General features: G+C 42.5%; 2 protein-coding genes and 1 pseudogene across 4 annotated transcripts; 2 read left to right on the forward strand and 1 right to left on the reverse strand.

The window, feature by feature from the left end:
• Positions 1-6255: 6255 nt before the first annotated feature.
• On the reverse strand, positions 6256-19182 carry Rad51ap1 (RAD51 associated protein 1). 3 transcript variants are annotated; one of them, XM_021631743.2, is made up of 9 exons: positions 18981-19182; positions 15675-15730; positions 14541-14679; positions 11679-11788; positions 11380-11463; positions 10790-10939; positions 9561-9713; positions 7863-8003; positions 6256-7261 (listed from the first exon to the last, which is right to left on the reverse strand). In XM_021631743.2, exons 1-9 carry the CDS (start codon positions 18995-18997, stop codon positions 7116-7118), a joined length of 996 nt encoding a protein of 331 aa, XP_021487418.1. In that variant the 5' UTR covers positions 18998-19182; the 3' UTR covers positions 6256-7115. The 3 variants fall into 3 exon arrangements, with proteins under 3 accessions (XP_021487418.1, XP_021487416.1, XP_021487417.1); XM_021631741.2 differs by having other exon boundaries at positions 9561-9719; positions 18981-19180; XM_021631742.2 differs by having other exon boundaries at positions 7863-8000; positions 9561-9719; positions 18981-19178.
• A 271-nt stretch (positions 19183-19453) lies between these two features.
• On the forward strand, positions 19454-52503 carry C5H12orf4 (chromosome 5 C12orf4 homolog). The gene is made up of 14 exons (XM_021631737.2): positions 19454-19548; positions 21889-22083; positions 23686-23831; positions 26057-26238; positions 27756-27855; positions 27948-28069; positions 31223-31329; positions 31660-31857; positions 32655-32783; positions 36380-36454; positions 42038-42240; positions 48191-48248; positions 49110-49177; positions 49882-52503. Exons 2-14 carry the CDS (start codon positions 21906-21908, stop codon positions 49972-49974), a joined length of 1659 nt encoding a protein of 552 aa, XP_021487412.1. The 5' UTR covers positions 19454-19548; positions 21889-21905; the 3' UTR covers positions 49975-52503.
• Positions 51930-52503, forward strand: LOC110545553 (jupiter microtubule associated homolog 1-like; annotated as a pseudogene).
• Positions 52504-71461: the final 18958 nt, after the last annotated feature.

Genomic DNA, 71461 nt, shown 5'->3' on the forward strand with positions numbered 1-71461 from the left:
ATGACAGTGGTGAGAGGTCTAGCTGGGAGAGCAGAGGCAGGCTTCCAGAAGAACACAGTAGAACATCCTTGAAGAATAAGCATAGAAGACAGAGTCAAGGGCAGATGAGCAAGGCACACAGAGACCAAAGTATGAAGGAACATTTGCTGTTTTTTCCGGGAGTTGCAAGCAGTCCTGAGACATTCTGAAGGGCTATGTAGGTGAAGATTCACATAGCCCAGGTTAGTCTTATGGTCTGTGTGGTCTCTCTACACCTGGACTGACATGATCACTCTGTGTTTTAAGACCATTTCATGGCAGTGCCATGGGGCACTGCTTGGAGGAACCTGGTTAGGAAGCCATTTCGTGAACTTATTGAGAAACAGAGGGGCTAAGCCAAGGTAGGGACAGAGGGAACATTTGGACTAGGAAATAAACTGAGAGATGGCTTTCAACTGGATGTAGCATTGGTCAGCTCTCAACACTGGGGAGAAATGAAGAAAGCTTCTCTTGTCAAGGCCCTGTACGACATCCTCCTTTGTCTACTTCACAAAGTGGAAAGTGGATGCTGCAAAATACATCATTCAAACAGCTGGGACTTTTTCTTCTCTTTCCCTTCCCTGGCAGATGAAGGTAGAGTCAGACCAATGCCTGCAGATGATGCTGAGGCACCTTGGAGCCGCATCAGCAAGCTGCCAAGAATCCAGTGAACCACTTGGTCTTCTCTCTGCTCCATTCCCTCATCTGTAAACAGATGAGACCAGACCAGATGAATTCTCAAGGCCCTTCTAGCAATTTTAATTCTAATCCTACAAAACACCGTCAGGCTGAACACACACACACACACATTGGAGTGCTGTGAATTATTCCTAATTTGTGGTCCTTGAACGATTCTGTGTTTACCACAGATTCTGTGTTTTCATTTATGCATTATCTGGCTTCTAACAATAACACTTAAGCCTGACTCAAAAACTTGCAAATGCTTTTTAAATCTTGAGAATATGTTGTGAGAGCTAGGGGTGCAGCTCAGTGGTAGAACACATTACAAGGTCCTAGGTGTCTATCGACATACAGAGCACAAAAATTGCAGTGGGTTGCAGAGGAAATGAATTTAAATTACTTAATATTTCCTTTACATTTTATTACAGGAATGATTAAAGATAATAAACAGCTCAGAGCTGGAGTGATGATCCTTATGAAAAATGAATCTAAAGTGAAGATTCACATTCTTTCACATACAGAACAGAATTCCTTCCCTCCCCACAATACTCTTTTTCCTTCTGGATTTAGCATCACTTTCCTATGTGAACTAGCTTTGTCATAACTTTAGTGTCACTTAATTTTCCTAGAAAGGTGTTTAAATTTTTGTCTGATCTTGATCCTGAGTCTTGTGGAACTATGCATGGTGAGCTGTCCTGTTGGTTTGTTTGTGATTTTAGTTCCTCATAAGGTTGAGCATGATGATGTGCCTCAGTTTAGATTAACTCATAAAAGAACTTAGACCATCAACGAAGCACTAACCACTGTGCTATATATGAAGGAAAAACAATAAAAAATGGATTCCATGGATTCCTTGTTATCAAGAAGTTTGGAATCTGGAAACCACAAAGATGTTGACATTATTGTTACTAAGTTCCTGTTGTGTGATATTTTAAACATATGCATCTATGTATAAGGGACACTGATGTCTAAAAGGAAAGCATGTCTCTTGAGGTTGCCTGTTGTCATTTCATTATTTTTACCACAGTCAACAGTGGCTTGATCTTTATGATCTTGAGGTTGTCTTTAGGGCAGATGTGGTGGTAGAATAGGGTTAAAGTGACAGATTTAGGGTTACAGCAGAATAGGGTTACAGTGACTCTCCTTGCATTTCTTCAAAAAGGAACATGATTGTCTAATGTACTTAAGTGACACCCCTGACAAAGAGAACTCAACTCTTCAGCCATTCTACATGAGTCCTTGAATCTGTCATGGTCCATTGACTTAATCATAAAGGCTGGAGGGTTTGGGAAACCCTTTCCTCTACGCCCTCATCTAGTACAAGAGCTTTTAATCTCCCAGACAATCACCTGCCAGTGCTGGAGTGTTCCTGAGACAGTGAGGTTTTCCCCAATAATCCACTTCATGTTCAGCTGTTAATTTACGTATGGAGGGTGCTTGTCAACTATTTGCGGGGAGGGTAATTGATATTGCACAAGATATCCTTTCCACTGCTCCTTGCTATCTTCAGAAAAGCACAAAGAACAAATTTATCCTACTTTCTGTTCAAGAATTCTTGAGTTTTCAGAACATAGAAAACTTAGATTTTTTTCCTCTATGCCTACTCCACCCCGGGCACCCTGTGGGGGATGGGGATTTTGCCCAAATGTCTCCTCCCATGATAGAGCATACCACACAAATAACAGGTTGATATTGCACTGTAGTTATTTTACTCTGTTTTCTCCTTTTTCAGTGATCTCTCCTTATGTGGCTACCATTTCCAGTAGTGTTGTGTTCTTGTCATCACTAGGTCAGCCAATGTCTGTTAGATCCCTTTAATGGTCCTAGTGATTTGACGAATACAGCCCACACTAGCCTTTTTTGCCTTTTTAGCTGGTCACAACAAACTTTCACAGGGTAAGGGTCAGCTTAAACCATAATTCACTGCCCCAGAATCCTCCACATTTGAGAATCATGCCCTTAACTCAGGAAATATGGAGTTGGAGAGGGCAAAGTCAGAGGAATGGTTGGCATACTGTGAGATAGGCCTTCAGGCTTCCATTTTCTTGGGTAAAGACTGACATAAAGAAGGCTTAAATCCCAGAACCAGTAAGGCATGGCTGAGAATCTCACTCTGTAGCCCAGGCTGGTCCAACACTTGCTGTGTTGCTGTGTTGACCAGGCTGGTCTCAAACTTAACACCCGTCCCCCTGCTTCTCAGCCTCTTGACTCTGAGATTACAGGCACGGGCCATGTCTGAAGATTCCTTAGAATTCCACCACCCCTTTCTCAGCCTAATTCAAGACAAAGGAGTTGAATATGAAAACATGAGATGTTTCCAGTTTTGAATCCTACATCCAAAGTGTCAGTTAAGATGAAGCTGATTTAAACAAAACAAACAAAAACGTATCTGAAAGAATAAAGTTTCCTAAGCGCCATGTGACCTGATATTTCTGACTGTAAATGCTCAGAGGGTGTGTAACCACCACCTTTAAAATAAACAATATAGCCAGTATTGGGGATTTTCCTGCAGTGCAGGCAAGCACCAGTGAGGAAAGTTGACCTCGACACATGATACGCCCACTTCCTCAGGACAGTCTTGTGTGCAAAGGGCTGAGCTGTGTGTTTTTGCCTGTTCTCTGTCTGTGGTGTGAGCGAGGAGTGAGTGAGTGTGTGTGTGTTTATGTGTGCGTGAGACAATGACACCCATGTGCAGTGGCAGTGACAACGTGGAGAAAGAAAGGCTTCATGCCCCACGTTGCAGGAATCAGGACCCCACCGCCTCCCTTCCAGCGCTCAGTTGGAGTCCCTAACACACAGTTTCATCAGTAGGAGAGTCAGATGCCCATGGGTGCTTAGCTGGTAAGGCCTAAAATTGCTCTCCTTCGCGCACCCGGCCCAGCCCTTGCTCGTACTTCCCTTCCCCCTCTCCACTTGCCCCATGAGGACCCAGCCCTAGGTGGCCCAGGGTTTGCGCCCATCACAAGCCTCTTCTCCCTGGTGCTTACTCTGTCCCGGTGAGGGCAGGAAGTGGGAGGAGCAGCAGCATCGGGCTGTCACAGACAGGTACGCTGCAGAGGTTTAGGAGGAGCCCTCAGCCCAGCGCATGGAGGGCCACACCCTCCCCCCGTTGCCGTAGAAACGGCTCAAGCCCTTTTTGTGACTCTGAGATGAATAGGCTTAGCCCAGTCAAGGCCCAAGCCATCTTTCACAGAAGCCAAAAGAACAAAGCTCTCCCAACCTCATTTTCTCTTGCCCCAGTTCACGGATAAGCCAAGGTATGAACGAAATTCCAGAACTCCAAGATTGAAGTTGGTTGGATCGCCCAGGCTGGAAAATTTCCAAGCCCCTTCAGAAACAGTACGTGGAAGCAGACAAAAGCCTTGTGAGCATTTAGTCTCTACCAAGTTTCGGAAAGTACCATATGGAATTATAAGTGACAGTAGCTTGTCTTGAAGGGCTCTGTTGCAAGGAGGGGACTCACTGAGAAGCGGAGTTGAGTGTTCAAGTCCTTAGCCATTTAGCAAGCAAGTACCTGAGGCAGTCAGTGAAGAACAGTCTGCAGTGTATTTGTGGGCTGTAAGCAGGGGGCTGTTCATGCTGACTCGATTATCGCGGAGTTTCCCTGGGTAGCCCCGGTTGGCCTGGAACTCACTGTGAAGAGCAGGCTGACCTTGAACTGGTGCTGATGCGCCCTCCTCTACTGGGATTAGAGGCGTGCGCCTCCACATCCTGTTCGTGGCTGGTTTTATTTGGGGGATGCTGCGTCAGTAACGTTATGAATAAGCAAGGGAGGGAGTGAAGAGTGACATGTGAGAGGAAGAACGGGGCAGACGGAAGAGCATCTTTGGGAAATCGGACCCGTGCCCGGATGTGAAGGTGAGTGTACTTGGAAACCTGGAGCCGCACTTGGGCACCTGTGCCGACAGGGAGGCGTGGGGGCGGGGGGGGGGGGGGGAAGGGAGGGAGGGAGGGGGCAGAGGGGCAGGTAACTAACAGAAAGCTGTGTTCGCTACTGTTCTTGTCACCGCAGCAAGGAAATAAAGCCAGCACACACACACTGGAATCTTATTCAGCACTAAAGAAAAAGGAGATCGCGCAATATGAAGGACAATGGATGGAGCTGGAAAACTACTTTAAAGAAGGGAGCTCAAAGAGCATGTTTTCTCATGAGGATCCAAGCTTCGGTTACAGTAAATATATGTATCCAGTAGGGAGAGAAAATATGGGTGAAGACCAGGAAAGTAAGAGGCCCATGAGATTGAAAGAACGAAAGAAAAAGAGAAAGAAAGAAAGAAAGAAAGAAAGAGAAAAGGAGTGAAGATGACAGAATAAAGGGGGTGAGCAGAGTGTAGCCAGGGAGAACAGAGAAAAAAAGGAGAAAAGAGCAACTGCAACAAAATATGAACAAAACCCACCTATGGAAACTTATCACTCTGTAAGCTTATTTAAAAAGTAAAACAAATTAATGGGAGGGGAAAAAACGGCAGGCAGGCCACAGGGCTTGGAGAGAGGTAGAGCGGTGCTCCTGAATCCATAGGTCGCAACCCCTGTGGGGTCAAACAACCCTTTCAATGAGGCCTCCGAAGACCATCGGAAAGCGGATACTTACGTTACAATTCATTACAGCAGCAAAATTACAGTTGTGAAGTAATACAAATAACTTTATGGTTAGGGGTCACCACAACACGAAGAACTGCCCTGAAGGATCACAGCGTTAGAGGAGCTGAGAACCACTCATCTAGAGACTGAGCAGATCATCAATGGATAAAGCAACAGGTCCTGTCTGACAAGCAAGATGTAGACTAAAGCAGACGTGATACTGTGGCAAGCGGGTAACATAACAGAAGATGAAAAAGCTGCAGTGGGCAGGGAGGTGCTTGCCTCGTGAGCCAAAGGAGTCAACTGTTTTCAGGGTGTGATGATTGGGGTGGGTAAGACTGGACAAAGAAAAGGTAAGACCACGGTTGGCAGCTGGTGGTTATTAATGCTTGTAGCCAGGCCAGTTTAAACTTCCTTTGGGGAAAATTTTTATTTAGTGTGTATCTGAGTATGTATGTGTGTATGTATGTATGTATGTACGTATGTTTGTGTGTGTATGTACCACTGGAATGCAGGTGCCCACGCAGTCCTGAAGAGGGTGTTAGAGCTGATGAAGCTGGCGTTATAGGCAGTTTTAGGCCACTGGGTGTGGGTGCTGAAAGTCAAGCCAGAGTCCTCTGCAAAAGCAGCAAGTGCTCTTAGGCACGGACTGAGCTGTCTCTCCAGCCTCTGAGGGAACTTTAAAATAGAAAGATACTGATAGTGTGGCTCACAAGAAAAAGCACGTCCCTACAGTGACTATTTAGTATCAGTTAACAATGGTTATTGCTCAAAGCACACAAGTTAACTAGGAGGGTGTGGAGGTACACATGAGGGAGTCTATGGCAGGAGGATCTTGAGTTCAAGGACATGTGGGCTACAGAGAAAGCCTTGTCTCAAAACTGAGAACTAAAGTCACATAGGATGGATGGTGGAGCAGGTAAGGTAGAGATTGATAGTGTATGCATATATACAGAAGAAAATGTACAAAAGCAATGTGCAAATGCTCACTTTAATCATAATTCAAAACTACTTCTCATGGTAACAGATGTTTCAAATGCGAGGCATTACATTTTATGATAAACTAATTTTTTTTATTAAATAGTGATCAAAAATAGGTTTATATTCTCAACATAAAAAGAATTACTTTTATTGACAATATCTAAGCTTCTTGAAAAGCTGAATTAGCTAATATGACAGGGTGACGAGCTGACAGGCAGTCTGTCACACTCTGGCTTCATGTAAAGTGATGAAGACACCGCTTCTCCTTGCTTATGCTGACCACAGAAGACTTCTTTTCCTAATCTACAGACACAGGTGGATACATGGTATCAAAGAACACATTTTTAAATCTTTTCACTGTTATTAAAAGTTTTAACAATGAAAAGTCCAAAAACTGTTATTAAATTCTATCTGCTGTACAAGAACCAGCTCTTCCCATATTGCAGTAATCATTTTAATATGTACAAGAGCAGAATTCTCACTAAAATGGCCTACAGAGAGACAGCAAGCTTATAGTAAACCTAAAGAAACACAGTGATGGGGAAAATTTCAGCAATGCCTCCTGAAGGAGCCCAGGCTGCCCAACCCTTGCCAGACAGAGCCGGGAGTCATACATAACTACAGACATGCTGCAGAGCCCCCAGGGACGACTTTTAGAATGTAAGAAAACACAACACGTTCTTCAGGAGTGGCACAAGGGCTCCCGAGAGCCCTTTGCTAAAGGACAGAGGGGCTTTGATGAGGCTGGAATCACAAAACAGGCCGAGGTCCTTCATGTGACCTGTTAAAGGTCCTCCACGTGCTGAATACGACAACCTGCTTACAGGGCTGAGGGTCCTGACGGTCCTTTCCTGCTACCGCACTTGGCTGCTTGCGGCACTTGGGTGCAAATGCTTAACTGGTGCTAGTCGGGAGAGGCCCAGGCGTAGGCTGTGGCTTGGGGACTTGGTGGGGGCTCCTGCCAGTGCACTGCTGCTGGAGCTTCTAATCCCGGAGGCGGCTGCAAGAGAACACAAAGGCGGACAAGAGGTTAGGTATTGCCCGGCTCTGCAGAGCCCATCAACACTGTACCAGATCAGAAGAAAAACCCACACTGACACTCAGGACAAGTGCAGGGCAGGCTGAGCACTGTAATCTGAAACCCCAACTTCAACAGTTTTTAAGTCTTCAACTTTTCCGGTTGTGGAGCAAAACAAAGCATGTTAAAGTCAAGGACAAGGCTGCCAAGGCTCAAGTGTGCCTAGGCCTGAGGAATCTGTGAAACTGTGGAGGTCGGCAGGTCTTGAGGCTAAACTCTGCTGCGAGTAAAAAAAAAAAAAAAATTAATGTTCCTTGACTCTGTGATAGTCAGGAATGTGTCCAAGGATTTTTGAAATAAGAATGTCTCCATTTACAGCAGTTTTATTTATAGCAATGAAAGCAAATCATACATAACCTTGATGCCCAATAAGGAAATGGTAAAGACAATAAAGTGAAGCACTAAAAACAATAATCTGGAAGAATGTGAAATAACACGAGAACTGCTCACACATAACTCCTGTAGGAAAGAGCTACCAACAGCAGCTTTCTAAGCTCGTGGCCTTGAGAGCAAGTTATCATACCTGGTGGGACCCACTTGGGTCTCCTGCCTTCAGATGAAGGGCTGCACATGTTTGCTGGTTTCCTAGTGGCCTCTGAAGAAAGACCAACAGCCTGGGGCAAAGATGGAGATATTGACTTGCTGGAAGCTGGAGCTGGGTCTGCTGATGTCACGTTTTTGGAAAACAAAAAACAACTGTCATACGGGAAGATAACTTCCAAGTCTGAAATGATGATGTCTCATGCATTCCGAAAACTTCAAAAGGCAAAGATTACAAATTTGAAAACAACATGTACTGCTCAGGTGAGGTCGTACCTGCCTGAAATCCAGCACTCCACAGGCTAAGGGAGGAAGGTCTCAAATTCAAAGCCGGCCCAGGCTACAAAGTGAGGTGGTCACAAAAGACACACAGAACTTACAGCAAGCCTAAGGACCACGGCTGTGAATGAGCATTTCTGTGCCAGGCAGTGTTCAAGACATGAATTTCACCCTTTATGACAACTCCCACCTCAGGATCACTGCCCCACTATCAGCTAAGAGAACAGAGAGGTTAAGTAATCTGCCTGTAGTTTGACAGCTGTTGTTGGAGCCCAGATCAGAAACCACCTTTAGAGCATTTTACAAATAGTGCCCCTTCTGCGTGTGTCAGGAATAGTCCCCAGGGTTATCAAGAACACAGGCGTGAGCATCCTGCTCTCAAGAAACTTACTGTCCTACACTGCACGTCAGTGCGAGGACAGCAAAGTGAAGAGCTGTATCTACTGCCATGTGCTGAGATTCTAGCAATGCACAGTAGGAAAGGACCTTAGAACCTCATGTGTGTTTAGGAGGCGTAGAGGAAGATGATTATGGGCTGACCCAAATCATGGCCGAGGGGAAAGGTGAGTGGAGGGAAGTTTTCTGGCATAGACAGTAGAGCATGAAAAGCCAGAGCACAAGTTCCTTTACTGGTTTAGTAGGAATGGGAAGGAATACGAAGGGTGAGAAGGTGAGGAGTATAATTGGGGTTCTGTCATGTACCCACATACAGGCCATGTAAAGGAGTCTGCCTGTTTACAAATATAAGTTTTCTCAGGAGTGACCTCCATGTTAAAAACTTCTTACTGGGTCATACTGACATGTGCTAGAAGGCTGAAGCAGGAGGATTCAGAAACTAAGACAAAAAAATTGTTATAAATTAATAAATTTTGTTACTAAAAGCTGTACTTTGTAATAACCTTATAAAATATAGGCTCAAAATAGTCTAACTTTTGAGCATCCATGTCCAAGTTGTCACAAATTCTCAGTGTAAAACTGACACTAAGCATGTTGCAAATGGGTCCACAAAACAGAGACTAGGCCATGGAGGAAAGCAAGGATGCAAACTCACACAGGCCTCACTGTTTAAACATGCAGACAGCATGGTCCAGCCTCTACCTGGGATTAAGCTGTGGGCCCCCCTGATGAGTACAGATTCCAGCATATACTGAGATGTTCTGAACATCAGTGTTCTGATGGTAAGATGCAGGTGCGGGGTGTTTGCAGGGATGGCTACATGCTAACAGGAGTCCATACTTAGTGTTCTTGTGGCCACCAGGCTCAGCATTCTCAGCTTCTCTCCCTACCCAGAATTCCTTTTAACTAGAAATGAACACTGCCAAAATATTACAGAAGACAAAGGTGAAGATCCAGAAATAACAACCCTGACTCTATCAAATGACAAGACTGGGAGCAGGCTTACCTGATGCCTCACATTTGGGCTTTGGGTTTTTTTCTTTCTTTTCCACCGCAGGTTTTTTCTGCATTACTTTCTTCTTTGTTTTTTTCACTTTACTTTTTCTCACAGCACAGTCCTCATCACTTTCTTCATTATCATCAAACTCAGAATCACTTTCTGAATCTCCAAGTAAAACAAAATGACAAATTCCGTCTTGGTTCTAGAAAGTGAGACTTCTGTTGCCTCATCTGCAATGCCTCAGTCACTAAGCATGCTCTTGCCTCTACAGAAGCATGGTTTCTGACCTCAAATGCCAGCCTCTGCTAACCTGAAATAGCACCTCTCCCCTCATTCCCACCAGCCTTTTATAGACAGTGAAGGCCTACCCATACTTCTTTCTTCTTTGTGGTGCTTTACTTTCCTAGAGCTCAGACCCTGGAATCCACACTTGCCAGACAAGCATGCTACCACTGAGCTGCCCGAGGCCCTTCGGTGTGCATGCCATCACTCTAAAACATACTATGCATCTGTTTACTGTCTGAGACCCCTCATTAGCACTTGAATTGTTTCACTCGTTAGTATCTCCCTAGTACCTAGACTATAGTGTACATAAGCATCAAATATTTGTCCAGTAAGTGATAAACAGGTCCGTTATTTGCTGGAAGCATGTTAAAATCTAAAACACTGTATCTGATTGGTATTAATGTACACACTTAGTCTTTTAAATTCTTGACACATTACAATGTTATCAAGGTTGCCATAATTTTCCTTTGCCCTAATCTCTATTAAGTCTGAAAACAACTGATAATAATTTAATACCACTTGCAATTCAAAATATTTCATATGATTCTACTAGTTATAGAAAAAGCTGAAACCTGTTAGAACAGGTCAAGAGTTGGTCCACAGGTAGTGGTAGCCCAGCCTGCCTCTTTAGGCTTTGTTTTCCCCAAAGCCAGGTCAGTGCCTGGGTCCTGCAGTATTAGTCTTTCCCACTGTTCAGGCATTTCCTTCAGAAAGTCAGAATTGTGACTTCATCCCTTTGGTTTTTCTAATGCTGTTTGCTTGGCCAGCCATGGCTTAAAGGTTACCCCTAGACACGGTTTCTCTCTCTATGGCCAAGTTCCGTTTAACTGTTCTACGAGTTCTCAAGTTTACGACCTTCAAAAGCTCAACACGATGCTTTGCATACATCCTGGTCTCCAAGAAGTTTTTACTGAATTCCCACAGAATTACCCTGAAGCAGGCTGACTCACCAGTTGCAGTGTCTGGCTCAGTGTCATTCGCACTGCTGCCATCGCTGCCTTCCGAAAGCACCCCCCTCCTCCGAGCCTCAGCGTCTGATGTTGCTTTTCTCTCTCCTCCAACACCGCCGGCATCCCCCTCCTCCGTGATCTTATCCAAATCTGGAGACATGAACATCAGTGAGAGCTCTGGGAAAGACTCTATGACCGCTGTTGCCTTTCTCTGCTGGCAATGACACTACCCGAGCCATGCTGGGACCAAGTCTGTCAGTCTCCCAGGAACAGACTCTGGTTTTAAGGGTAAGTCTGAGATCCTAACGAGCTGTTGCCAAAGAACTTTCCAGACGGTCCTGGACAGATGAAGCCCTTTCTTAAGTGGTCACCTACTGTGGAAGGGAGGGCCTGAGAAGTCATGACTGTCCCGTAGGGAACAAAGTAGGTCTGCAGTGAGAGAACAAGACTAAACCATAAAGAAGGGCTAGGAGATAGTGAGAACCTTGGGACATGGGAAGACTTTGTTCTAGCTACGGGTGTAGAAACTTGAACAAGTTAGGAGAATAGCACTGCGAATGAAAAGAACTGTTGTTAATACCAAAACTTACCTAAATCATCACTGGCTACACTGCAGTTAGAAACACGAGATTTCTCCGTTATTTCTGTTTTCCTATCACCTTGTATGTCAGTGCCTAACACAGGAAGTAAGGGAAGAACTTCAGATGCATCCTAATCAGTCAGGGTCTAAAAAACAAGATGACACTGGCACAGCTAAATGAATTAAATTCAGGAGTGCCCTCTACCATCAAACTGCATTCTTTCTTCTGTGAAGGCCTACCTTAAAAATGATTAGAAATATATTAAGAAGCTTTTAAAGACAAACACACAACACAGGAAATAGAGTTACTTTTCTCTTGAGACTTCTTCACTTCGTTGCTGAGTGTTGGAAGTTCCTTCACGGATAAAGCCAGAGCAACTTCTAGGCCTCGCTGGAAGACCTTGTCATCTAAAGCCACCCTAAAACAGATTCATGAATAAAAATGGGGTTTTAATAACAATTTGAGCACTAACACCACTAACTCTAAAGAGCAAAGTTTCAGATTTCCCCGTATTTGTACATAAGAGCATTTACCTTCCAAACATGTTCCTAAAGCAACCTTGGCCGACTGAGACTCCTAACTGCAGCAAAGCCATGTTGGATACAGTGTAGTGTGGCAGGAGTAGCCTGCACCTCTGCTGGCTACTGCTCCTGTAACTGTCCTTTCTCTTCACCAGCAGCTCTGCCCATGAAGCTCTGCTTTAACCTAAGACAGACTCCCTCCCGCCCAGAGATCTCTTGATCTTATTTGTTGCTGTGGCAGATATAACTCTCACAATAAATGTATTTTCACCTCTGTCCCTCCCACTCTAGATTTCAACAAAGATTTCACTACATACTATGTAAAGACACCATTCCTGATTGGAATAATAAAAGTATTCTCAAGGAGTTTTCAATGTGAATTAGGAAGGTGGGGAAATAATAGCAACAATTACCCCAAAAGAGGTAGATTGCAATGCCTTCCTGCTCACATTGACCAATAGTTGTGACGATTATAACAGGAAAACGTAAGCAAAGATGAAGAAAAATAACAAAAGGGAAGAAAACTGAAATGTACCTTGAAGAATTACTTTTTAACTAAGTTTTACTGGTGGGAATAAATATGGTCTCAATAATTATATGTATAAAACTATCAAAAAATTTTAAATTTTATTAAGATATAATTCAATGAATTATAAAATAATTTCCTCCTCTTCTTCCTTGAGATGGGGCATCATGTACCTAAATTGCTCCCAAAACTCACTACGCATGCAGCAAAGGATAACCTTGAACTTCTGTGACTGAATAAAACCCAAGAATTCTTGCACAGAAAGCAAGTACTCTACCACCTAAGCTACATCCATAGCCCATAAAACCTATCCTTTTAAAGTAGATAATTCAGCAGCCTCTAGTATCTTCACAGTAGAGGATCACTGCTATCTAATTTTAGAAATTTATTTGACTAGCCATAGTTATCAGCAGTTATTCCTGGTTACCCTGTGCTGGCTGGTTTTATGTCAACTTGACACGTTAGAGTCATCTTGGGAGACGGAACCTTAATTGAGAAAATTAAGAAAAATCTGCCTCTAACAGATTGACCTCTGAGTAAGCCTGTGGTACATTTTCTTCATTGAAGTGGGAGGCCAGCTCATTGTGGGAGGCGTCATCCCTGGGCTGGTAATCCTGGGTACTACAAGAAAGCAAGCTGAGCAACTCACAAAGAGCAAGCCAATAAGCAGCACTCCTCCATGGCCTCTGCATCGGCTCCAGGTTCTTATCCTAACTTTCTAGTGATGGACTGTGTTGAATAACTACAAGCTGAAACCCTCGCATCCCCATGCTGCTTTTGGCCATGGCGTTTTGTCATGGCAGCTGAAACACTTAACTGGGACATCATCACTCTCCTCTTAGTCCCAAACAACCAGTAGTTCATTTTCTGTCTGCGTGCATTACTTTAGTCCAGACATTTCATACAAAAGGAATATTAGGTAACGTGTTTTTCTGTCTGGTGTAGAAAGCACGACTTTTTTGCAGGCTCATTCACATTACAGCATGTATCTGTAGTTCACTTTTTGTGAGTAATAGTCCATGAAAGAGGACACATTTTTAACCAATCGTTGGTTGACAGATATCCAGTTGCTTTCCTATTAATACTATCAACACTGCTATAAACATTGACATGAAGTGGACATATTTTCAGTTTCCTTGGGTATTACTGAAGCCACCCACAGAACAGTCCCATGTTTAACATGAAAACTGCTAATCTGTTTTCTTGGATACCTGCACCATTTTACAATCTCACTATCAATGTCTGATGGTTCCGGTTTTGCCAGTTTCATTACCACCTATTAACATCACCTAGTAGGTGAGAATAATTATCACAGCATGTTTCCCTGAGAGCTAATGATGCTATGCATCTTTTTATGTGTTTGCTAATTACTTCTGTACCTTTGGAGAAATACTTATTCAAATATTTTGTACACTGAAATTAGACCGTCAGACTTTCACTGTAGAGCTAAAGTATTCTTTATGTACTTTGAATGCAATTTACTTAAGCTGTTTCTGCAAATATTGTTTTCCACTTATGGGTTATGCTTATCTTATATTTAAAACCGCACCCATGACATTTAAAAATAGAAACATAACATGCTATGTTTCTCAGTGCTGATTAGCTTTTCACAGAGGAATTCAAGGCAGTAAAACATTAACCATCCCCTGCCCATTCTTTCTGAACTACAATTTTTGGGTTCTTGGGATTGCCTTCTCCCTCTTGGTACCAACTGATGAGAAGTCAGGATTATTCTATATACTGTGGGGCCTTCTCTTTGTTGGACAAATCACAGCAGGATAGAGAGAAAATACCTTTTCTCTACAGGGGAAAAAATGGCGTAAAGCCTTTTAAAGCTGCCCTTATATTTGCCCTGACTTTTAACAAAGTAGCTTTGTGAGATCTGAAGCAGAAGACATAGGTACAGGTAAGACATAGTAACATTACTATTTAAACAGGTTTTTGCTTTTATGTTTGTGAAATTTTTTCTCAGGGCAGAAAGTCGGAAAGCACTTAACAGCACTCCCCTGTGCTTCAAATAGCATCCACCACATCAAATCCCCCATTTAAACTGAGATTTTGAAGCCTTGTATCCTTAAATGAACAAATCTGATGCCACATGTTTTCTGGGTCTTACCTCTCACCTTTTTTTAGGGGGTTTTGTTGGTAAGATGTCTTCCTTTTGGAGATTCTTCAAGTTAGGTTTTGGTTTGTCTTGCTTTAAGTCCTTTGGCACTGTTTTGGATTTTTTGTTTATAGGCATGGTTGCAGAAATAAAATCATCTATTTTTGTATAAATTAAAAAAAATAAAATTATTTTCTTGGCAGCTAAAATTCATTAAAGTATATCCACGTTTTATATATAATCAAGTTTAATTACTATATCATGAAACTCAATCAAGGCAATCTGTCTCTAGTTTCACTCACCCATTTCAAGATAAATGGTAGCCTGTTTTTTAGAATATTAATCGATCAAAACCAATCCGCTGAAAACTTACAAGGGTAAATTAGGACAGTACAATTTTACCTTACTAAGTGGGAGGAAATGATTTTTAACTAAACTTCACAGTGCAGCCCAGGATGTCTGTGAAGGGGTTTCCAGTAAAAATCAAGCCTAGGAAAACAGGAAGCACCACCTATGGCACTGTTGTTTTTTTTCAGGTTTTTCTGTCCTATAAATCCTCAAGACTCCCGTGGCACTTCCTGGGATACTAACAACTTTCTGCACATTCTAACCACCCAGTATCATGAACACAACTGGCAGTCTCTAAGAACCTGCTCACACACCTTTGACAGTAATAAGAAGCTAGAAGTTATCTGCTATACTATTTTTTCTCAAGTTGTAGATATACTGAGTGCAAAAGAGATTTCTCTGAATCAAGAAATCATTAAAGTATTTGATTTAAAGGAAACTATGGTGGTCTGGGAAGGAAATATAAAATGTACTTCTGAGATGAAACTATAGCTCAGTGGCAGAGGACTTACACAGCATGGTCAGTCCCCTGCCTCATCACCCGCAAACACACACACACACACACACACACACACACACACACACACAGGGAAAAAAATCCTACTACAAATGCATTGTAATCTAATGAAATGTTTCTCAAACTCTGATCAAAGTTCTAACAACAAAGACCAACATATAATCAATACAACAAAGCTTAAAACTTAGGCTTTCAGAGTTTAATTTTTCTATATCTAACTCATATATAGTGAACTTTGAGGAAATAAATTTCTCAATATGTTAAGGCAAAGTAAAGAGCTCTACTTACCATCAGAGTCGCTACCAGACTCCTCAAACTGTGAGTAATTGACTATTTTTTTATTTCTATAATTAAAACAAAAATTTTTTCATTAATATATTAATTTTTATTTAAAATTATTAACAGTCTTGAAGAAAGGAGAACATGTGTTTGGAATCTCTTAAAAGCACTTCAATCCAAAACAATATTTACACTTAACAAGAACTTGGCAGTATTTGAAAAGCCAAAACCATACCTAATAGACATAATGTGAAAAAGAAATTGATTCAGGAAACCCCGAAAGTGAAGAGAATATAAATCATTAGCGGAAACCCCAAAGTGAGGAGATTACAAATAATTCTCGAAGTCCTCCAAATTAAGAATACAAATCATTGTCAGTTAAAATTTGTGGTCTGTTTAGTAGCTACTGAGGATTTATAAACTCCTGTGTGCTCAGGCTTGGCTTACATTATAAAGACCTCTTCAATTTAACCATTAAAAAGAAAAATCTCTCAGAGCCGGAGCCATGGCTCAGTGGTTAAAGAGTGTGCCCTGCTCCTTCAGAGGACCTGGATCTGTTTCCTAGCACCCATGCCAGGCAGTCCACAACCACATGTCACTCCAGCTTCAGAATTAAACACCCTCTGGCTTCTTCCTCAGAAACTGAACTCACATGAGTATATCTATACAAACACACACACACACACACACACACACACTCCACCCTAAAAATAAATCTTTAAAAGGAATCTCTCTACAGTAACAAATAATGCTTTTTAGTGGGTTGAACACTGTTTGTCCTTACCATCTTTGTAGGAACTAAAGTAGGCAGAGAAAAAGAATACTCAATGTGAAAAGGTTAATTTCTTTCCTCTAGGAAAGAAATATAAAGCTGTCCAGTTTTCCCTTCTGTCATCTACTATGCCCCCATGCAAACAAGCTCATTTATCAGGTGCCTGTTCTTTCAAGCAAAAAAAAAAAAAAAAAAAAAAAAAAAAATGGAGTAAAGAGACTTGCTCAGCACATAATTCAGACTTGCAAGCGTGTTTCCTTGAGATAACAAACATTAAAAGGGAATGTTACTCTCCCACTCTTAAGAGTCTAAGAATTTGACAGCTACATAAAACATGAAAGCAGCATTAGAAATTCTGGGATTGAAAATTAGTAAATAAAACCAAAAGCCTACCAAAACATAGGTTAACTCAGGTAGCTATAACTCACATAGTCATTCTTACTGATTCATTGAACACAATTTACCTATTGTACTTTAAAAACTCAGTAGGGTGAGATATGCAGAAAACTATTACTTTTTTAAAAGTCCTTTTAAAGTTTTAATTACATGTATACGTGTGCTTGTGGGTAAATGCATATGAGTATGATATCTGTGAGGGCCAGAAGAGGGCACTGGGTTCCCTGGAGATGGAAGAGTTGTGAATTGTCTGAAGTATTTGGGAACCGAAGGTGGGTCCGCTGGAAGAGCAGCATAAACTCTTTTAAATATTGAGCCACCCCATAAATGCTTCTGTTTAAAATAAATAAATCTGAGTAGGTGGCAGTAGAAATGACAGGGGCTACTGCCACCACAGTTTGACATCACTGCCTCCATTTGTGTTTAGGTGCCAATGGCCCTATCACCACTGCAGTGTAGATGACAGAAAGGTGAAAACAAGTGCTTCTGTTTTACTATAGTAATGGGCCAGTGAGACTTGGTGGGGAAAGTTAATTGCTGTGCAACCCTGATAGCCTAACTTTCACTCTTGGAATCCATGAAAAGGTGGAAGGAGAGAAATGACTCCAAAGTTATCCACTGATTCAAGACATGGTATGTGTACTATCATTCTCACTCCTGTCATCCACACAAAAGAACAATTTATAAAAAAAAAAACAAAACAAAAAAACACAAAACAACAAAACGGAAACCACAGTCATGACCTCCCCGTCCCCTGAGGATTCAGGTCTTTGACTACTGCTATCCCATAACAGCATTACTTTTCACTAGCTGCATGCCTACTCCCTTCCAACTTTACCACGTAAGCAACAGAAAACCAGTCCTGCCTTCTATGCCTCATTATCTCAAACTTCCCCATCTTAGTTGACACAAAGATCACCCATTACGGGGCTCAGTCCACAGATATGGTCAACCCTGACTCTCTCGTTTCCTCACCTCACAGCCACCTGCTGGAAGCACCTAAACTCACCCGCTCCATCTGCACACTCACACTTTGTGCCAGATCTCACAAATGATAATCTTCAACTTTTTTTTTCTTTCCTGCTTCCACTCTGTCCACTATAATTCCCACTAAGGGAACCACCAACAGCCAGTGGCCTTTATAAAGTAAAATGAAAGTAACTCCTATCCACCTCTACAAAACCTAGTGATTCGCCTCTGGTCAATAATAAAATACAAACACCTAAGGCCAACAAAGGCCTAACCACTGCCATCCAACTATTTATCTGACATAATCCCCAACAACTCTAGCCCCATGCTTGCTACTGCCACACCTTCAATCCGTCTCTCATGGTGAAGCTTGGGGCCTTGGCTTCTGTTTCATCTACTGAGGGGGCCCTTATATTTTGCTTCGCTAACCCTCCCACTCAATTTAAAGTAAGGCTTTTCTCCTTCCTACTATGTTACATTGTGGTGTTTATCCCCCACCCCCCACCCCCAAACATCTTCCACTGGAGTGTAACCTCCACCTCTTAGTACAGTACAGGACTAACTGAATTCCGTATGTTTGTTTTTGTTTGATTTTGCAGAACTGGGGATTGAACCCGGGGTCTCTCCTATGCCGGGCAATCACTCCACCAATGAAGCCATAGCCTCAGCTATATTCAGTAATTCTACTAAATGGGTGGATGGCCTAGCATCCCAGCTGTCATCACGGAGAATAGATTCCAACCGTGTAATAGAACGCAGAGGGGAACTGGAGTCACACGACGGGTCAGAGTTTGAGCTTGCCGGGTGGTTCAGTTAAATGAGCCTTTCTGCTTGGGCTTGGGGACCATAAACTAAGGACGTCTGAGTTTTCGGCATGGGGGGTGGGGGTGGGGGAGAGCTGCAGTGCTGAACACATGATGGCCACATACGTGGTCGCTCCCTGTAACGTAAAGCGAGGTTCAAATGCTAACCTGCCAGGTCCCTCTGGAGTAGAGTGGGTCAGCGGGCAGCAGCTGCAAAGGCGGGCCGAGGCGGAAAGCAGGCTGCTACGCCGGCCGCTCTGAGCAGCGGGCGTCCCTCACCGGAGACCGGCAAAGAGCACCAGAGCCCGACCCCTCTTTCCATCATGTAGGACAGCGGCCTCCAGCGGCCTCCCTGCCCTGTCACCAACTACTCACCTGGTAGGGCGCACCATGGTGCCCCTCCACAGCTTACAGCTGCACCGTCCTGCAGATGGAGAGCAGCTCTGGCGGTTTCAATTCCCGCCCAAAACCAGACGTCTCCCTCCACGCCCCGATACTCCAGACCACCAATCATGGCTCGCCGGCCTAAGGCTGCGCCTGCGTGCTGAGACCTGCGAGCCTGCGCTCACACACCTTGGCCCTGGGCACGCCATTCCGGATCCTGTCCGCCCGGACCCAGTGTTTGTTTTGTTTATGCACTTTCGTCACCAGGCAGATGATTATTATTATTATTTTTTTTTTTTGCAGCGATTCTAAAATACAATATAAAAGTAGTAACACGCCTCCAGCTCTTAGAGCGACTCACTTAAAGATGAGCGGTATAAAGAGGCTCTTGGATTTGATATTTCCTTGGGGGTTGAGGGAAAAGAAACAGATGGTAACGAATCTGCCAAAGCGAATAAAACTGTAAAAATAAATAAATAAACAAGCAAGCAGTCACCTGACATACCGGGTTGGGTCTGCGTTGACAGCGCCAAGGGTGCCTTGGCTTCTGAGGAAAGAGGTGAGCTCGAGCCCACCACGAGGAAGCCCTGTCAGTGTGGAGTTCCCAGTGAGGGCACCTGGTACAGGTTAAAGAACCGGAGCAGGCCTCATGGGGCCTATCTAAAGTGCGGGAGTGCAGCTTGGCATTGACAGTTTTGTGGACAGCTGAGTTTGTAGGTTCGCATGTTGGTGCGGCAGTGGGGTGGGCACACCCAGAGAAGAATCCGGAGATGTAAACTGGGTTAGGATGAATTTTATTTGGAAAGCAATAGGCCCCACGAGCAAAAGAATAACATGAAGATGTGTGTTTATTGATCTTGTTTTGTTACATGCATATCATGGAGTTTGGGGGGTGTTTGTTTGTTTGTTTGTTTGTTTTCCGAGACAGTTTCTCGATGTACCCTTGGCTGTCCTGGACTCGCTTTGTGGACCAGGCTGGCCTCGAAGGCTCAGCGATCCGCCTGCCTCTGCCTCTCTGAGTGCTGGAATTAAAGGCGTGCGCCACCATGCCTGGTCATAATAATTCTTACTACTCTCTCCCTCAGCTTCTCATATCCCCCTCCGGTCCCTACGAAGTTCTCCAATCCCCGCATCCCTACCAGTCCCCTTTCCAGATATTCATGACTTTCGGTTTTGTGATGCATTGACTTAACCAGACCAGCTGTGTGAGCTGCAGCTACTATTTGGAGCCTGGTGGGGGAGCAGTGAATAGAGTCTCTCCACAGAAAACTGTTCATTAGTGAGGCATGAACCATGAATCTCTCCTCTGCGCCCTCCGCTGTTGATGGGCCCATTCTTATGCAGACCCAGTGCCGACTTCTGAAACTGGAGTGAGTTTATGGCTGCAATGGCAGTGTCTTGTCCAGAAGATGGCATTTTGTCGTCCTCCCTATCTGGTTCCTGTATTTTTTTCCACTCCCGCTTCTGCAGTGTTCTTTAAGCCTTCAAAGGGATAGTATAAATGTCATCCATCACTGGATCCATTACTGGAAAGAGACACTTCTCTGATTGAGCTGAGAGTAGCACTTGTTTGTGGGTATAAACATATGTATTTAGGAGATGGTTTAACACTGTCAATTTAACTGAACAGCAGTATTTAGGTTCCTCTTGGGGCCTATGATCTTCCTTGCCTTGGGTATTTAACCAGGATTACAGCACCAGGAAGAGATAATCAGAGCAAATTTGGTACCCTCATAACAGTACGCTAGTGCACAGGAGGGTACGCCTTACCTGAAGCTTACTACGGTTCACGGAGTCCACAGCTGGGTTAGACCGCTCCTGACATTTCTACCACAGCAGCCTGCAAGGTATCTTCCAGGACTAGAAAAGCTGCCAACAGAGAGGAAACTTCCAGCGGAGTTGCTGCTTGATTTTTTTTTTTTTTTAATCATCAACTGAGCTGTGCAGTGTCTTTAGCAATAGAGTTTATCATCTAGTTTTTGTGGATAACCAAGAATGATGACAAAAATCTGTATTGTTTTGGGGCTTCATATGTATATATAAATATATATACACGAACAATACAGATTCATATATATGTATATGAGAATATATATTTTTTTAACTAAAAAGAAAGATCACTATGATTTAGGTCCTAGCAATGGGAAGTCCAGTTAGGAGGCTGATGAATAGATCTTTAAGGGAAGTAGATTCCTAGTCCCTTTATTACATTTTCTTTTCTCTGAATAGTGTCCAGTTTGCCTCGTGGCCAGCATCCTATATGTTCCGTTCTATATATGCTACTTGGAGATCATTCTTATGTCCTCGTATTGTTTTCTAATCCCATCTCATGACCACAATGCCCGACATCTTCAGGCTACCACTGGCTCTCTGTTGTGTTTGGCTGCTTTACAAGTCCCATAAGCTCTATGCTTGTATCCCTCCCCCATCTCTTCCTAAGTTTCCTCTTGCCCTCATCTCTGTGCCTTCCGTTGTATTAAGTAATTTTTATTCCTGTCTAAGAATAAAAGTACTTTCTCAGCACATTGTTTCCCTTTAAAATAGCTTCAGTTTAAAAAAGAAAGGAAGAAGCACTTGACTTTTGTCACAAAGATTAATGTGCAGGAATAAGTGGAACAAACTAGAGAAGGCTGGCTGTGGTGGTGCGGACGCATAATCCCATCCCTTGGGGATGAGGTGTGCTGAGGCAGGAAGATCAAGTGTTGAGGTCAGCCTGACTATACAGTGAGTCCTAAGCCATCCTTGGCTACACAGCGAGACCCTGTCTCAAATAAAATGGAAGCAGAATAAAGGTTGGAGCAGTTCATTAAGAATGGCATGGGTACAGTCTCTGTAACAGGCTGTGCTTTAGAGGTGTTCAGTGGTCATCTGACTCGTGGCTTTTTTGTTCATTCTACAGAAATCCTGCTGAAGAATATGAAGAAAAACCGAGACAGACTCTGCAACAAGGAAAGAGAGTTTGTATACAAATTCAAGGTAGGAAATGAGCGCTTAGAGCTGAGAGTGCCCCTCAAGTTTCCTGTGGACGAGAATGCCAGCCACTTGCATGGCCGTCTGATGCTGCTGCACAATTTGCCCTGCTTCATAGAGAACGGTGAGGACTGATTTTCTTGTGGTTTTCTCTAGTCTCTGTCATTAGAAATTTCTTGGTAGGACGCAGGTTCTTGAACTTGGGATGTGACCCATGGGATTGCACAACTCAAGGTTAGGATCATGTAAACTTATGGCAACAGGAAAAGGTTTTCAGCACGAGTGACCAAAAATTAATTCAAAGTCAGTGACATGGTAGGTGCAGGGTTCAGGCAGAACATGCACTTTGTACTGCTCATGCTGCCAGGCTGCTGTGCACGCTCAGTGAGTGCTGCCCAAAGCCTCCTGGCTCAGAGGTCCTTTCTTAGATGACTGACTGACTTGTGTCAAGTTGGCAAACAAAACAAAAACAACAACAAAACCCAGGAACCTTTGTCTCTGAGTCATGTTAAACTTTCTGTAGTGAAAGGATCTGTGACTATAAAAGATTTAAGAAACCCTGTAGCCCTGTCTAGAATATCAACCCCAAGAGCAATAGAAGTGAGAAACATTAATTAAGCTTCCAAGAAGAAAAACTGTTCCCCAGAAGTTTTGAAACTTTTGTTTATACTATAGTTGTTTATAAAGTAACTTAGCATCTGCATTAAATGGCATAATAATAAATTAGCTGCAGCACTTAAGCTCTGAGTTTGGATGCTGGATTCACCAGGGGTCTCAGCATCCCCTACATGGTGGAGAGTCGGCACTAAATTATTCTCTCTTTTCATTTGCTCATTGGTTTTTGAGGTGTCAGGGAACAGAAGGAGCACTTTACCTTTGCCTGACTTCGTTCATAGTCATCTGCTTTAAGTTATTTTGAAAGGGCCACGTTCGTTTTCACAAACTGAGGGGACTTGGATTATTGTTGGAACAGGGACTATGAATGAAGCTGTGTGAGGAGATTTCTGAGATCTTGTGAGAAAACTCCAACTGTGACCTCAGTTTTTTCAAATATGAAATTGTTCTTGGAGTGTGGTTTTGTGTTCCTCCCAGGGGTAGATGGATAGGAGTGAGTGCACTCCAGCTGCTGTTATTCATGTGCCTCTATGGTAAAGTATCTTTTTGCCATATGTGGCTTGTCCTTGAGATTATATATTTAGGTGACTCTTCCTAACCCTCAGAGCATAAATTGTCTGTTGCTCTGAATAAAGTTGGCTATTGCATGTGACTTTAGTCCACTTTCTTTTTAGGCCCCGTTCTCCCAGGTTCATGCCACCAACTATAAACAGGTTATAAGGGAAAATAGAAGCATTCTAGCACTGTCATATTGTATAAATCAGGAATCAGGACACAGAAAGGGCAAGTACTTACCTCATCGGTAGTTCTTAATACGTTGTCCCTTTCCAGACAAACAGATCACTGGGAACTTGTTAGAAATATGAATTCTACTTCTTAAAATTTTTAAAGATTCTGTATTTATTCATTTCGTTTATATGCCCCTCTGTGTGTGTACATATGCATACTGAGACACACATGTGACAGCCAGAAAGCAACTTTCAGGAGACTCAGCTCTCTCCTTCTACCTTGTGGGTCATATGGCTTAGAGGTAAAATCAGACTTCACATTGGGATGCTTCCCTGCTGTGTGTACATCTTGCTGAAAAGAGCATCCTTTGTCCCTCTTACAGACTTAAAAGAAGCTCTGAGCCGGTTTATAGAAGAAGAATCCCTCAGAGACCATGACAGAGATGCAGAAGCTTGCTTGGAGGCTGTTAAATCTGGTGAAATAGATCTGCACCAGCTGGCAAGTACATGGGCCAAAGCGTATGCTGAGGTAAGACAGAGGTCAGACTGTGTGCTTCAGGATCTTCCAGACTTTATGAAAATGTTTTAATTGTTGAAGTTACATGAAACAAAGTGCAGATTCCATTTATTTATTTATTTATTTATTTATTTATTTTGCAAACCAGTAATATGCAGCATATGCTCTTGCTTTTGTGTTTCTCTTCTATATCAATATGAGCTCCTAAGACAAAGATCTTCTATTACATTTTTATTTGGTGTGCTCATGTGCTTGTGTGTGTATGTGGTGTGTGTGTGTATGCACATGTGTGTTGCTCATGCCACCAAGTGCTTGTGGAAGTCAGAGGACAATTTAAGGAAACCATATCTTTCCTTCCACCACATAGGTCCCAATGAACTATTTCTTGGGCTCAAGACCAATTTTTACTTTTATTTTTTAATGAAACATGTCTGGAATAGTACTTCTAGAAACATGACGCTACTTTATCCTGCATATTCCTTGGAATGTGTTTACATCAAGGAATCGTTACTCTTTACCTGAAGGACCGATTGAGCTGATGTCTTGAATCTGTCAGACAGCCTCAGTCAGTGATCAAAGTTCACTTTCAGCTCTGGCTACTTCTGTTTTCTCTTCATTGTTGTTGTATAGTGTCATTATTTCATTGTAGGGTTGTGCAACTAGTATGCCTAGTTTCTAGAAGTCCAAGATGCCACACATATTATTATTATATTTACTAACCTATGAATCTATTTAGAATACATTTGTAACAATACAGTTTTTTTTCTGGTTATAGATTACTACATATAAATTGTATTTATTGTGCTGGATAGTTTTTTTAATTTATTTATTAATTATACCACATTCTGCCTGCATGTGTGTCTGCACACCAGATCTCATTATAGATAGTTGTGAAGAACAGCTAGTGTTCTTAACCTCTGAGCCATCTCTCCAGCCCCGATGCTGGATAATTCTATGTCAATTTGACACAAGCTAATGACATCATCTGAGAGGAGGGAACTTCAATTAAGAAAATACCTTCAGCTGGGTGAGGTGGTACACGCTTTTAATCCAAACACTAGGGAGGCAGAGGCAAGCAGATATCTGTGAGTTCAAGGCCAGACTGGTCTACAAAGTGAGTCCAGGACAGCCAGAGCAGTATTACACAGAGAAACCCTGTCTCAAAGAAACCATTTTAAAAAAGAAAGAAAGGGAAGGATGGAAGGGAGAGAGGAAGGAAGGGAGGGAGGGAGGGAAAGAAAGAAAGAAAGAAAGAAAGAAAGAAAAAGAAAGAAAGAAAGAAAGAAAGAAAGAGAAGGAAGGAAGAGGAAGAAATGAAGGAAGGGAGGGAGGGAAAGAGAGAAAGAAAGAGAGAGAAAGAAAGAAAGAAAGAAAGAGAGAAAGAAAGAAAGAGAAGGAAGGAAGAGAAGGAAGGAAGAGGAAGAAATGAAGGAAGGGAGGGAGGGAAGAAAAGGAAGGAAGGAAGAAATTGTTTTCATAAGATTTTTTTTGTTGGCTAGCCTTTAGGGCATTTTCTTAATTAGTGATTACTGGGTGAGGGCCCAGCCCATTGTGAGTGATGCCATCCCTGGGCTGGTGGTCCTGGGTTCCATAAGGAAGCAGGCTGAGCAAGCCATGAGGAGCAAGCCAGTAGGCAGCAGGCCTTCATGGCCTCTGCATCAGTTCCTGCCTCCAGGTTCCTGCGCTGTTTGAGTTCTTTTGATAATGAACTGGAACTCTGAGTGAAATGAACAAATGAACCCTTTCCTCCATGAGTTGCTTTGGTCCTAGTGTTTCATCATTACCATAGTAATCACAATTAAGACGTTAATCATAAAATACATTCAAATACAACTCAAGTTAGCAACTCAAGTTAGTGGTTGTGAGAAGTTCCGTCATGCTGATATGGATACTGTTAGCTTTCTGGTTCATCCCTCTGTACAGGCACACATATGCATTGTGTCTGGAAATGGGGTCATGGCATACTGACTTTTTACTCTTGCGGGCACTCCCATCCCTTCCTCTGTAGGAGTACCTCATTTCTTTTCCTAGGCAACTCACAATAACAACTTAGGTCGCACCTCTCCGTGTTCTTTTTTTATATTCAGACAATTCTATGATAACATGCGCATGGGTGTAAATGGAGGTCTCTGTGTCCCTGTCTGATGTGCAAAAGCACAGTTATAATATCCATACTTCTCCAGTACTGTGTGAAATGAGATGTTCTGTCATGGCTGGATGTGTGTGTCCTTTCACAGACTACCTTAGAGCATGCAAGGCCAGAGGAGCCTAACTGGGACGAAGATTTTGCAGATGTGTACCATGACCTAATCCATTCCCCGGCCTCTGAAACTCTCCTAAATCTGGAACATAATTACTTTGTTAGCATCTCAGAACTGATTGGTGAAAGAGATGTGGAGCTGAAAAAATTACGAGAGAGGTAATACTCATGTCTTGTGTTATAAATTAAATGTTACATTGTGAAATATGATAACCTGTAGGACAGGCTGTTGGCACATTTATAAAATTAAACACTGAAAAGTGCTTCAAACGAGCTATCTTCTTTGATCTTTACCTAAGTTCTACAATTAGTATGTTCATTTTGCAGGTGAGAAAACCTTAGCTTACATAAATCCAGTAATTTATCCAAGGCCAAGCTAGAATTTTAATACAGTGGATGTGACTTCAAAACTATGAGCCTTCCTCCTTGCTCTGCCCCTACTCTGAACTTCTGGATTGCCTTTGTCTAGGCCACGGTGACTTCCAGTTATCTTGTAGGCTTCCCACATTAGGAAGGAAATAAAAATAACCCTAGAATCTTACCAAGAAAATTTTAATAAGAGTTGAATTCTTTCTGTATAGTCGTCCTACGACAGCATGCAAACAGTGCTTTCTTGGATATACTTTTCAGAATAAGTAAAAAAAAAACAAAAACAAAACAAAACAACTGCCAGTCTCTGTCCACCGTGTTTTTGGAGACAGGGTCCCTCACTAAACTTGGAGCTTATCTGTTTGGCCAGACCGTCTGGCCAATGGGCTTCCAGGGATCTTCCTGTCTCTGCCTCCCTCACACTAGAGGTACAGATGTGCACCACCACTCTTAGCTTTTCTGTAAGTACTAGGCATCCGACTGAACAAATTTTGCATGTGTTTGTATGAAAGGATACTTTTAAACTTGAGATTTGAATAAACTGATCCATTAATGCAGTCAGAACAGACAATAACTTGTAGAAGTACAGCCCTGTTAAAGCTCTTACAGCAAGCCGACCCTTGTAGCCACCCAATCAAGAAATGGGTCGTTTCTAGCAATACAGAAGCTTCCCTTATGCTTGCTTTCACCCTAAATAACTGCTGTCCGCGCTTCTAACACCATTGATCAGCTTCTCCTGTAGGGAAACCAGTTCAGTACGTTGTTTCTTTAGGTAAATGAAGACAGTTGCTAAGCTACATCATTATCAGGTTGTATTTTCTGTTCCTCCTTAAAAGTAATTGTGTGGCTTAACAGTTTGTCTTTTCAAACCTAATTGGCAGTTTCTGGATATAGTGTAGACTAGCTTTCAGCACTGAGCTCATGTCAGTTCACACGTACTTCATGGAAAATCTGCTTAGGCTGGGGTTATAGAGTATTTTCTTTGAGGAACTCTACAAATGAGAAGGGATTGGCACTATTATAGTCCCTGAAAGTTCACTTGGATTTTGACTCTTGTCAATTATGCTTTAAGCTCAGAATCATGATTTGGTTGCATATGATACGTGGTGATACTGGAAGACATAACCATTAGTATTCACAGACTCATTTTCAAGGACTCAGTATTTTAAATATGTTAGAGTTTTAATTCTTAGATATGTTATCTGTCATAAAACAAAAATTATGTTTTCATTTTATTCAAAGGACTAAAGTGGCTGTATACCCTAAATGTTTGATGAGTATATCTTATTTCTTAATTTGTGTTTTAGACAAGGTATTGAAATGGAAAAAGTGATGCAGGAATTGGGGAAATCACTTACAGATCAAGATGTAAATTCACTGGCTGCCCAGCATTTTGAATCTCAGCAAGTAAGTGAAATGAAATATAATACCTTTAGATAATATTATTATGTGTGGGGGGTTTTGTGAAAAATTAAACAATTGTCACACTCTCTATTTAGGACCTAGAGAATAAGTGGTCAAATGAGCTGAAACAGTCTACAGCCATCCAGAAGCAAGAGTATCAGGAATGGGTGATAAAACTTCACCAGGACCTCAAAAACCCCAACAACAGTTCTCTCAGGTACTGATCCCCGGCTGTTCTTAAGTGTATATCCATCACTATTAATATCTGTTCTAAAATTGAGCCTCGTTGGTTGTATATGTTTGGCAAAGAAAATACAAGATTTTATACTTATTATTTTTTGAGACAGAGTCTCATTATATAGTCTGCTGACCTCAAACTTGGCATTTAACCTAGGTCGGCCTTGAATTCAGGGAAATCTTCCAGCCTCAGCATCCTAAGGCATTTTTAATTATACTTGCCATGACTGGATGAGTGCCAGATACCACTAAGCAGAAAGATAAAAGTTCTCTAAGTACAGTGAACCTATTTCCAGAGTATGCTATCACATGTCTCCTTTGGATGAGCACTGTCTTAATGGAACGTCAGTCTCCCACTACTCTTACCTCAAGGATAAAGTTGTTTGCCCTTCCTTCCTTCCTTCCTTCCTTCCTTCCTTCCTTCCTTCCTTCCTTCCTTCCTTCCTTTGTGTGTGTGTTTGGGGGGGGGGGGGCGGGAGGCACTTGTTTGCTTTGTACACCCTGACAGCTACTTGCCGAGCACTCCAGACAGTTGCAAACATGAAATGTTCGGTAAGTATTGGGGTGAATGGATGAGCAGACGGAGCACTGTTCAGTCAGGCTGGTAAAGAGCACTGTTCAGCTCAGGTGGTAAAGTGAAGATCTGAGTTTGTACTCCGAGCTCCACACACGTGCACAGCTTTGCATGCACACCTCCATACACAAGAAAATAGGTGGCAAAACCTTCCCATGGCAATTTTATTACCTCTTCCCTGCAAATGATGGCCTTTCATTTGCTTCACTGTCTTCCCAAACTGCTCCTGACTTGTAGGGACAGCATAGGTACTTTAAACGTTGGGTTCAGGGGTCAGAGCATGCCATGTGTTGAGCTTTCTGTTACCTGAGTGCCCGCATGTAGAACACATGCCATATGTTGTAGGCAAAGGTATTTAAAAGCCATGGATTTAAGGAAGCTGAAAAGTACTTGCTACAAAAGCCACTCAACCCTTTGCTGCTGTGCTTTCTGGCTCCGTGTCTCGGTTGACTCACTGTGTAAATTCTGGGCTGTGGCTGCTGCTTCTGAAGCAGTTTTACCTTGGGGAAAATGCTTTTACTATTACTGTCTTTGCTAGGTACTTCCTCAAGCAGTAGAAATTCTGTTTTTGACTCCTGGAAAACTAGGTTTATTGAGAGATAAATGACATCAAGTAAAGTCCTCCTGTTGAAGGGGTGCTGTTAGCTCCAGACCCCAAAGACCAAGTTTTCAACACAAAAGTTTATTTGCCCCAGAGGGACAAAGGTCAGGGAATAAGAGACAACAGGAGGAGACAGAGGATGAGGGAGAAGGGGAAAGGAACAAGGGAGAGTGGGAAGGGGTATTTGTCCCAGAGGGACAAAGGACTGCCTCTGCATGGAGAGGAGACAGACATGGCAGAAATGGCAGTTTATAAAGCTAAAAGAAGAAACTCTACATTAAGATGAATTAGGTGAGGCAGAGGGTGCTTTTAATTGCTAGACTTCAATACTTTGGTAACTGGATCTTAGTAGTCAGCCTCAGGAGGAGAAAGTGGCCAAATAAGGGAATAGACCTTGGTGGCTAACTTCAGGAATATAATCTAACGGTTTTTATGAAGACAGAGGGGAGAAGGGCAAGGCCTGCCAGAACCATGTTTGCCGCACTCAGGCTGGCCAGAGTGTCTTTGTTCCCACTTTTTTGTTTTACTATTCGGTCAGTGGGTATTGGGTAAGTGGTCATTCTCTCTGGCTGCTTCCTGATGACATTGGGCACCATTGTTAGGGGCCCCTGGCTAGAGTTTCTTCACCTGTTTTAATGGAGCAGAGATTAAGGAATTGTGACCTTCATAAAGCTGTCACCAGAGTCAAGACATGCCATTTTCTCTTTATATTCAGCACGCTGTCCTCTCACCATCCCCTGCCGACCTCTCTGAGTGGCAGCTGTGCTGCAGCCTTTTTCAGCACTTTTAGTGCATTGAGCCATTCTGATGGGCATTACTGTGACCTCTCATTCCAAGTTCACTGTGTGTTTCCCTGATGGCTAATATGTTGAACAGTTTTTAATGTGATAATTTTATATCTGTGTCTCTTTTTTATATTTTCTTATTATAGAGCTGTGAAAGTTATGTCTGTTTATGCACATGTCTTTGTAAATGTTTAAACTCTGGATGCACTTTTATCATCAGATATATAGTTTGTAGACACTTGATCCTCTTCTGTGTCTTCTTTTTTCATTTTCTTACTTACGTCTTTTAAAAGCAGACTTTGTCATTCAGGTAGTCCAGCCTGGCCCTGAACTACCAGCAACCTTCTTTTCTGTGCCTTCTCTGTGCTGGAATTATGGGTGTGTACTGCTATGCCCAACCCTTCTCCTCTTCCTCCTCCTCCTCCTCCTCCTCCTCCTCCTCCTCCTCCTCCTCCTCCTCCTCCTCCTCCTCCTCCTCCTCCTCCTCCTCCTCCTCCTCCATATTGAAGGTACCAGATTAAGAGGTTTGGCTTGGTGGTGGCTACACACGCCTAGCATAATCCCAGCACTTGAGCAGAGACAGGTAGATCACTGTATTTGAGTCCAGCCTGGTCCTGTATGAGCAGCTATATAGTAAGACCGTATTGAAAGAGGGACGTATTAGTCGAATAGCGATTCTGTACAGACGTTAACAGGCCGACACTGTCAAGGTTGTTCACGATTATGTACAGACGTTAACAGGCCGTCACTGTCAAGGTTGTTCATGATTATGTACGGACGATAACAGGCCGTCACTTTCAGGGTTGTCCACGTCTTGTCAGCAGGCAGCAGACTTGCCATGTAACCCTCGGTGCCCAGTAGGCTTCATTTTTTTATGGTAGTAGCTGGATAGTGCTCTGCCTGGGTGGAACGAGTGACTTAAGAGACTTTTTCTCTGCTCACTGCTCCATCCTTGGCATCCAGCAGTCTTTGCACACCTGTGCCATGGAGTAAGCCCTGTCTATGCCGTTGCTCTTCTCCCAGCAATGGAATCTTGTTTTTTGTCACTTATTGTGGGTCAAGCCATCTACTATTAAGCTACACCTGCAGCTACCTGAGCGTATTTTGCTCTGAGAAAAAAAAAATTATGATGACTATACAATAAGAGCATAACAGTAATTGTCTTAATTTCAGTGAAGAAATTAAAGTTCAGCCAAGTCAGTTCCGAGAATCTACAGATGCCATTGGAAGGATTTACGATGAGCAGAGGAAGTTGGAAGAGAGCTTCACCATTCATTTGGGTATGGAAGCGCTTTACCTGCTACAAGGAACATCTGGACTCTTCCTCGGGAGTACAGATTCCTGCATATGGGCAGAATAGACCCATTATTTCTAATCCCAAGTTGTGTTCCGCTACACGAAAGCCTAGATTTTGTGTGCTATATGTTTTATGTTTCAGCTTAGATATTTGCAGATAAAGTATGATGGCTATTAAAATGGGAAGCTGAAGAGCCCACTTTCAGTTTATCATTTGGAATATGGGTTTCTCTAGTCTTGCCACAGAAGTTGGCATCTGTTACAGGATTTCTGTAGCTGTCTCTGTATCTCTCTGTAATGCTGTCCACCCCTAGGGGCCCAGCTGAAGACCATGCACAATCTGCGATTGCTGAGAGCAGACATGCTGGACTTCTGCAAACACAAAAGGACTCACGGGAGCGGCGTGAAGCTGCACCGGCTGCAGACAGCTCTGTCGCTTTACTCCACATCGCTTTGTGGCCTAGTCTTGCTAGTAGATAATCGGATTAATTCATACAGCGGCATCAAAAGAGGTAAGCAGACATCCTACATATTTATCTCACTAGATTTCTCCTAGTAATACCGTTTTTTTAACAGCATCTCACACTGTAGCTCATGTTGATCTTGAACTCAAAGTGGCCCTCCTATCTCTGCCTCCTAAGTGCTGGACTAACAGACATGAGCCACTATATCAGCTTTCAAATAAAATCATTTTCATGAAGGAATTATGAGAAACTTAGCAGTTTTAAATGGCTGCAGTGTTTCAGTACGTCACAAACATCCCCAGTCCTGACCATTTCTAATTCAGGTGGACAGCAAAGAAAATGCACAGCCCTGACTGCTTTAACATTCATAAACAGCTCGGTGATATTTAGTTCTTCCTAAGATAGTATGTGCGATGCTCCTATAGAAGAAGACTCTTGTTTCAGGCTGAAGTAAAAATAATAATTCAACTATAAATTCATTTTCATTTTAGAAGTCCTCCTGAGTAAATTTAGTTTACACCCAGTGTCTCCCATTCCTTCCAAGTTAAACAAAACCAACACATTATCATTTGCAGAGATGGTGGATAGATTATGATCAAAGTGTCTGGTATTTAAAGAAGACATAGAGTTGTATTAGAGTGTTCTCCTCTGCTGATTGTTTTACTCTTGACAGTGAAGTGTTGGTGGAAATCATTGTACCCTAACTTAATGTGCAGTTAATACAAACAATAAGAAATCATATTTACAAACTTCAGTCTCTCTCTTAGAGCTAGTTTTCTATAATTCGTTGGTAAGATATTTGATGGTTCACATTTAGAAGCTTGTCCACACTTTGGATCCCTTAGATTTTGCCACAGTTTGCCAAGAATGCACAGACTTCCACTTCCCGAGGATTGAAGAGCAACTGGAGGTCGTCCAGCAGGTGGCGCTGTATGCGAGAACCCAGCGCAGGACCAAGTGCAAGGAGGCTCGAGGTCAGTAAAGCCTTAGAACTGGCTTTACTCTTGCCCCCTTCTTCCCACCTGGACCCCTGCTGCCTGGAGGTGATTGAGAAACTGAAGTTTCTCAACTGAGTGAGTGAGCACAGAAGCACGCAGAAGCTCACAGTGGTGGGTCTTGGGAGTGAGGAGGAACAACATTTAATATCTTCAGAAGCTAGGGGTCTTTCCCAGTTTCCTTTTTCTTTTCTTTCTTTATTTTTCTTTCTTTCTTTCTTTTTTCTTTTTTTGTTGATTTTCTTCCAAGATTCTTAGTGAAAACCATTTTAAAAGATCATTGCCATAGTTAAAGTAAGAGCATTTGAAAAGTTTGCTTTTGATGCAAGCCATCTCAAATAGGCAGATCGTGTTTATAAAGGGCACTGAAATCAGAGTCAGAATGGAACAAAAATGTGTGGTGCTAGGGATGCAGCCCTTCACATGCCATGCGTGTGCTGTTCCTCTAGGTACACCTCACCCCTGTTCCATCTTTGATTTTTTTACTTCAGCATCATTTTGGTTGTTCTAAAGAGAAAGAAATAAAAGAACAAACTAGTGTCATTGAATGACCTTTTTCCCTTATATCCCTTATATCCACAATACAACATCCAACATCCTTTCAGATTACCTAGAAATGTTATTAGAAAATGTTTTTAAATATATTAAGTGTTCCTACTTCCTCCACCTCTGACCTAACTTCTGAATTTCTGGATCCTTCCAGAGTAGTGCTACCAGTTGGGAAGCTGGCACTTAAATCCTGAGCCAGTGAGGGTTATTTTGTCTTCAAGTCATAGCAGCACCAATCACCTCAAAGTCTGTCGCCTGAGAAGCTGCTCCTTGGTCCCCTGTGGTGAGAACATGTAGGCCTATGTCTTGCTTCACACACGTAGTGGCTCATGGTCCCATCGTAGTTTTATGCATCAGCTCTTCGAAGCTTACTCGACTTGTGGAACAAACTTCCTTTCCTTTGACAGTATCTCCCCATTTTCTCTTCATCCCATGTTAATTGTTACTCTGTTCTCTTAGTTCAGCTGTTCTAGAATGTAAGCATCTTCCTTTCGGACAGTATTCCAGGACCACCCAAGAGATGCTGCGAGCTACAGGCAGAAGTGAACTTGCATCCACTGTAGTTTTTCCTGCACATATATATCTGTGATAAGTTTTCACCTTTCATTAATGGGAAGCACTTAAATGGCTTCTCTTTGTCACATCTGAATTGTTCGTATCACTGGTCTCAAGCTTTCAGGCTCTTGTTAAACAAAACAAAAGCTATTTGAGCACACCAGTTCTGACATTTGATCTGACAACACAGTTCAGGTAGAATGTGCACTGTGAATACGCTGGTCAAGGGGATGTGGCATGTCCTGTATGGAGCAGAATATGATCACCTGACACTTCATCCTATTACTTGGAGTGGCAGTTGCAGACATATTGAGTCTTATCTTTGGAATTTTCGTTTGATATTTCTGGAGCACAATTGAGGTGGGCAACTGAAACCACAGAAAGGAAAGCTGCAGATGAAAGTGGACTGCTGCCCCTCCTTTCTGTCCTGTCTTCCCTCTGTCTTCCAGATATCTGGTGTGTATAGAAGCATGTTGTATGTAGTTCTCCTTTCCGCACAATGACACTCTCCATGCAGGCAGTTCCACATGCATTTGTGTATGTTCTAAGCATTTGCATAAAGGACCTGCCCAGTTGGTCATCTTGTCAGTCCAGAAAGTTCCCTCGTGTCTGTTTGCTTTTAGTTAGTAGTGCATTGCAGGGTACCTGGCACTAGTCAGTCCCTTATTAGTAGGCATTTATTCTTCATTATTTTATTTTATTTTTTAAAGATTTACTTATTTATTTATTTTATGTGTATGAGTACTCTATCGGCATGTACACTTGCTTGCCAGAAGGGTGCCTCAGATCCCGGTATAGATGGTCGTAAGCCACCATGTGGTTGCTGGGAATTGAACTCGGAACCTGGAAAGAGCAGGCAGTGTTCTTAACCACTGAGCCATCACTTCAACCCTATTCTTCATTTTTTAATTGCAAGTAGCAGTGCATAAATAACACTGTGCATCACTCATGGAGCACCTGTGAGAGGAGTAAACATGCCTGCGGTCACAGGGCACCTGTACCCCGTTGGCATTCACAGTGCCGGCCACTGGTCCCTGATGCACCTCTCTACCAAAGGTAATTGTGGCTCTGCTGTAGCAACAGGTATCCTGTTCAGACTCAAGCCAAGCAGCAGGAAGTCGGTATGAAAGTAACCCTAGCAATTGTCCAGTGCCGAACAGTCATCCCTGAAAAGTGTGCTATTCACCGGGTCCTGTTTCTTTGTTAGGGATGGTTTGTTCATTCCCTGTGTAGTCAGAAATAGAGAATTTGTTCCTTGCAATTTGTGTTATAACCCACTGCTCATTTGAAGCCTGTCAATTGTCTGGCTTTGCTTTGTTACACAAAGTATGCATACGAACATCTCAGAGCATTCTCTCTACCTATTCTACTCACACTTTGTCTACTAGTTCAAAATGTGTTTGTTTATAAGACATAATGATGTGAGTAAGCTTGTCAGCATAGTCACTAGGCAACACTATTAAGTTGTAGAGTTAATGTTTTGGTGTGTTCTGCTTAGTAATTTGAAGGTCTGACTGTTTGCTAATATGGAATGCCATTTCAAAATAGATTCCAACATAGTTTTTAATCCAACTGGGGTAAGTATATAGCCCCTAAAACACAGCTACTTTGAAAGGAGATACTCATTCTGTATTTATGACAAGAGAATTTTTATAAAGTCCAGGTGTATCTTTTATTAAAATATGTACATATATGTAAACAATGTGTTCAGTCTTTAAAATGTATGCTCAATCAAAATGTCTCTCATTAACCAACATTTTTCCATCTAAGAAAGTATGCCTCAAAAACAAAAAAAAACTACTGACTGTCTGAGAAAGTTCTGCTTGAAACAGTATCACATATCTGCTTGAAATCAGTTGTATATAGTGTCAGATGAAACAGTAAATTTAAGGAATGTGCTGAATACAAAATGATTCTTGGTATTACTAGCTGTCTATGTAGTCCAGAGCAGGTTATATCAATCACAGTGAGTCAGAGGCTAAAAATAAAGATGGCCACACCACAGCTATCTAATGAAGTTATTTTATGTGCAGCTAACTTAGTGGCCTGACTTCTCAGAAGAAAACTAGAGTGTTGGCAAGTCCAATCTGGTCAAACCATGTGGGATCAAGGCTGACCCCACCTCTTACCTGTGCACCCCTGCTTCTGTAACAACTTACTGAAGCCTTTTTTTCTCTTGTATTAAAATTTAAGAGAGGTAGCTAAATTATAGTGCACATTCTTAGTGTTTGCATTCTTAGTTCAATGCCAGGTATGAAAAAAGAAAGTGAGAGAAGAAAGCGGTGGAGGGAAAGAGGCAAGGTCATGGAGCTTGTGAATTTTAAGTTGTATAAGAAGCATGGAGCAGAATGCCAGGAACATAGAGGCACATAGTACATTTCCACTATTGTGATTGTTTTGAAGGAGTAGGCATTCTATATTTTTATATGTGATGATATTTCTTTGTGTTGTATATTTTCTTTTATGAATAGATTCTGGAAACCAAAATGGAGGAAGTGATGATAAATCTAAGAATGCTGAGAGAAACTACTTAAATATTTTACCTGGTAAGTGTTGTTTTGTTTTAAATTATTGCTGTCTTACACTTTCACACATTAAAATAGTAGAGTTGAAACACGCATTCTTATGGTGTTCATTTATGAAATGTTCAGCCATATATCCCATCAAAACAGTACTTGTAAGTGTATAACACATGTTCACAGATGTTCTCCAATGTAAAGCCTCATTTTTATACTAGTAATGACTTCTAGATCCATATAGAAAACCCACAAAGTTGCATTTACATTTTATGATTTTATATTTCTAATTTTCTTCTACATATTGTTTCTTAGTTACTAAGGAATAAGCAAAGAGGTGATTTTACTCTAAAATATAAGCAGTAGTGCACAGAGATGAACGTGGTTGAACTTACAGCAGGGCTATTTGCTGTAGGTGCTTCTTCACATCTCCCCTCACATCTTTCTGCCTGTGTCTCCTCCCCCTATTTTATTAGACACATTCAATAGCTGGAACTCAAGCTCTCAGTCTTCCTTCTGGCTGAACTCACTTGCTGGTTCAGATGGTCCTTCACACACCCAGGCACCACTTGGGAAGCCCTGTGTGTGCTTTGTAAATGTGAACTTGTAAACATAATGGTAGGTTTTATAGTCGCAGAAATAGCTCTTCCTTGATAGTTTTCTATTCCCTTCTAGGCAGTTTGTCACATTTCCTTCCTCAGATTTGAGCATGCAGGCCACGTCACTAATTTAAGGAAAAGTCATTTCCATTTCTGCATTCATCTTGGAAGGCATAGCCCATCAAATTGTGGTCATCAGCCTCCAGGTTTCCTCCCACCTTCGCATCTCCTGCCCTCGTGGATAATGTTAGAATCACCACAAGCTGTTTCCTCCCGTTTGCGGAACAGGAGACCGTTTATCTATTATTCTCTGTAGGCCCATGACCTGAGTCATCACGCTGTGGCTTTCGAGGAGTGCGTTGGCTGTTACTGTTTTGGAAGTGCCTGCATCTCTTTATTCTGTTTCCTTCCTTAACAACAACCAAAAAAAAAAAAAAACAAAGCTCATGAGTTACTATCATTATTACCACTAAACAAAGAAGGATATGTCTTAAGTATGCGTCAGGAAAGCAGTATTGAACTGCCTACCACATATATTGACAGTGTCTGAATTTCCATAGCCAACATATTGACAAGAGATGAAAAATATCTCCATCAAAACTTATTTTAAATCATGTTGTGTTCACATACTTTTCTAAAATTTTAAGTTTTGATTTAAAAAATTTGCCATACACTCTGTTTTTATTTCAATCCTTTCCCCCTTAACCCGGGAATGGTTGTTTCTTTATTATGATCTAGGTACTTAACAACTTAGGTCACCCAGTTCTCACAACCTCGTCAAAAAGTAGTTAGGCCTGATTTCCACATTTCCTGTGCAAAGTGCTGGGTGGGAAAGTTGGGGAGAGTTCACGGTCTCACCCGGAATGCTGGAGAGCAGCAGACCTGCTTCCCGTCCAGCCGAGACCCTTTCTCTGGTGTCTTAGTCACTTGTTACTCCTGCCAGCACCTGGGCTGGCCCCCATTTTATTAATGGGCAAAATGAGACCGAGAGGCAAGTCTTGAGGACGGACAAAGCGGTGCCAGATTGAGGATTAGTAGCACCTGACTGGCTCACTAAGTCATCCTCCCTCACTGCTGGCCCACGCCCAAACCCAGGGCTGGGAGCCCCATCCACTGAAACATCTGCAGCCACTGAGGAGGCAGATGTGTCCCTGGGTCCAGAGGATCACTGCCTCCCAGGGTCTCCTCCATTCTGATCGGCAGCCTGCATCTCTCATCGCCACCCCAGCACTCTCTCTTTTCACTCTCTCTTTAGCCAGTGCATATCTCCATCCCTGTATTTTTCTGGTGTTCTTTTCCTAGTTTGATTTTTTGTTTGTTTTTGCCCTGGTCCTGTGAGAGGCATCTTTAAGTACAGCTTATACACACTGGAGACTAAAGATGCTAGAGCGCAGCGCATATGAAATACTTCATGTTTTTATTACATTTGTTTAGATGTGCGTCTGTATTCTGTCTGTGTTCATGTGTGTGCACATGCCCCAGTGCACATAGAAAGGCCAGAGGATTTGTGGGTGTTGGGTCTCCACTTCCACCACGTGGGTCCTGGACCAAGCTTGTGTCGTCAGTGTTGGCAGCAAGTGCCTTCATCTACTGAGCCGTTCACCTGGCCAAAGTGCTTCCATAAAATATTTTCCCCAAACACGTTTACTATCTCATATAAATGCTGAAAGCAAGCACATCTGTCTTCCATTTCCATATTCCTGAAATGATTTTCTTTTATATTTTTTACAAAATATTTTCATTGATTGTTTGGAAATTTCACATAATGCACCCCGATCACATTCACTTCCCAATCCTCCCAGGTCCATCCCTGACCCTTGTGACCTCCCACAAAAAGAAGAGGTGGAAAAAAGAAAAATACCAAGTCTAGTTTGTGTTGTCTGTATACTCACTGGAGCATGACCAAACTCCCAGTGGCCAGCCCCTTAAAGACAACTGAGTCCCTCCCTACCTCCACCCCCATCCCCACCAGAAGCCATCAACTGCGAAGAGCTACACTTCAGCATCCTTATCACAATTTTTAAGAGTTCTTTTGAATGGCTTCCTGTCTAGACTGTTCGGGTTGTTTGTTTGTTTGTTTGTTTGTTTGTTTTTGGGGTGGGAGAGGGATGGTGAAGGGAGTTGTCACAGAAGCCTTTTTTAATCTCTCATTCTCAACTGAGTCTGTAGTCATTGATATAACTGCAAAAGAAGCTTCCTTGCCTTTGTAGTCAGCAGCAGCACAGTTCATGGTTTCTGGCTACAGCCCCATGAACATCAGGGGCCATGGATATTAACATGGTCAGGTGGCAGCATAGAGAATGGGCTTTTGGTGGTAACATGGGCCAGAGACTCAACACAGCCTGCAGCCGCAGCAGGACCATAGACACCAGTATGGCTCCTGGGGACAGCATGGACCACAGGCATTAACATGGCCTCAGGTGGTAGCCCCGGCCACTGATTTTAATAAACAAAATACCATAAATATTTATAAAAGGAAAATAAATTTTTAAACATGAAGAGGTTAGTAGTAACCAGATAGATGAAGCTATTTTGTAGTATTAAAGCCACTGAGTTGTAATATTTAAGGAAAATTTCTTCTATATAAACAAGGCAAGTTATAACTTGTTCTCAACTGTTTTTGGTAGTTGAATTTTTACACCCTGCAAAATTGCAAAGTTTCAATGAAAAGGCAATAAAATATTCAGATCTGAGTTTTTACTTAAAAAATTCTACCAACTTTACAGTGACTACTTGCTGGTTTAGTGGATTAGTACGTAAAATACCTCAAACTATCTTAGGCCATGCTTACATACATGAGTAACTTCCTGAAAGTTAGTATATGGTGTGTTCTTGGTAAAGGCAACACTAAACATATGTTACCTAATGTCTGGATGTGACAAAGCCAGCCAGATATTTCTCCTTTGCATGAGTTGTCAGGTCAACTATAAAGCAGTGACATTCACAGTACAGTAGGATATTTCAAGGTGAAGTCCTTTACTGCAAGGTAGACTATCTTCACATTGTGAAATAAGATCACTTTCTATTGGTGTGTCCCTCTGTTGAAGTGATTCTGTATTCTAACCACCACTAACGTTGCTTTTCTTTCTGTGGTACTCCAGTGAATACCCATGTATACCATGTACTCCACATGAATACCTGTGTGGTTGCTATAGTTGCCAGTCCTGTAAGGCTTGGGCCATTGTTTCTTTGAAGAACTATAATCTGTCGTTTGCCCTGAGCTCTGGGTCTGTTCTTTTCATCAGTCCAGGGACTTCTCCAACAGGTTCGACTTAATAGCTATGCCGTCATTCTGCACTGGCCTGTGGTATGGATCTACTAAGAAGTTTTAAACACAAATATATTAGGTTTAAAAATAAAACACTAAAATAATTACAGGCAGGGATGAAGGAAATTGGGAGGAAGGGCTAATTGTATGAGAGTACAATAAACTTCTGGGAGGACAGGTAGAATTTCTACTGATACATGTGCAGATATAAACATGGATTTATGTATATTTGCTATGTTCAGAATAAAAGCTGATGAGCTTTTCTTGGCTATTTGGCTACATAAGAAAATAATGATTATAAAAAGCCTGGATTTTACAGTTTAAGAAACACCACTCCAGCAGTCCATGTGAAACACTCACTCACGTGTTCAACAAATCTTTATAGAGAACTTTCTATGTGCTAGAGATAGATTTTTAAGTTAGAAAAAAGCTCGTTAGCCACGAACCATAGATAGTACTTTCTTTAACATAATTTATGTATATGGTTGGATATCATTGTTAAGAAAATAAAAACAGAATGGTAGTAAAAAAATGTATGAGGATGGAGGAGTCTAAATCAGGAAAGCCAAGGAGGGCCTTTCTAAGGAGGTGACGTTTGATCTGAGGTTTGACTGCTAGAGTTACATCTTAGAGAATCTCGGAGAGAAGCCTTATAGGCGTCAGCTTGAACTAGCAAAAATCTCCACGGGTTTGAAGAGCTGAGTAAAAAGAGGTGAGGCAAGGGGCCCTTGTCTGAGCTAGGAGGGCTTATGAAAAAAGAGCTGGCTCTTTTCACCTGCTGAAATGTGTTTAAGTGAGAGCGTGGAACACAGTGTATTTGAGTCATTTTGGGCCAGCAAATAGTAGGTTTATAGTCAGGCAGGAATGAGAGCAAAGAGATCAGTGGCTGGGGATAGATAATGAAGAAGAGAATTAAGTGCAATTCTGTGTTTCTAATCTGTGAAATTGATCAGTAGAGATTGGCCAATCAGCTGCAATGTGAGAGCACAAACAAGATGCAGACAGGCAGGCAGCCATGTTACATATTTTCACGTGTTAAGTTTGACATTTTTTTTTATTGTTATCATTTATTACAATTCACCAGCTGTGGCCCCCTCCCTCATCTCTTCCCAATCCCACCCTCCCTCTTCTCCCCATATTCTCCTCTCCTAGTCCACTGATAGAGGAGGTCCTCTTCCTCTTCTATCTGACCCTCACCTATTAGGTCTCATCAAGATTAGTTGCATTGTCTTCCTCTGTGGCCTGGCAAGGCTACACCTCCCCTGCCAGGGGGAGGTGATCAAAGATCATCTTGAGTGAGGTAACCCAGAAGACACACATGGGGGGAAAAAAAGACACACATGGTATATACTCACTCATAAGTGGATATTAGCCATATAATATAGGATAAACATACTAAAATCTGTACTCCTAAAGAAGCTAAACAACAAGGAAGACCCTAGGGAAGATGCTCAATCCCTGTTTAGAGGTTTGACATTTTAAGTGTTTATGTTGAGTAGAGATTATAAACACTCACTTACCTATAATCCAGGGACATCACTTCATGTCCCTTTGTGACCCTCTTGACAAAGCTATCATCTCTTGTTTTCATTGCTTTCTCTGAGAATAAGGAGCAGAATCGCAGTCCTTTCCTGAGATGAAGTCAGCACACTGCTTCCCCCACGGTTATTTCTACGGTTATTTCTAAAGCTGTGGGTGGGTGTGACGTGTGCTTTTGAAAATCATAGCTGCCTTTGTTGCTCACAGGAGAATTTTATATTACACGTCATTCTAATCTCTCGGAAATCCATGTGGCTTTCCATCTCTGTGTGGATGACAACGTGAAATCAGGAAATATCACTGCTCGGGATCCCGCTATCATGGGTCTCCGAAACATACTCAAGGTTTGCTGTACCCATGACATCACAACGATAAGCATCCCTCTCCTGTTGGTACATGATATGTCAGAGGTAAGCAGAACACCCTGGCCTTTGGTGAGCGCGTTACATGGCAATACTGTTAACCTACATTTTAAAGAGTGACTTTTTTTTTTTTTAACTGGTGGACTTCTGTATCTCCTGTCAGGTCAGTTGAATTGAGTGGTATATTTACAGTGAATAATGCTCATAAAATTATAGTTTTGCTTGATATCAGTAAACAAGGAATTCCAGAGAATCTTTGGAAAAGAAATGTGTCTCCCTGCTTTCGACTACCTACTCTTCGCCTCCACTTCCTCATCCTTCTCTGGTTTAACTTCACATTTATAGGTGGCTTTGGTCAGCGCTAGGACAGCAAGAAGAAGCCAGCTCTGGCCTAACATTTTCTAAGGGATGTCTTGATGGCACAGACACTGGCTTTCACAATTAGGATGTGACATAATCATTCGCCTGTTGGGAATGTAACTTATTTGGCATTTTAGCTTCCCTTCTGCTGTCTTCCCTCCCTGGTGTGAAAACTAAGTCTAGGGAATAGGTTGTAGACATTCAGATATGCTAAAGGGGCAAATGAGCACCATATGTATGTAGATGAATACTTTTGGGAGAGTCCCCCTCATGAGTAAATAAGCACCTTCCTCAGCACAAGCAGGTACAGAGTTGCCAACCAGACAACTCTAGTTGGGGGAGAGGTGAAGGAAGTGTCTGTATTTATATAATTTCAGTTTTTTGAGACAAGTCTTGCTCTTTAGCCTTCGCTGGCCTGGTACTCATTATGTAACCCAGGCTGACCTCAACCTCATTACCTCAGGCCTCAAAGCTTCTGCCTCTGCCTCTAGAGTACGGAGATTACATGTGTGGCCTCTGTGCTAACCATAGGCATTTTATAAAAGTTGTCGTTTGTGCTGCAGATTTAATGCTAGGAAGGAAGCTTGATTATTGATTACTGTCCTGCTTAGGGTTATTATTGCTGATATAAAACACCATGACCAGTGCATCTTCAGGAGGAAAGGGTTTATTTGGCCCACACTTCCACATTACCGTTCATCATCAAAGGAAGTCAAGACAAGAACTCAAACAGGGCAGAAACCTGGAGGCATGAGCTGATGCAGAGGCCATGGAGTGGTGCTGCTTACTGGCTTACCCCGCCTGCTTTTTTGTTGTTGGTGGTGGCAGGGTTTTTTTGTTTGTTTGTTTGTTTTGTTTTTTGGCTTTTGGCTTTGGGCTATTCTGGACTTGCTTTGTGGACCAGGCTGACCTCAAACTCACAGTGATCTTCCTGCCTCTGCCTCCCTGAGTGCTAGGACTAAAGGCATGCACCACCACACCCGGCTTTCGGCCTGCTTTCTTATACAACCCAGAACCACCAGTCCAGGGATGGCACCATCCAGGACTGGACCCTGCCCAGACAATCACTAATGAAGAAAATGCCATACCAGTTTGAGCACAGCCTGATCTTATGGAGGTGTTTCCTTAACTGAGGGTCCCTCCACTCAGACGACTTTAGCTTGTGTCAAGTGGACGTAAAACTATCCAGCACAATGACCAAAAGTTATACCAAAATAAACAATTGTGCAAATACCATATTATAGAAGGGAGTATAAAGAACTACGCCTCTCCCCCGTCCCCAGACTAGTATATTACAAAGGGATCATTTTATCCTTGCAACCTGTGTAAACACTATAATAATCAGGTCCATTTAAGAGAGGATGCTAGGTGATTTCCAGATTGCAGTCTAGCCTGGGGTCTTTGTGTTACCATCCTTTGGTGGCGCCCCAACACTTCCCTGTTTCTCACTCCACTCATTCCTCCAGCCTCACTCTACCCTGTGACATCAGGAGAGATGGACAAACCTCTGTAAACTGTCAGTTCTGTGGAGAATGTTTTAGTGAGCCTCACTAACTAGCCATCTATAAAAGGGTCTTTAGGGAGTGACAACTGGGATGAATTTCTGCCAGAAGGAAACATCCAGACATTCCTGCAGCTGGATTCCTGGTTAACCAGCTTATAAAAATGGTCATACGTAGGTGGGAAACAACCTCAAAAACACTGTTTCCAAAAGTCACTCAGTTCAGATTGACTTCCAGACATCTGATATGACAGTGTTCCCTCTCCCACGGTGTTACCAAAGCTGCCCTTCAAATTGGGACAGCCAGCTGCAGAACATTAAGTTTGTTTTGGAAGTGTCCAATTTAATTCACAAAAGTAGATTGAGCCACAGGCCTCCCATCTGCTGTATTTAAACATCCTCAAGGTCAGGAAGTTTATTTGCCAAACTCAGATGGCACAGCCCAGGGTATAGAGGTATGTGTCATGGGCTCACAGCCCAGGATATAGATAGAGGTGTGTGCTGTAGGCTTCCAGCCCAGGGTATAGAACTGTGTGTTACAGAGGTGTGTGTCATGGGCTTCCAGCCCAGGGTATAGAGGTATATGTTATAGAGGTGTGTGTTACAGAGATGTGTGTCATGGGCTTCCAGCCCAGGGTATAGAGGTGTGTGTTGTAGGCTTTGTGAGGGACCCCAAAGTATTTTCAGATGGTGTTTTTCCTCCTCTAACAGGATTGATTTCTGGATGTGGTTGCCACATGTTAAGGTATCAAAGTAATGTTGAAGTCAGAAATAGTCCCAGATAACCATGAAAAACAGGTGAGCTATGAAATTGTTTGCAGCTTGAAAATAAAGAGGAAATGAAAAGCAAAACCGGCCTTAGGGGACGGGGTGGGGGAGCATGTGGCTTTATATGTCTGTGATCTAGAGACACTGTCCATTGGAGTCAGTCTAAGCTAAAGAGGGTGGATCTGTATGTACACTGGGAACCCTGAGGTCCTGCTCTCCCTTATGTTCAGTGTTCACTCCTGGCATCATTTGGGGCTTTTTAAATTGCTCTTAGAAATGAGGAGGTTTTGAGTACATGTACATAGTACACATGAGCATTCCAGTCAGATTTTCACAGACTGAACACCCCTGTAACTCATAACCAGACCATACACAGAACAGAAAGGTTCTTGTGCTCTGGAAGCTGCTCATGTAGTCCCAGCTACGTAAACCTATTGCCATGCAAGAATATCCGTGATTTTTTCACTTAAAAGTGGGCCCTAAGGGCTGGGGAGACGGCTCACTGGGCAGAGGTGCCTGACAACTTGAATCTGACCTCCAGGACCCACACAGTGCGTATAAAGAACTGATTCTGTATAAACAGATGAGCACGGTAGTGTCTTAGCCTTGCTCCTTTCGTTCATTATTAAGTCTGTGAGGCGCCTCCGTGCCTCTGCGTTGTGCTTGTGGATTCTGCGTTCTCATTTTTACATGTAACATGATTTGGCTCAACTACAATGACTTGGCCATTTTACTCCTTAAGGACATTTGACTGGTTTCTAGATTTTCCTCTTGTTAAATTTAAATATCCCTTCAAGGTCAAGAGGTTTATTCTACAAACTCACATGGCATAGCCCAGGATATAGAAGTGTGAGTTGTGCAGGGTCATGAGTCTCTGGTTATTACAAAATAATGCTGCTGTGACCCCTTGTGTATCTCTTTGACAGTCCTATTAAAATAAACTTACAGATGGAACTATTGAGTATTTGGATATATTTAGAGTTGCCTTTGACAGATATGGCCAAATCATTTTCCAAAGTAGTTGTAATAGCCTTATCGTATTTTAATGTTAAAAAAATAAGAAACAAGCTGGGTATGATGGTTCAAGACCTTTAATCCCAGGACTCAGAAAGCAAAGGCAGTTGGATTGTTGAATGATTATTAATATTTAATATTAATTCATATAATTATTAAGACAGCAATTATTCCTTAACCCTCTATTATGTAAATAAAAGACACAGAAATCTGTTAGATTTTTAATAAGCCTTAATGCACTGGGGCTGGGCAGATATTAACTCTCTAAGTCTCTTGTCTGTGTCCCAGCCCAAAAGTACTTGCACATGTTTTTTATTTGGGCCGCTTCTCTCCATCATGCCAATCCTCAGAGCAAGCTCCTCCCAGCCTTGTGCTTCTAGTTCATGCTAACCCATGTCGATCTGCTCCTCTCTCTGGGTTTTTGCATTACCTTAAAACAGTACTGTAAACATCTTCCTCGTGGCCTTTCATGACCCCCAAAGCCTCTGCCTACCGCTTCCCTGACCAACCCAGGTGTAGGCGATTTGCCAATCAGGGATAATTTGGGAGGTAAGGTTTACACCACCCCATTTGGGATGCATGAGAATTTGCTGTAAGACAGTAAAGATCTTGGTGGGGGCAAGTAATTAACAATTGAATACATAGTAACTCCAGATCAACCCCACACTGGATCTTTGTGAGTTCAAGGCCTGCCAGGCTTACATAGTGAGATCTTGCTCCCTGCACCCGAAAAACAAAAACAAAACCCAAAGCCATGTGCTCACTTTCTGTAATGGCTAAAAATCTTAGTTATACAAATGCTTCAAATATCTCAGAGGCACATCCATGAGAAGTAAAGAAAAATCTTTTAATTCTTTCCACTGCTGCATGAACTTGGAAGATCTTGTATCTAACTTTGAAGACATCGAGTGGAAACCTAACTTCACATACTGAGGCTTAGGCTTGGTTGCACGAACCTGTAATCTTTACCTTCAGCATTCTGAAACAGGAGGATTGCCAAGAGTTTGAGACCAGTTCTGACTATGTAGCAAGATGTTATCTCAAAAAAAATCAAAAAAGAAACAAAAACTCCAGTAGTTCAACTTTAACCCTAAATCAAAGATGCAAGAGTCCAGGTATGATCATTACTTTTAGGGAGAAGATATTTTTCTCATTAAAATCTAAATTACTGTCAGGTGATGCTTTACATATTTCTAATATGTAAAACAAGTGTTCCATTAAAATCATGTAATAATTCATTCTTTCAGGCTGTTGCTGCCAGGTTTCAAAAATGTTTACAGTAATGTTTTAAGGTAATGCAAAAACTCAGTGATGCCTTTGATTTATGCCTGATATGATTTTAATAACTGTTTTGTGCACTTAAGGAAATGAGACACTGAGTCAGAACCCTCAGTTCTTAAGAACTGAGCTTAAGAACAGACACAGAGACTCAGAGCACAGGAAGCGAGAGACCAAAGTGACCGACAGCTGAGTTCCAGAAATACCTTTGCTCTTCTCAATTCTGTTAGTTAATTTTCATTAAAAACATGTTTTATGTTGTATAGCAACACGGGTTTATCATTGTCTTTCAATGAAATTCATGTTTTATACCTCAGTTTTAATTTTAATAAAATAAATGTAAAAAGGTATAATTTACATAAACAAAGGTCTGTAGTCTCTGGTCATTTTTAAAGTATAAAATATTCTGAACTCCAAAAGTTTAAGAAACACTATCATGAAATAACACACAAGTTTTATAGTTATGAAAAGTTTGCAGAATGAGAAGATAATTCTGACAGTACAAAGAAGTCGACTTTAAAGTGGCATGCTCACTAACAAGCTGTGGAAAATAAGATGTGGGGACATAGTCTGCTCTATACAGGAGTATATTGGCCAAAGATTAAAAGTTAAAATGAAGACAGTGTGTACATCCAACTCATCAGGTGCCTGCCGTGAGCTACTTGTTTACTGCCCTTACTTTTGTGATAATGTATTATATGGTAAATTAAACATCTATTTCTCTTGCAGTTAGTGTGCAGTTCAGTAGAATTTCCCATGCTAATATTGAATGTTTGTTGAAGTTCTTATGTCACTAGTTGACTTTAAAATTTCCTAGATACTTTTTTTTTTTAAGTTCTGTTTGCTAGGTCATTAAATCAGCTTGCATTCTGTTGGCTACAAGTTGTATGTCTAAAAATCAAGGAAATCCAGTTGGGATGACTGGCCTGGGTTTATCTGAAATACGGACAGTCAACATTACAGATACATAAAGATCTGATGCTATTATAAAAGTTTGTTGTGATGATAGGGGTTTTGTTTTTTATATGAAATTATGTTGAAAACATATTTATGTGTGTGTGTTGGTTTCATTTTTAGGAAATGACTATACCCTGGTGCTTAAGGAGAGCAGAACTGGTATTTAAGTGTGTCAAAGGTGAGCAGAGCCTGTGCTTAGCAGCTACTATGTAAATCTCATCCCAGTTATTGAAAGAAGAGCAAGCCAAAGGAAAGTCAAAAGTTGCCTCTGTTTCTGGTGCTTCGGTCAAATTTTTAATCAGTCAAACACTTCACAATAGACCTTGTACTTTTATATTTTACCAGTTATAAAATAAACATATCTCTAGCCATCTTGAAACAAGGAAATTTGGACAGTGTATTAGTTACTCCACATGGTGCTGAATCAAAATGCCTGACAAAATCAAATTAAGAAAGAAGGAGGGTTTTGTTTTGTTTTATTTTGGCTCAGACATTGAGGTTACAGTCTGTCACAGTAGGAAAGATGCGGCAGCAGGAGCCGAGCCTGGTCATTGCATCTTCATCAAGAAAGCAAATGCTAGTGCTCAGGTAGCTGAGTCCTATTTATGCAGTCTAGGACCCCAGCCTATGGAACAATGCCAGCCATACTGAGGGCGGGTCATCCCACCTCAGTCAGCCCCACAGGCATAAACCACCACAGATCCACGTTCCTTACGCTCCTCTGGTTCTGGCTGTTCTTGAGTTTCTTAAAAAACAGAGCCACATACTGAACGAACTTTTCACAGTCTGGTTTATCCTCATTCTATGAAGGTCATCTAGGCCTTTGAACACATTGACAGGACCATTAAACCTCTCTGGCATAAAGAGTGGGGAGTGTGAGTCCTTACCTGTTCCAGAGGCTTAACCTTTCCTCTGGACAAGTGTCTACCTAAGAGGTCAAGACATGAGACTCACAATGAAATTCCCTCTCTTCTTAGGAAGGGAGTTTTGGGATGGAAGGCCAGAGCTTCTAACACAGCAGCCTGTTGTTCTGTTTTAGGTTTCATGATGGAGATGGCTTCATGGGATGGAGGAATTTCTAGGACAGTGCAATTTCTGGTCCCACAGGTGTGTTATCTGAGCAGATCCCACCCCAGCTCACAGCTGTGTTATTTGAGTAGATCCCACTCCAAATTAAGGTCTTTCAAGATTCCTCAAAGACACAGCCAAGTATGCCACCCTGCATTCTTCTACATAACATGAGTTGTAGCTCCTGACATGGAGGGGAGGCATGTTTGGATGCCATGCAGGTGCTGGTGTACAGTCAGCCCACCACTCTGCAGATCTTTAACCAACCAAACGAGTCATCTTTCCCTCCGCTGTGAAGATCCTGAGGGGACACAAGGAAGAACATAAGCACATGATTCTGAATTCTGTTTTTCGAGACAGTCTTACTGTGTAGACCAGACTGGCCTCCAACTCAAGAGATTTGCTTGCCCCTGCCTGGACCATGTGCAGCTGCTCTCAACCATTCTGAATTCTGTTTAGAACTTAGCAAAACTAGTGGAGTTCATATCTGTTCTCGCTGCTGTTGACTAGGCTTTCTCTAGGAATCAGAATCTTTACTTGATAGAACAATGTAAGTTCCCAGAGGGTTGGAACCAGAACAGCCCCACTCTATAGTTATGAAATTGAATCAACCATGAGCGGTGATTTTTACATATTATACTCCCTATCTAGAACAAGAGCCACAGTTTAGAGAACTTTGACAAGCTGAAATGTCAGTGATGATCTAACAAGTCTGAACTTTTCCCCTTGTTTACCTCTTACAGAGTATTTCTGAAGAAATGTTTTATCAACTGAGCAACATGCTCCCCCAGATCTTCCGGGTCTCCTCAACACTCACGCTGACGTCCAAGCACTGAAGCCTTATACGTTGACACACTGACAGAAGAGGATTTCTGACCTCTCCAGAAGAGAGAATTGCACTGGAAGCCTGTCAAGCAGAAGGTGCCCAGTGGGACCCGCAGCCCACACCACCTGTTAATGATGATGTACGTTTTCAGACATTCCAGAAATGTATGTACTGCACAGACTAGCGATCAGCTCCCCAGCGGAGCAGTTCCTCAGTCCCCTCACAAAATAATACCTCCTTCTTCTACTTAGATGACATATCAGTGGATGGTAATGTTAAAACTTAAAGTGTTTACCGAACATGGATACTTAAAATTCATTACATTTCCATGGAGACCTGTGACTTTCCGAGGCATGAGTCCTCAATCAGCTGCAAGCATAATTAGGCAGACAAGTACAGTCTTCCTTCTGCTTTAGCAAAGCAAAATTTAAATATACATTGCAAGTATAAGTTTTTTGTGAAAATGTTTTTGTAGCAATATAAATACACCAGACAAATGTGCTTGTTGTTTTAAATTCTCTTGTTTCAAATACTGGCTTTTAATCTACTCTTTCTAAGGTTGTATAAGTTAGAGTCAGAGAAGGCTTTGGATTCTTTACTGCTGGCTCACCTTCCGTCTGTGACCTTGCCCGTGTCTATTAATAACACTTCATGGGCTGGGAAAATCGTGTTCTTTTTTGCCGGCCTGATTTAAGTTGGTCTAAAGCCGCACCTGGCAGCAATGTAGTACTTAGCAGCATTGTTTTCATGTCTCCATCTTCCCTAGATTCTGTTTCACCATTCCTTTACACCATTTTTATGGCAGAAACTGCATTCACCCCCCCATACACACACACACACACACACATTTATCCTGCTTCAAAATTGGCTTTTGGGGCACTCTTTCCTCAGAGGCTACTTGCCATGTATTCTGTGTGCAAGGTATTTGTCCAGAACCCTGGCTTAAGCTTTTTAAAATGGTGTTTGCAACAGCACACAGACATCTGCACACAGATATGCATAAAAGCAGGAATTTCTTCACATCTAGGTAGCATGGCTGCTGGAACAGGTCAGTAGGATGGAATGTGGAGTCGTTTTAGTGTCATGATAAAGCAATATTTCTTGATTTCAAGAAAACAAAACCAGTACTCACTTAGTAAGTCAGAATGTCAGATCTGTGGCAGACACACTGTTGTTAGACAGAATGCCCTCCCATGGAGGAATATCTCTTGGTTTTCTACTCAAGGAAGAGATGGAACACCTCGTTCACACTATGACCACCAGACACTAAATTTTCCAGGTTTTTGCCAAGAGGCTTGGTACTACATATGGAGATTCCCTGTTTCCTTGAAGAAACCATCTTTCAAGCATCATTGTTCTCATTGTAATTAATTCTGATGCAAGGCAGACACACAGAAACGAGAGATGGACAGGTCAGGATCAGAGACGGTTTCTGTTCTTGAACTGGCAGGTGTAGCTGGGGTGTAGGTATAGAAGGATCAATAAAAGGCATTCAGAGCCCCGGCTGTAGCTCTGTGGGAGAGGCTGGTTTAGCATGTGTGAACCCCAGCCAGGAGTGGGAACATTCAGAACGAGGCCTTGGTATCTTTCTTCAGATGACATTTAAGGTTACACCGGCAGCTTGGAGGGTGGTGCATCCACCTGTCAGGGTGCTGGAACTGTTTCATCCAAAGAAGTTAGATGAATGCTACTGACCACTCTTCTTTATCACCTCAAGACTGTCTTACTAAGTCACTTACGAACTTGGGCCTCCACTATATAAAGTACAACTTGACCTGTAAAATAAAGGCAAATTTATTGAGTGATTTTTCAGTTTGTGCTGTGTTATATAGTATACATTGGCAATAAGAGTGGAAAGAATGGGCAGAGGCTCGTGGCTGGTTGTCATCACAGAGCTGTCTGCACCGGTTGTTCCCAGTCCTGTCGGTGTTCTCTCGGTGCCAGCCTACCTCTCCCCTTGGCACCATGACCACTACCACCACCTCCAAGGATGTGGACCCCAACACCAGGAACAGCTCCTGGGTTTTGCAGCCTTCAAATGGTGGGTCCAATTTTTCATTAGGCTTTGATGAGCCAACAGAACAGCCTGTGAGGAAGAACAAGATGGCCTCTAGCATCCTTAAGACACCTGAGGAAAATCATCGTGGGCCAAGTCTAGTGGTGGCAGGGAAGATTCAGAGTCTCCTGGAACACAGAGAAGTAACTCCTTTGAAGCAAGCTCTGGAGACTTCTTAGACCTCAAGGGAGAAGGTGATAGGCATGAAAATGTGGACACAGACTTCCAAGCCAACCTGGGGCAAATGGAAGAGAAGCCAGTGCCTGCTGCACCTGTGCCTATCCCAGTGGTGCCAGCCCCAGTGCCATCCCTGGCAGTGAAACCCCTGGCAGGTCCCTCCCATGGCAGGTCCAGCCTGGTCTTGGGTTAGCTCCTTCTGTTGAAACTCTGTCCTTCTGTTTGTTTTTCCATGTTTGTGACCTGCCCAACGTGAGCCTGACTGTACATCTTTTGGATTTGTTTCATTAAAAGAGAAGCACTTTATGTTCTGCTGTCTTTCTTTTTTTTTTTCTTCCTCTGCTTTCTCCTTCTCTCTTTATCTGACTCCTGGGTCTGAGGGCCATGACATGAATATTTTCTAGTACTAGACTGGAGTAGTAGGTTGTTTCTAAGAACAAACAATCTGCTTCCTGATGTGTCAGAGACTCTTCCACCAGCGCTATTGATGCTGTACTTGGCTGTCTGTCTCTTCACAGATAGCCTGCTCCACGGGCCCTGCCCTGCAGCAGTTCCCCCTCTACCAGCTGTCCATAGTCATTGCTCTGCTCTCCTTGATGTCGCCCCACTGAGGCGTCCTTTGCTAACTAGCACCTTCCTGTGCCATATGGAATGATGAAAAGCAGCTGTACCTCACACCCCGCTGCCCGCAAAGCAAAGGAGCCAGGGGCCACTGCGACTGGCCGGCTGCTGGGTAGAGCCACCCAGGCACACAGGATGGCTTCAGGTGTATGACCACGCTGCCTTGGAATTGCAAGGTGAAGCACACAAGATAGGCAGTCCCAGAGTGGGGCAGTAGGTGCGGGTCCCACAGGGACCTCCTAACAGAATAACTCAATGATGCCATATGCATGACACTGGTGCTTGACCACGAAGCGAGTTTCATCCTTGAAGCTTGTACTTCTCAGTCCTGGAATGTTGCTTAAAGTAAGCAACTCCACCTTTTGAAAAAAAAAAATAGTGGAAAAAACATTCATACAATGTTATAGATCACTGATGAAAACAGCCAAAATATATCATAACTGTGGTTTAAACAATTGCATGTGGCTAAATGGTAAGGATTTAATCATGCTGTAAGTAAGGGAGCCTGGAATATTCTATTTGAGTCAAGAACCAAGCCTTCTAATCCGCTTCTAGGAGGGGAGCACTTGATAAAAGATGTGTTATCATCTGTCACTGTGACAGCCGATATGAGATAATCAGCTTGATGAGGGTTCAGCCCATGGTTGCTTGGCCCCTTTGGTTTGGGTGTGTGGTGGTACAGTAAATTATATGGGAGTATGTGGTCACAGGGGCCTGTCTACCTCATGGCAGATACGGAGCAAAGGAAGGAAAAAAAAGGGCGCGTGTTCTCAAGAGGCGCCCCACCAGCCCCATCTTCTTTGACTAGGCCACACCTCTGGACTGTTCCTCCACCCAGTTGTACCAATTCCAGACTCAAATCATCTGCAGTAGAAAGGCTATCAAGCGTTCTAGGCAGAATTGCAGACAGTGCACCAGGCTGAAGGAGGCGACTTCAAGCCTTGTGCAGTAACTGGTGGTGCGCTTAGCACAACGTGGGTAAGGAATGCCCCGGGGAGCATAGCTTTCTGTCTGTACAAACAGTGGAGTGTTCCTAAGATAGATGACTGTGAGGGCCTCAAGGCCCTCACCCTGGTTTGGAACTGAGGCCAGAATGCTGAGCCCGAGACCTCCATTCTTCACTGCTCCTCCCTCCCCTCCCCTCCCCACCTGTTCCCAAGTAAAGCAAAGGAGGCTATAACCTTTCCATTGATCTAGAAGTGTGGTGCCAGCTGGGTCTCAGCACGACACTGGGACCAAAATGGAAGAAACACATGGAAAAGGAATTTCAGCAGAAGAATCCTGTTGGCCCAGGAGTTGGCAGTTCTTTTGTTGACACAGCACATGCCATCATTTATGTCACTTCATTTGCATCCCTCTACTCACAAGAAGAAAACTCTTCAACAGTGAAATGTTCTTGTCTCCAGGTCCTGAGGGAGAAGCCACAGAGCTGGGTAGACAGACAGCTGGAGACCGGCTCTTCTGTAGCTTCTCTCCTGTTAAATCATACTTCCTTGCCCAAAAGTAACCACAGAAATACAAAAATCATTATCATAAATGTGAAGCAACAGAAGGATTACTTTACAACACCTTCAAAAAAAAAATACCATCGTCTTCAGAACCAGTTAAATAAGTGGTTTCTGTCCCTTAACCACCCAGCAACCTTCCTGCTAGGGTCCCCACAGACCTCTGAAATATAAAAGAAAACTTAGCACACAGTTGAAATTGCTCAAGCCGTCTGTGAGGGTGATGTTCCGATTGCCAGCTGACACATAGTATTACCATAGGGATGTCTTTGTGCAATTATCACACATACTATTCTAAAATACGTTTGTCCTAGAACTCCAAGAAATTTTGCAAAACCAGAAACAGTACGTTGGCATTCGGTGTAAGCCATGGGTTCTCGTCCAAGTGAAATATAAGTTTTACAGGTAGTTCATCAAATCAGGTCTTATACTGTGCTGGTTGGTTTTTGGTGGTGGTGGTGTTTGGTTTGTTTTTGACAAGTTGACACAGGTGACACAGGCAAGGGTCATCTCAGAAGACTGAGCTCCAACTGAGACAATGCCTCCATCTGATTGGGCTGTAGACCATTTTCTAGATTAGTCATTGTTGGCAAAGGGCCCAGCTCACTGTGGGTGGTGCTACCACTGAGTGTGTGGTCCTGGGTTGTAGAAGAAATCAGGCTGATGAAGCGACAGAGAATAAGTCAGTGAGCAGCCTTCCTCCATGGCTTCTGCTTCAATTCCTGCCTCCAGGCTCCTTGCCTTGACTTCCCTTCATGACAGACTGTAACCAAGTTGCTTTTGGTCTTGATGTTTCATCACGGCAGTAGGAAAGTAGTTAATCCATACACGGTAAATTCCTGGCGGAGTGAAATGCAAGGCTGTAAACATTCACAGAGTAGCCAACAAACACATCCCTAGTTCCTATGGGCAGACTGACACTTTGCTACCTTGTTTCAGTTCATAATGTAAAGAAATGCTTCTTTTGTGGTCTGTTTGCTGCTGTGGTTTTTGCATCTGGTGCTTTTAGTTTGCTATTCTAAGTGGTCCGAAAGCACAGTGCTGAAGTGCTGTCCAGTGTTCATAAGCATAAGAAAGTTGTGACGTGCCTTACGTGGAACATGTGTCGAATATGTTTTATAAGACATGCGACAGAATGCTGGCCAAGAATTCAGTGTCAGTGAATCAACAGTGCATATTAAATAAAGTGACTTTAAACTGAAACACCAATGGAAATGTGTGCTGACCAGTGAATGGAAATGTGGCCAGCTTCAGGAACATCATTTGGTTATTTCTCTAAGAAGTAGTGGCAGGCATTCACTAATCCAGTGCTTGCAGCAACTGTGGAAGGTGAGGGTGATTTCTATGAATAATGAGGATCTCGGAGGCAAGGGACACATAAGAGCCATGTGTGGATCTTTATCAATGTTCTCTGTCAAGAGACCATGACCACAGCAACTCTTGTAAAAGGAAAGCATTTAACTGGGGCTTGCTTTCTGATTCAGAGGTTTAATCCATTATCCCACATGGCAGCACACAGGTAGATGTGGTGCTGGATAAAGAGCTGGGAATTCTACATCCAGATCCACAGGCATCAGGAAGAGAAAGCCACTGAGCCTGGCTTGAGCTTTTGAAACCTCAAAGTCTATTCGCAGTGACACGCTTCCTCCAACAAAGTCATACCTTTCAATCCCTCCAAATGCTGCTACACTTCTTAAGCATTCAAATTATGAACCTATGGAGGCCATTCTTATTCAAACCACCACATTTATCATACAGAAACTGAAACTTAGAACTCATCACTGAAAGAGCCAACAGCTCCTCTCTGGAGATGTTTAGGTATCCAGCAAGAATGGTGCTGTCATGGATGGGTGTGACCCAGAAGGAAGACATATTGATTGGGATCTCTCTGTCTTTCTCCCATCCTTTCTAGATTTCTCATTTTCCCTTCATAATGAATCCTGTTTTTCTGTCAGCTCATCATATTCAAAAGTCTCTAATTCAAGCAACAATATAGCATCAAAATTGGGACCATTGCCTGAAGAGTTACACAAACCTGGGTCAAAGGCTGGCTCCAATTTATGCACGGTGGCTTGTTACATTAGGCATATTACCTACCCTTCTTGAGCATGCTTTTTCATTGGTGAGCTGGATGGAAATTAATAATAGTATCCACCTCACTGAGAAGTTGGAAGGATCAAATATGAGCGGAGTACCTGGCATATAGTCATTCTATAAATGTTCGCTATTATCCTTCCTTCCTGTCTGCTTGCCTCCTCTTCCTATCTTCCTTCCTGTCTGACCTTTCTCCTTTCCTTCCTTCCTCTCACTAGATAGGAGGGATACTAAGTCACTTAAAACACTATGTCCTCAAGGAGTTGGTGAAAGAACACATGGTCACTCAAAGTACCAGCCAACGTAGGACCAAGATAGACAAGCAGTGCAGAATAAAATGTTAGAGTGCCGTGGGAGTCAAAATAGAAACATTAGCAATGCATGGGCCAAAAGAGACGTCAAATCCATTGAGAGCAGTGGGCTTAGCCCTGCCTTTCTCTGGCACCGAGTGGGCATCCTCTGAAAAGCCCTTGTTATTCTCAGTGGGTCAGGCCCAAATCCTTTTGGCAGGCAGACAGAGCACCACCTGTGTCAGTAATGGAAAGATTCAGATACAAAGGGTTGGGCAGGTTAGAATGTCAAGAGGAAGTCACAGGGTAGGTGACTAACTTTGTACTTGAGCAGAGCAGGAAGGAGTGGCATAGTTTTGTCAGGTGAACCTAAATTTTAAGCATAACAATAGGATGAAGTTGTTAGGGGATTTAAAGTCTACCCACGAAACTGCTCTAGTGAAGTAGCTGTCCTGACACATATGCTTAGTTATCTCTTGCAGTTCTCTTGTTGGTGAGCTGCTTAGATGTATCCTGCCTTGCATATGAGCAAGTGAAACAAGAGAATTGAGTGCTAGAAAGGAAGAAAGGGGGTGTCCTGGGGTGGGGACTAGTCCTGGACTGCTTTTTGTGTGGCAGTGAGCTGATCAGGGAATGGATAACTGCTTTTTGTTCTCTCCAAGAATCATCTGGATCCTCTTGATTAGTGTAGCATTTTCTGGTTGAATTTCCTTTGTTATAAAATGCTTCCAAAATGTAGAAAAGTTCATCGAATTTATCAGCCCACTACCTACCCATGTACACACTTGTGCGTCTAGTCTAATGTACAACACCTAGTGTACAACATTAAACCATAGTGTTGTGCTGTGTTCGTGTAAAGGTCCTCTTTCTTGCTGTTTGTTTGTTTTGTTTAGTAAGGGTCTCACTATGTAGCTGACACTTGCCTGGAACTCATAATCCTCCTGCCTGATCCACAGCAGGGCCAGAATTACAGAAATGTGCCACGGCCCGTGACTTGGGGCTCTCCTTTTAAAGTGCAGTGTGCACCATAAATCCAGACTGACCCACTTCCTCCTTCTTGTATCAGATATCGATAAGCATTTATGTTTCATGGTTCTGTGGACCCCATTAATGGTTTTTCTGGGCTCTCTTTAGCTCACTGACAAGTCTCCCATCAGCCATAGATTCAGTGGACAACTGCTGACTTTGGCTTGGCATGTGGGTGGGCTGCTGGGAATGTGTGACTGACTTTCTGACTTACCTGGCTTCCTTCCACTGGGTCTCATCCTCCAGTCTGGTCCTATGGTGGAAGTTGGGGTGAAAAGGAGAGAACTGACACAAGATTGCTTTTATCACATTCTGTTGATCAAAGTAGGTTCAAGAGGTGGACTATCATGTGAGCTAGATAATCGCATGAGGGAAAGAACAAGGGCACGGGATGGAGAGAGGAATGAGGGATAATTTTATGTCATTGGATCATAGCGTCTCTCTCCTCAGCACTCAGCACTGTCTGTGTTTTGTTATTCTTCATATTCGTGGCTGTATCGTAGCGATGGCATGCTATCAAATGGCACTGTGAGAAGGACAACTGAGAGCTTTGTTTTCCACACATTACCCAGCTTGCTTTTATTAAGGCCCAATGTATAATTAGGTTTAGCAGCCCTGTTAATCTTAGTTGCAGCTATTTTGGACAAGGAGGGTACTGGTGGTGAATCCCAGGGCCTCACACATGCTAGGCAAGCAAGCACTCGGTCACTGAGATACATCTTCAGCCTCAGACGTCATTTTTGAGTACTCTGAATTACAGGCCTACGGCACAACTGACTTATTCGTTTATTCTATTCTTTGACCATGAGGTTGTGTCCACCTCTGTGCCGCTTTGCCCTGGGCTACAACAGCTGTGTAGATGCATTTGTTAGAGTCTCTCCAGGGCTTCTAAGGAGATTCTCTGGATTGTAGGGTATCGGCATCTTCAGATTTAGTAGGTGTGTCCTAAATTTAACTCAAGGGGCTGTACCAAATCATTCTCCCAGGAGGATGTACATTCCCCTTTCTCAAATCTTTGCGTGAAGTAGGTAGAGGTTTTGAATTTTGCTATTCAGAGAATACAAAACATTATTCCCTGCTACTCGGCTTTGCATCTCCCTGGGCCCTGGTGAGCCGAGTAGGACTGAGCATGCCTGTGGGGCATTTGGAGGTCTTTATTCCTGGGGGTCGATGAGTGAGTCTTTAGTACTTATTTTCTCTTGGATGGTGTTGTTCAAATTGCTTTTATTGTCACTTTTCTGTATCTGGAAGTTTAGGCTTTTGTAAGTCATCCTTGCAAATCCCTCTTCATAAGTTATGTATTGTTTTTCCAGTTTATGCTGTTCTCTTTTTCACAGAGGATTTACGTTTTTAACAGGTTACATTTTACCCATTTCCTTACCATTTAAATTCTGTGTCTTCGTTGAGATATCCTTTATTATACTGAGGATGGTAGACATGGTCTCATGCGTTTTCCTCTATGACTTGTAACATCTTTCTTCTATTGTGCAGGCCTTTAAAACATCTGATATTCCTTGCCACATATTATGAGTTATGCATCCCATTATATTCGGGTCTGGGAAGAGGATTCAGACAAGTGACTGTGGCTAAATGTTTTCTACAACTGATGGGCATAAGTCTTTTGGCTCAGAAAAAAAGGTAGAAACCCAAACAGAAAGTAAAAACTAAATCTACGAGTAGATCCTTTATGAGAAATGTCTCTAAAAGTTTTATTAAATCTAACTAAATATGGTAATTCCTGAGCAATAGATTGAACAGTAATGGCATCTTCTCAAATAGACGTCAGCAAACAACCAGTTCTCAGACAGCCAACAGCTTACATTTTACCTAGCAAGGCAGCCATTCTGTCCCTCCCCACCAACTCTGTTGTTAGCCTGCTATGACCTTGGACAAATTATGTTATCTCTTTGAATTTCAGTTGAAAAGTCTACAAGGTATGATTACTATCTTTTCCTGCTCTCTGTTTCATAGAACCACAGAAGGATAAAATAGATATGAAAATGCTTTACAAATACGAAGTTACAAAATGATGAATTTAATGCTTGAGAACAGAGCTATATTTTAATGTAAGGATCTCATATCTTATTGAGTGTCTGTTGTGTACTGTGTAAGAAAATCACATAATAATGAATAAGACTGAAGAAACACTGACATATTTTACCTCTATCTAGTAAAAGAGACAAATTACTAATTTTTTACATGTGGTTATAAGTTGACCTATCACATGAGAAAATGCGAGAAGAGTAATTTTTATGAAGCTATGAGGAAATGAGATTTAATCTAAGACCTAAAAAATTTCTAGTGCCTACCTAAAGGATGGAAGATGCTTTCTCATACCAAGGAAGAAAAACGAAACAAAAAGCAAAGAAAAACAAGGAAACAGCAGCCATGGGATAGATATAACTGAGTGGGAAAAGACCCCTTTGCTGAAGACCAGCTCCAGCACACAGGGTGAAGGAAGGTGGGTCTGGGTCGCAGCCCTTGGCAATGACCAGCCGATGGCTGGTGTTTCTCTCCATATTTAGCTCTTAGTCTTTTAGGCTGGTAGCCTTGCTATTCTCTATAGACACTTTAACTCTTAAACTTCCTTGCTGTTTGGGGCTCTCTATACACAGTCTAATTCTGTATATACAGCTTATCTCTATATACAGTTTAACTCTATATGCAGTTTAACTCCCAGGGGTCAACTAGTCACAAGAGCCTCTAAAGGAAAGGACAGCAGAGGGTCTTAATCAGTTCAGCCAGGTGGCTTCTTTAACTCAGTTTACAAGCGGCCTCAGCTCTGAAAGTTTCTTGCTGTAAATACAAGGGGTTGTAAAAAAAAAAAAAAAAAGAAAAGAAAGAAAAATCTTTGTTCCTTTTTAAATTTAAATTTTTTAATTAATTTATTTTTTTATTAATTACAATTTATTCATTTTGTATCCCTGCTGTAGCCTCCTCCTTCATCCCCTCCCAATCCCACCTTTCTTCCCTCTTCTCCTCCTATGTTCCTCCCCCAGTCCATTGATAGGGGCGGTCCTCCTCCCCTTCCATCTGACCCTAGCCTATCAGCTCTCATCAGGACTGGCTGCATTTGTCTTCCTCTGTGGCCTAGTAAGGCTGCTCCCCCTTCAGGGGAAAGTGATCAAAGAGCCAGCCACTGAGTTCATGTCAGAGACAGTCCCTGTTCCCCTTACTTGGGAACCCACTTGGGGACCTAACTGTCATGGGCTATAGCTGAGCAGAGTTTCTAGGTTATCTCCATGAATGGTCCTTGGTTGGAGTATCAGTCTCAGAAAAGACCCTTGTGCCCAGATATTTTGGTTCTGTTGCTCTCCTTGTGGAGCTCCTATCCTCTCTAGGTCTTTCTATCTCCCACTTCTTTCATAAAATTCCCTCTGCCCAAAGGTTGGCTATGAGTATCAGCATCTGCTTTAATACCCTGCTGGGTAGAGTCTTTCAGAGGCCATATCGAATGACAGAGAAACACTTAAAGAAATGCTCAATGGCCTTAGTCATTAGGGAAATACAAATCAAAACGACCCTGGGATTTCACCTTACACCCATCAGAATGGCTAAGATAAAAAACTCAAGTGATAGACAGGAACTTCACAAGGAGAGCAACAGAACCAAAAAATCTGAGCACAGGGGTCTTTCCTGAGACTGATACTCCAACCAAGGACTATGCATTGAGATAACCTAAGACCCCTGCACAGATGTAGCCCATGGCAGTTCAGTATCCAAGTGGATTTCATTGTACTAGGAACAGGGACTGTCTCTGACATGAACTGATTGGCCTGCTCTTTAATTACCTCCTCCTGAAGGGGAAGCAGCATTACCAGGCCACAGAAGAAGGCAATGCAGCCACTCCTGATGAGACCTAATTGACTAGGATTAGAAGGAAGGAAAAGAAGACCTCCCCTATCAGTGGACTTGGGGAGGGGCATGCATGCAGAAGGTGGAGGAAGGAAGGGATTGGGATAGGAGGAGGGAGGGAACCACAGGGAGGATACAAAGTGAATAAAGTGTAACTAATTTTGGAAAAAAAAATAAATAAAATACACTGATTCTTGGAAAGACACCTAAAAAAACAAAAACAAACAAACAAACAAAAAACCTCAAGTAACAACACATGCTGGAAAGAATATGGAGAAACGGGAACCCTCCTCGATTGCTGGTGGGAATGTAAACTTGTACAACCACTTTGGAAATCAATCTGGTGCTTTCTCAGACTATTAGGAATAGTAGTGCTACCTCAAAATCCAACTATGCCACTCCTAGGCATATATCCAAAAGATGCTAAAGTATACAACAAGGACATTTTCTCAACCATGTTCATAGCAGCTTTATTTGTAATAGCCAGAATCTGGAAACAACCGAGATGTCCCTCAGTTGAGGAATGGATGCAGAAATTGTGGTAATTTACACAATGAATACTACTTAGCAATTAAAAACAAGGAAATCATGAAATTTGCAGGCAAATGCTGGGAACTAGAAATGTTCATCCTGAGTGAGGTATCCCAGAAGCAGAAAGACACACATGGTATGTACTCACTTATAAGTAGATATTAGAAATGAACATACTAAACATCCTAAAATCTGTCCACCTAAAGAAGCTAAGCAGGAAGGAGGATCCTGGGTAATATGCTCAATCTTCATTCGGAAAGGCAAAGAGGATGGACATCGGAAGAGGGAGAAAACAGGGAACAGGACAGGAGCCTTTAGTCCCTTTTAACTTAATAACTCAGCACTGAATAGTGGCTTGCTGGAAGGTAAGTCCTAATTAAGAAGGTCGATAAAGCATTCTGGACTGCTTATCACTTGCTAAACTTAATAACTTAGAAACATGTGAAAACGTACATATTTGGCAAACAAGACAGATATTTACAAGCCTCACACACATATGCACACACGCAATCAATAGACAAAACAAGGGAACTCCCAAAGACACCATTCATCCATATATACATAAGCATACAGCTATAAATATACATATATACATACATTCATATGTACAATATATACAGACAATTAAAGAAACATTCACGTTTTTGAATAAAGCAAGTGGCCTCAACAACTGTTTAATTTTGTCTTGGGTTTTTATGCTATCTAATACAAAGGTTCTCTATTATGGAAAAGTCACATCATTCAAAAATGACATAATTACATGAAAAGGGTGTTACAGTAAGACTATTGATCCCAATACCTAACTAGATACTTTGTTTATTCTAAGTTTAAAGCAGTGGTTCAGAAGTTTTATCTTCTTATTATTTCATATGTTCATTATGTGTTCAAAGCCAGTTTTTTTGTGTGTCAAGGTTTTTCTAAGAAACAGATGTCTGTCTTGTACATTTTCTGTTTCTGCATTTATATGGTCTTTCTTATCATGGTGCACACCTGGGCCTTATCGGGGGACTAAACCTAGAAGGATTATATCTCCTTGATTATTAATTTGTTTCACTCTTGTTTTCCCTCTTGGTGTAAATCAAGTGCTTGACATATGGAGGCTCATAGAGCTCCTAGCAGTTTTTGTTACACTGCAGAAGGGTTTTTAAATTACCTGAATCAAGTCAGAAATTCTTTAAAATCATCACCTGGGGTGATGAAATCATCAGTTCATTCAAACAGCACTATGCCATAAAGGTACATTTTCAAAATAATCTGCAGAAAATCTGCCCAACAGAGTGAAGCAAAGAAGGTCTTTGCCTTGCATTTATGATGCAAGCATGGGAAGGCAATATAGAAACAACAAGCTGTCTTCAGGCAAAATCGTTGTGGCCTTGCCTACACCATGAATACACCTATTCATCAGCCATGCAAAAACGAGTGGGCTGCCTCCAGGAAGCTCACTTGCTTCTGCCAACCCAGCATTCAATTTTTCCCAGCACCCCTGGTGTTTGGCTAAAGACTGAAAAGGGAGACACAAGCAAAGTACAAAAAAAAAAAAAAAAATAATCTCAGGAAGGAACCACTGGACAACACCTCTTATGCTGTTTAAGAATCTCTTGCTTATTCCAAGGCTGCACCAATGTGACTCTTCCTAAATGGCCTGCCAAAGATGCTCAGAACAGAGCCATTGGGATAGGCTACCACCAGACTCCAACTCTACCGAGTGGTACATACATAACATACATTCAAGTGACACCATGAAATTGTTGAAAATTCCAGCATGGAAACTGCAGCTTCCAAAGGGTGGGTCTGGATGCATGACCTGAAACAAACTAGGATGATTCAGATATAAGTCCACTGTTATCCAGTGGACGGAAGCAAAGCCTATAGTCTTATAAGATGATGATAAAACTCCGGTCATCTTTAACAAATGGTATTGGGGAAAATTGGCTATCTACATGTAGAAGGACAAAACTCAGCCATTCTCTCTCACCTTGTATACAAATCAACTCCAAATAGATCAAAGACATGAAATCTTGGAGATGAAATTCTGACATTTCTATTAAAGAGCAACAAACATCCTTCTGGATACAGGCTTACGTAAGGAGTTCCTAGATAGGACTCTGGTTGCCTGGGAAATAAGATCAACAGTCAACAAGTGGAACTTTGTGACATTGGAAAGCCTCTGTACTGCAAAGGAAACTGTTCACTGACAGAAGAGGCAACCTACAGAATGGGAAGGAAATCTTTGTCAGGGGTGCCTCTCACGGAGGAGTAATGTCTTCTATATACAAACAACACAGAGAGCTACACACTAAGAAAGCAGGCAACCCAAGCAGACAGTATGCTACAGGCCTGAACAGGAAGTTCTCAGAATAGATAGAAATGGCTAGGAAATATTTTTTAAATGTTCACCACCCTCAGCCTTTAGGGAAATGTAAATTAAAACTACTTTGAGGTCTTATAGTCAGAATGGTTAAGATTAAAAAAAAAACAAAAGACAATGAGCGATAGTGAGGTTGGGAAAGGAATAGGAACACTTTCTGCGCTGGTGCTGGCAATGCAAAATGGTGCAGCCACTGTGGAAATCATTGTGGTGGCCCCTAAGCAAACTGCAAATAAATCTAGCCTATGACTCTACTGTATCACTACTGGGAATATATCCAAAGGATTCTATTTCATACCACAGATCCACGCTCAGCCATGTCAATAGCTGCTCAGTTAACGATATGCATGACATGGAAACGGGCCTAGATGTCCATTAACTGAGGCATGGATACTGAAAATGCAGTACTTATACACGATCAAATTTTGTTCAGCGGTAACAATAAATAAATACAAGTTTCAGATAAATGGATGGAGCTGGAAACCGTTATACTGAGTGAGGTAACCCAGACCCAGAAAAAGCAATGGTGGCTACTCTCATCCACATGTGGCTCTTACTGTCAAATCTCTAGATTTGTGTGTTTGGTTTGGAGTGTCTGTAAAATCCAGAAAACTAGAAAAGGGCCATTGGTAGAGAGGGAAAGAGATCTTAAGGGAAGGCCAGCGGAACACAAATGTTATGAAGGGAGAAACAGAAATAGTGAGGAGGGAGATTTGAGTTGGGTGAGGGATGGGAGGAGGGCAAGGATACATAACAGTAAGGATGTTTCAAAAAGCCACAAAGAAATCTATTCTTTTATAAGCGTCATATTGGTGTGTGTTTTTTGTTTGTTTGTTTGTTTGTTTTTTCATATAAAAGAGTTTTGCTAGAGTTACCATACTCAGGGGATAATGTTCCTCCCAGGTTGCCAAATAAAAATCCCCAGTGCAGGGTGTGAAATGCTAAGCTTGAGGTAACCCAGGTAACCTCAAATTGTTGGTCAAGGGTATCATAGAAACTCACAAAACAATAAAGGATATTGCCACTCCTGGTCGGCTTCATAGCTGAAGATACCATACAGTTTTACCATGGGACATGGAAAAACCAAATTAGTACTAGCCGGGAAGCCTCCTCACTGATAACTAGTACTGGAACGTGCTATGTGAGCTGCTGACGCGGAAAAGTCATCAACATTCTCACCCAGTTGTGAACCCTGTGACCGGCAACAATGACGACTGTGGCAGGCCAGGCCCGTGGGAGCAGTAGCGACATGAATGTTATGGGGTAACCAATGGTCTTTTTCTGCAATAAAAAGGCCACCATAGACAGTGTAGAAGTGAGTGAGTTGGGCTGTGTTCAAATAAAACAGGTGACTGGCTGGATGTGGCCTTTGGGCCATTAGTCACCTTCCCTGGAAGCGACTGAACTACCTACACATTTATGCACCTATCCCTTCTCTTCTGCCTCGAGCACTGCACAGTCTTCTCTTGATAACGCCTCCCTCCTATTGTCTGATGGTCCAACTCATCCACCACATTTCATCTTACATGCTGCCTCTCGAGGACTCCCTTCCTGGATTTTCTATCCCTTTATCCTAACATGGTTGCAGTTAGCACAGTGGAATTTACTTGTTTGTCTGTCTTCCTCCTGTTCTCTAGACGTTTTTCAAGGGCCAGGAATCTCATGACTCTCACTGAGATTGAACTGACAATCAGGGGACCTGCATGGGTCTAACCTAGACCCTCTGCACATATGTTATAGCTTGGTGCTTTTGTGGGACTCCTCACATCCCGCTTTGGTTCTTAATGCCTGGCAGAGTTCTAGGAACATGTATCCCCTCAATAAAACTTTTATAGTTTTCAATGAGTGAAGAGAAAGTCATCGAGTGGCTCTCTGGCTATCCACATCTAATCTCAAAAATGGAGCTGAGAAAACCATGCCTGACTAGTTCCTTATCTCCATGTGGAGGGTTTGTTTGGTGGAAAATCATCCCTTCCTCTTCGCCTGACTTCTCCTGAGGAATCAGAGGTCCCAAATTAAAAGCCAGACATTGCATCTTTTCTTGAGCAGTTCTCATACCATCCACTGGGCCGATGAACATTCTCAAATCTGTTTGACCCCACTTCCAGCAAGCATTCTCTTTTCTTACGCTGGCTTTAAAAATAAGCCCTCAGGGGAAATGGTTACATCTCTTTCCAAATGCTCTTATGAATGCCAAAAGTGGTGGACAATGAGCCATCTGTGGTTATGGGTGGAACAACCGCCTTCAGCCAGGCATCCTGGCACTGGCTGCTGCCTGCTCAGGGTCCCCCTTTTCCAGCTCATCACTGATGAAGTGTAAGAGGGTCCACATTCTCCGCCAAGCCACCATGTCCTGTCCTGAACTAGCATTCAATCTCAGATAGAGATCCAGACCTAGATCCTACTTCCTACAGGATTTTCCTGACTACTTGAGAAAACTCGAGCTAAGACAAGGAATGAACACAGCAGAGACAGAATGGATAGAATGGCTCAGAAGCTTGAAGACTTGGAATAGAATAAGCCACATGCCATTTGCTTCCTATGTGATCTTCTCAACCCATCCATGACCAATGATACTTAGGATGGGATAATGTGAGATAATCTGTATTGTTTTTCTTCTTGCTGTGTTTCCCCTTCCTCCATCCAAAAAAAAAAAAAAAATGTAGCCCGTTGTCTGTGTTTTGTACTAACTCTGGAAAAGCAGGACTCTGTGGCCAACCTTCTCTGCCTTCTGATTTAGGAATCCAAAATTTATGTTTGGGTTCTATTTGAGAGGAGAGAAGGACCATGGTGAGGCAGTAGAAGCTGAGACTAAGAGAAAACAACCATCACAGGGATATCCCCCAGACTTGGAGAGAAGTTGTTTTCTGGTTAAAGGGGGAACAGGGTCTTCACTTGGAGTGATGGCATACTAATTCTAGTAGGCTGAGCCCCAACTCCAGAGTCCCAGACTTCAAAGACGAATAATAATAATAACAATAACCCTGAATAATAATCCTATATCACCTGTATGAAGGTGATACATACCTTTAATCCCAGCACTCAAAGGCCAGCCTGGTCTACATAACAAGTTCCAGGACAGCCATGGCTACCTAACGAGATCCTGTTTCAACAAAACAGAACAAATTACAAACGAATAAAAAACCCTGCCTGCATCATCCAAGTGATGTAGGCAAGTCTGATTTCAGTTCCCTGTGGGCCTCAGACAGTGAACAGGTCACTCTCAAGCGGAAGAGACTTTTTTAAACACTCAGTTTCGCTGTGAGCTCCTGCGTTTATTTTACCCTGCTCTTGCTGGTGGGAAGCCCATAGTAATAGCAACTGAGCTACCACCCGGACAGTATGAGGCGCAAATGTGCCCTTTCTTGAGAGGTCACACACTGTGAGACCAGCAGACAAGCCTTGCCACCGTGATTTGCTCGGGGCAGGACCTTGGGGGCGTTAACCTCTGTGGTCTGTGTGTCATGGCTGGATATTAAACACCCTGACGTGAAGCTAGTGGCACTATTTTTGGGAGGAAGGTTCTAGAAACCCAAGGAGGTGAGTCTAGGTGGAAGGTGAAGGTCATGAGGTGAGGGTGCATTTGAAGGCTGTTTGCCCATGGCTCACTCTGTTTCTTGTTCACCACGTATTCGGCCCAAGTCCACAGACATCAACAATTGCGGTCTGAACTCTGAAGTAATGAGACAAACCTTCCTTCTGTTAGGTTTTTCTCTCAGAGAATTTGGTCATAGGGACAAGTGGTAACCAACACGCTATGTTTTCACCAAATAAAAATGAGAATCAACTATCCCTTAATGTTGTTCTAATGATTAAAAAAAAAAAACCACATGTGAAATGCTTATAAAACTTCTTGTTATAATTTTTTTTTATTTTAGTATATGTGCTGGATAGTTTTATGTCAGCTTGACACAACCAAAACTCCTCTGAGAGGAGGAACCTCAGTTAAGAAAATGCTTCCCTGAGATCCGGCTGTCGGCAACCCTGGAAGGCATTTTCCTAGCTAGTGATTGATGGGGGTCTGGCCAATTGTGGGTGGTGTTATCCCAGGGATCAGGGTCCTGGGTTCTCTGAGAAAGCAGGCTGAGTAAGCCGTGAGGAGCAAGCCAGTCAGCAGCACCTCCACCCCCATGGCCTTTAAATCAGCTCCTGCCTTCAGGTTCCTCCTGTCCCGTGTGACTTCCTGTGCCCACTGCTTTTGATAATGAACCATCACATGGAGATATGAGCAAAGCAAAACTTCTCTTCCAAAGTTGCTTCGGTTGTCGTGTTTCATCACAGCCGTAGAGACCTTAGCAAGCTGGCACTAGGCTTAAAGGGTACTGCTGTGGCAGATCAGACCATCTGTTTGGGGGATAATTATGAAAGCGCGTTGAAACTTTGTGCAGGAAAAGCCATTAAGTGTTCAATGCTTGTTGACTTGTTCTGTAAAAGCCTTGAAGATGAGAGTGTGGAGGGCAATGTAGAGGAGATGTAGGCCCACCTTTGAAATTTCAGAGTAAAGTTTAAAGACTCTATGAGGGCCATTCACTATTTGGAGATAAGATTCTGTGGTTCTGGTTAGCTGGGGCTGAAGCATCAGCTGTGATGGACAACATACTAAAATTACTAAAGTGAAACCTTTGCTTTGCTGGGTTTACTTGATGCTGTCAGGAGGAGCTGAGAAATTAGCAGTGATTAAGAAGAGACCAGCAGCCGGGTGCCGTGGTGCGGGCCAGTAATTCCAGCAATCAAAGGCAGAGATAGGAAGAACTCTGTGAGTTTGAGGCCAGCCTGGTCTACAAATTGAGTCCAAGATGGCCAAGGCTACATAGAGAAACCCTGTCTCTAAAAACAAAACAACAAACAAACAAACAAACAAACATACTAGCCTTAGATGAAATCTGGGAAGTGTTTTCTGAGAGCACAGAGAAGCTGTGTTCCAGAAGTGGCCAGGCTTATACCTCCTGCTAGCAGCTGAACTTGGAACTGGTTTTGAAGGCATAAAGGGGTCATGAAAAGCAGCTAACACTTGATACTGTGAGAGATCAGGAGAGGACATTGGTGAAAGTGCAGTTTCAGTGGCAGTTGAAGGCCCAGGACTGAAGGGGTCATGCAAAGAAGTTGAGGCTTGGCACCATGAAAAGAGCCTATTAGAGGCTATTGGTGAAAGTGTATGTAGTAGTTGCAGCAGAAGCATTTTGGAGACGCCGGTGCCATGGGTTCACTGGCAAGAACAACAGCAAAAGTAGTGTGGAGGCAGCCAGAGCATAGAAGACGAGTGGTGTGTGCTGCAGAGGGCAGATCTGGAGAGGTGACCCAAGCCCCTTGGAGGATCCCAGAAGATCAAGAGTGAATCCCAGCTATTGGACTTAGGGTTATTTATGCTTCAGAGTTTGATTTTGTTTAATTTAACTGTGACCGCGCCATGGTCATTCCCTCTGGATGTAAGAAAGTATTGAATTTATTGCTGATTTTTACAGGGGCCCACAGTTGAGACACTTTGAATTTTTAAAGGTTTTGGATTTTAAAGGAGATTGGCTATCTTTAAAAAGTACTGAACTTTTAGTGTGTTTAAATTTGGATAGACTGTTGGACTTTTAAAGTTATTTATATTTTTAATGTGAGATTCTTGGGGATGAATGAGAAAGAAAAAGTTGTGGCTTACCGGTGATGTGTTGGTGTCACAAGCTGTCAAGGGGTGAATTGTGCTGGATAGCTTTATGTCAGCTTGGCACAAAGTTAAAATTATCTGGGCAGAGGGAACCTCAGTGAAGAAAATGCCTCCATAAGATCAGGTTGTAGGCAAGCCGGGAAGGTATTTTCTTAATTAGTGATTAATATGGGAGGATCAGCCCTTTGTGGGTGGGGCCATCCTGGGCTCATGGTGTTGGGTTCTCTAAGAAAGCAGGCAAGTCTCGGGGAGCAAGTTAGTAAGCAGCACTCCTCCATGGCTTTTTCATCTGCTCCTGCCTCTGGATTCCTGCCCTGTGTTAGTCTCTTCCCTCATTGCTCTTGACAGCAAACTGTATATGGAACTGTGAAGAAGATAAAACCTTTCTTTCCAAAATTGCTTTAATCATGGTGTTTCAACACAGCAACATAACCCTGACTACGACAGTGTATATTAGTTACTTTTCTTCTTAGTGCGACAGATTATCTGACAATGGCAGCTTAAGGGAGGAAGGGTTTAGTTTGGCTCACAGTTTGAAAGGGAACCATTCATCCTGGTGAAGAAGGCACAGTAGGGTAACCACAGGTCATACCGCATCCACGGTCAAGAAGGGAGATGAATGCTGGCCCTTTACCTGCTTTCTCTTTTATATTCATTTTGGGGTCCCAGCTCACAGGATGGCGCCAACCCAAATTCATAAGGGGTCTTCCCACCTCAGTTAAACTTTTGTTGAAATAGCCTCACAGAATCACCTAAGGTGTGTCTCCTAGGTGATTCTAAATACCATCAAACCGATAGTCAGGATCAACTTGCTTTGTGAACAAGAGAGAAATACGCCACTGAGAGTGGCTGGACGAATGTAATTCCGCGACAAAGAGGAACTCAGGCGGAAACAAGGATAAGAAAAGGTTTCAGAATATAAAGATAAAAACTAGAAAACAAGGGGAAGTGGTAAAAATGAAAACATCTAAAAATAATTTTTCTGATGAAATTACATGTATTTATAATGTACAATGTGATGTTTCAATATTTGCACGCACTGTAGAAAGATCAAACCAAGTTGACTAATACGCATTTTATTTGCCTTCTTATTTAAAAACTGCTCTGGGCAGTTTCTAGTCTTACAATGCCTGACTTCAGTGCCACGTTATGCCAGCTGAGAGCTCTGCCACTGAGCAGCACCCCTGACTTGTCGATGCACCTTTGTTAACTGCAGGCATCACACTATGCAGTTGTACCTCTTGTCTAACTGAAAATTTACATCCTTTCTTTGACAGCTTCCTAATCCTCCACTCTCCTCTGGCCGGTGGTAACCACCATT

The sequence above is a fragment of the Meriones unguiculatus genome, chromosome 5 (genome assembly GCF_030254825.1).
Source record: "Meriones unguiculatus strain TT.TT164.6M chromosome 5, Bangor_MerUng_6.1, whole genome shotgun sequence".
Classification (NCBI taxonomy): Eukaryota; Metazoa; Chordata; class Mammalia; order Rodentia; family Muridae; genus Meriones; species Meriones unguiculatus.

What these genes read in the sequence shown, in the direction of transcription:
- C5H12orf4 (XM_021631737.2), top strand. Translation starts at nt 21,906, where the DNA reads ATGAAGAAAAACCGAGACAGACTCTGCAACAAGGAAAGAGAGTTTGTA. An exon ending in CTACTTAAATATTTTACCTG is followed by an intron (nt 36,455 to 42,037) that starts GTAAGTGTTGTT and finishes TGTTGCTCACAG; the next exon opens with GAGAATTTTATATTACACGT. An exon ending in TGCAATTTCTGGTCCCACAG is followed by an intron (nt 49,178 to 49,881) that starts GTGTGTTATCTG and finishes TACCTCTTACAG; the next exon opens with AGTATTTCTGAAGAAATGTT.
- Rad51ap1 (XM_021631741.2), bottom strand. An exon ending in GAAGAAGTCTCAAGAGAAAA is followed by an intron (nt 11,464 to 11,678) that starts GTAACTCTATTT and finishes TTCCTGTGTTAG; the next exon opens with GCACTGACATACAAGGTGAT. An exon ending in TGTAGCCAGTGATGATTTAG is followed by an intron (nt 10,940 to 11,379) that starts GTAAGTTTTGGT and finishes TCATGTCTCCAG; the next exon opens with ATTTGGATAAGATCACGGAG.